At 38.4% G+C, this 72,089-nt stretch overlaps 1 protein-coding gene across 1 annotated transcript; it reads left to right on the top strand.

Annotated features, from left to right (window-relative positions):
• The first annotated feature begins 30,301 nt into the window (after positions 1-30,301).
• NXPE2 (neurexophilin and PC-esterase domain family member 2) lies at positions 30,302-58,811 on the top strand. The gene is made up of 6 exons (XM_036861690.1): positions 30,302-30,327; positions 31,308-31,413; positions 49,929-50,635; positions 55,606-55,675; positions 57,349-57,556; positions 57,936-58,811. The coding sequence occupies exons 1-6, from the start codon at positions 30,302-30,304 to the stop codon at positions 58,469-58,471; spliced, it is 1,653 nt and encodes a 550-aa protein (XP_036717585.1). The 3' UTR covers positions 58,472-58,811.
• The last annotated feature ends 13,278 nt before the right edge of the window (positions 58,812-72,089 follow it).

The raw sequence follows: 72,089 nt of genomic DNA, 5'->3' as shown, positions 1-72,089 counted from the left end.
TATACACAGTTCAATCAATGTAATACACCACGTTAACAAATTAAGGAGTAAAAACCATATGATCGTTTAATAGATGCAGAAAAAGATTTTGGGGGGGTATTTAAGGCTTCGTAGGCCAGAGTGTCTCTGTTACAAGTACTCAACTCTGCTGTTGTAGTGCAATGTGAAAACGACCACAGACCATATGTAAGCCTATGAAGGGCTGTGTTCCAATAAAATTTTATTTAGAAAAACAAGCTGTGGACCATTTTGGGACTATAGACCATAGCTTGCTAGAGTTGAGCACCACTGATGATAAAACAAAGAGGTATAGCTACAAATTCAATGAACTACACAGAGATTTGCACATAAATATTCATAGCAGCATTATTCATAATGGCTTCCAAATTGGAGACAACCTACCTGTCTTTTAACTGGTGAATATGGTACAGACAAAATTAGGTATAGGTATACACTGAAATAGAATTCACCACTAAAAAGGAATGAACTGCTAATACATGCCAGGATTTGGATGAACCTCAAAACTATTATGCTCAATGAAAGACTCGGATACAAGAGACCACATATTTCATGATTCCATTTGCAATACGAAATTTGAAATGTCCAGAAAAGGCAAGGTTGTAGAGACAGAAACTAGATCCGTGGTTGCTTGGGGTTGGGATGAAGATGACACAAGAATAGGGATTAAGAGTAAATCGGCATGAAGGATCATCTTGGGGTGGTGAACACGTTCCAAAACTGATTTATGGTGATGGTTACACACAGTCATGAAACACAAAATAGGATGAAATGGAGGAGGTCCGGAGGCAGGGAAGCAGCTAGGAGGAAACGATTATAGGATCCCAAGGGAGGGACAAATCCAGGGGCACAAAACACCTGGAATATTCTTTTGCCTCTGGGCTAATGTTTACCAACCACTGTCCCTGTTCTAACACACACCTGAGGGTTACGACACTCCTCTCAGTCACAGCAGTTGAGGCGGGGTGGTGGGTGGGTGTGTGCATTTGGAAAGAAGGTTCAACTGTACACTTGAAATGAGTGAATTATATGATGTGTGATATTTTTATACCTCAATAAAGTAATATTTGTAAAAGTCAGCTAAGACTTCTGTGACTATAGAAAATGTAATAAGCTGCAAACAATACACTCTTACCCTCACAATGGGAAAAAGCCAGATATTCTATAAAAGTGTAACTTTCTTGAGTACCTCAGAGAACTCAAGTAGCAAGAAACCAAACGACCCAAATTCCAAGGAGGGATAATCTCCTTCAAGAAGAGATGAGATACACAAACGCTTTCATCTTTGGCAGAGCGTGGGAAAAAGAGAGCAGCAGAAAAAGAAAAGAAGAAACCAGCAAAAATGTAAATGAATTGTTAAAGGCCAAGTGTGGGTTTATGTGCTGGTGGGGCGTTCCAGAAAAGAGTAGGAACAGTCACCCGTAAGCTCTTCCTCATGGCTCTTCACTGGTGCTCAGGAGGAAGACTGGGGGCAGGGCAGGAGATTGAGAGAGTACCCCTACTTGGTGCAGGCATGAAGGAAGGGATTGACAGCTGCTAAGGGATAGGCATAAAGCCCTGCAGACTTTCCAAGGCTCTTCAGCAAAAGCCTTCAATCACTTGAGGAGAAGCTGCAAACCGGTCTCAGGGCCCAGGCAAAACTCCATTGCTAAGGAAGGAAGATTAGAAATTCAACATGTCCTGCCTTGAGAGTAGGACATGTAACTTTCTCATTCCCAGGACACAAGCAAAGATCCAATCCTGCAAAGACAGGAGGTAGGAGAATAAGACCCCTCCTTCTAGGAAAGGGACAGGGAGCCATCATGGACCCAGGATTTATACTGACAGTAGGTAGAGGTCTGCTACCACCATGAACAGGGCAGGAAACTCCCACCTAGACCAACCTTGAATACAAGGCAGACTGTGGTTGCTATGGGAAGGAGGAGCGGGAGCTCTGAAAAAAGCTTTCTCAAAGATCCAGGCACAAAGGACCTGCCTAAGACAGGCTGGACCAGGAAAACACTCTCTCCTGCCCCCACCCCAGGCCTAGTACCCAGGAACAATGGCACAGCAGCAGTCTGCAACCTGTGGAGGGAAAGCACCGTGACATTGGCCTCAGAGATGGCTGAGAGTGGAGGGGGAAGCAGGAACACTGAGGAAAGACCCTCCTGCATCTCAACCCCCAGCGTAAGCACAGGGCAACAAAGAATTTGAAGCCTGTGGTGCACTGAAGGTTAATTACAACAACAATAAGGAAAAGTTATTGGGGTGTTGTTAGGATAGCAACAACCTCCATCTTTCTGTAGGTTGGAATGGAACTGGAACTGGGTTGGACCTCAAAAGGTTTGTTATACCACTGAAAAAGCTATTGACTCTTCCCAACACCTACACCAATATTTCAAATTGTCCTTTTGTTTACTTCCTAGAGTGTTTCATACTCTAGGGCAAGGCACCCTAGTAAGATTGAAGATGGGTGCGGGATAGTCAGTGAGAGAAAGGTCATGGTGAAAGGGGACTTTGAGACCAAACTTGAGTTAGCAGGCAGGTGCATTTTATGAAAGAATATTTATAGCAGTTGAGGATCTGGAGTGGGAAATGATCCCCTTAAAACATTCTGTTTCTTTCTACACCTTGGAAAGGCTTCAAGGTACCAGGGCTACTTGTACGCAAGCTTGAAGCTATCTTCATGATTTACAATATTTGTAGGGTTAAAAGTATAGTCTTGAGAGTCAGACTCTAGCCCTTACAGGATGTGGAACCTTGGGCAGGGACATTAAGCTTTTAGTGTCTCACTTTTCTCTACTGTAAAATCAGGATTGTGATGGAATTCATCTTATAGGGCTGATGTGAGGATTAAATGAGATGGCCCGTATACAATGCTTAACACAATGAGTGGTGCTCAATGTATGTTAGCTATTATTATTATAATTCTCATCAGGGGGTAATAAAGTCCTGGAAGTTAGAGTGAAAAGGAGGGGGTGGAAGCAAAGGATATTGTAGAGACTGAACTGACTTGTTGCCTGATTGAATATGAAGGATGAGAGAGAGGGCAGGGTCAAGAATGTCTCTCCATCTTGAGGCTCCCGAGGTTGGCAGTATGGTGGTGCTGATCGTACACTGCAAAGCATGTACCTGGTCTGTAAAAGATGGCTCGTTCAGCTCCAGCCTGTTTTATTTAGGATTGCAAGTCCAGTGGAGCCAGTTCATCAATCTTTCAATCGAAGCCAGAAATCCAGATGATTATGTGAAAGCTCCTGAATTTTTATATTCTTAAAAATCTGGAGCAAATAAACCATGACTGTAAGGTGCAAATTTTCAACCTCTGTGTAGGATCTTAGAGGTTCCTCTGCTGCAGAACTCATCATCACATGTCCCATGAGTGCCTTGCATATTTTTAGGTTCTCATTAAATACTGGTTGAATGAATGGATTTTTGATAAAAGGATTTTCTAGGAAGCACATATACCGATACTTGCTGGTTTTATAAGTTTTGAATTTATAAAAGGGTTGAGAGAGAGGGATGCTAAAACATAACATTGTTGTTCAAGATTTAACAGTTGGAGATTAGAGATGCAAAAGGAATCTTAAGCAAACATTATAAACTTACTATGTAGGGCTGACTCCAGTTTTGTTCAAGGAAAGGGTAGCCTTTTCGGTCAGCATATGCTACTTTTATTTTCTCTGTAAGCTCAACAATCTTATTATACAGACAATAAACCATCTAATTTTCCTCTTGATTCCTCTTTTGCTGTCACATTTTTTCCTCACCAAGAAAGTAGCTTTAAACCTATTTTCCCCTTTGCTGCTCTTATTCCATATTGCATTCTCTTTTCCTGCTAGGATGGCCCTTATCCCGGTTTCCTTTCCACCTGCCTCTAGAAATCTTAGGATTCTGCTTTCCTAAACAAGGATGGTATCTACATTTGTGAACTAGAGAGGAACTCCCCATGAAGTCTTGAAGGGTGAGTCCTAGTTAGCCAGGAGACAAAGGCATACCTGGAAGGAGGGCGTACCAGGCAGAGGGGAAATCATGGGCAAAGCATAAAATGGGAAAATCAAGTTATGTTTGGGAATGGTGGTGGTACAAGGTGGCTGAGGTGTATGTGAAGAGGCAGGAGATGAAGCTGGAAAGAAGGGACCACCCCCCCCCCCCACTGGCTTTCAAGGTACAATCTGTCTCCTTAGTATGGCATTCAAGACTCTTCATCCCTGAGAATTTCCAGACTGAAATGCTTCCCTCCTACACAGATGAATACACACCCAAAGCCCCTCATGAGCTTTGAATGAAATAGATCTAGGTTTATATACATGCTTTGCAACATACAAGCTGCTTGATCTTAGGAAAGTTGTTTAAAATCTCTGGATCCCAATTTCCTCATCTCTAAAAGGGGAATTAAATATGTTTACCTCAAAGAGATATTGTGAGGACTTAATTACATGAAAAGTATTTATAACATACTTAATACAGCACTTGGCGTCTAAAAAGTCCTCAGTAAATGGTAACTAGTAGTAGTGATAGGGTTGTGTCCTAAAATGCTGAATTACTTTCAGTTCTCTGAATGTACTACACTCATCCTCATCTGCATATTTTTGCAGATGCTGTGATCTCCACCTGGAGTTTTCCTAAAGCCTTCTCTGACTTTCCTCTCTCTACCTCTGATTGCTTTTTTTTTTTTAAATTAATTAATTAATTTTTTTGGGCTGTGTTGGGTCTTCGTTTCTGTGCGAGGGCTTTCTCTAGTTGCGGCAAGCGGGGGCCACTCTTCATCGCGGTGCGCGGGCCTCTCACTATCGCGGCCTCTCTTGTTGCGGAGCACAGGCTCCAGACACGCAGGCTCAGTAGTTGTGGCTCATGGGCCCAGCTGCTCTGCAGCATGTGGGATCTTCCCAGACCAGGGCTCGAACCCGTGTTCCCTGCATTAGCAGGCAGACTCCCAACCACTGCGCCACCAGGGAAGCCCCCTCTGATTGCTTTTGATAGCTCTCTGTTTCTAGCACAGAGGTTTCTTAGTCCAATGGTCCCCTTGGGAGATCCATAGATGGAAATCAGAGGAGTCTGTGAATTTAGATGGGAAAAAGGTTGCATCTTTATTTTCACTAACATCTCACTGAGAGTCCGCATTTTAAAAATTTTGTATGTAGATAATAAAGTTCAATAGTATTAGTAATATCTAATATTTAAGCCATTAAAAATCACAAATATTTTGTATCATGTCACAGTTGTTGCAGATTTCACAAAATAGCATTTACTCTCACCACTACTTTGAAATTGTTGTAAACTGTTGTTATTTAATGTGGTAAATTGGAAGGGCACATATTTCTGTATCATATTTTAAAATACTTTGAAAACTATAATTCAATATAATTAATTTCCTTTTAAATTCTACATATTTTAATTCATGCACTTAATATTGTTTTGAGAAAAGTTTCATAGATTGTGAAAGGGTTCTATGGCACCAAAAAAAAAAAAAAAAAGAAGAACCCCTGTCCTTATACTTACTCTAGTGTATTTTCCACTAATTTAGATAAATATGCTATTTTCAGTTAAAAATTAGCCTACAGTCGCAAATTTGCATTCTGAGCAAAACTTCTTAGTCTCATTTAATGCCATAATCTTCCTCAATCAGAAGGGAATGTAACAGACAATTACCTACTTTTAGTTGTAGACAATGTCCAATCAGCTCATTGAACATGTGATTTCTTTAAATTAAGGTTTTTCTCTTCAGGACTTCCCTGGTGGTGCAATGGTTAAGAATCCCCCTGCCAATACAGGGGACACGGGTTCGAGCCCTCGTCCGGCAAGATACCACATGCCGCGGAGCAACTAAGCTTGTGCGCCACAACTACTGAGTCTGTGCTCTATAGCCCGCGAGCCACAACTACTGAAGTCCGCGTGCCTACAGCCCGTGCTCCACAACAAGAGACGCCACCGCAATGAGAAGCCCGCACACCGCAACGAAGAGTAGCCCCCACTCGCTGCAACTAGAGAAAGCCCGCGCGCAGCAACGAAGACCCAACGCAGCCAAAAATAAATAAAAATTAAAAAAAAAAAGTTTTCTTCTTTGGTCCGAGGATCTTTGTCTCCCTGAACTGTATTTTTTCCCTTTGAAATAAACGCTGGAGGACTTCCAACTTCAGCCCAGGATGGAGTTAGTTAGCCATCAGGAATATCATCATTCCCACAGTCACAGGAAAAATCCAGATAATCTACAAAAAGATGACTTTTGTTTAACTACCAGAAACTGGGGTCACAGGCCAACCATCTAACTTAAAAATCTGACAAAAGCAAAGTAATTCCAAGAACAGATGGGACACAAACACTGACTCACTTTTGCCGGGTGAGATGGGTAAGAAGAATTCAGTTAATTTTTTTTTTTTTAAATAATTTGCTAAAAGCTGAGTGTGGGCTAGTGTAAGGGTAGAGAGCTTCTAGGAGTGAAGACTTGAAGAAACTTTGCACCTACCTGCCACCTCGTCTCCTTGGGCCTCCACCAAGCACTCACGAGGAAGACTTGGATCAGGGCGGGAGGCTGGATGAAGTCTCCCTCAGTGGCTCAGGCCTGGAAGAGAAGGCAACTCCTTGATGGGAAAGGCACCAAGTCTCCCCTGCATCCTTCTTCCCTAAGAACAAAAGCTTGTGCCACTGCGGGAGAGACAGTGAACACTTCCCAGAGCACATGTGAAGACTGACTCTGGCTGGGGAAGTGGAGAAGAAAGAAAACTGTAGACTCCTGTGGGAGCGGGGGAAACTCCTGGGCCCAGGCCATTAGAGATATCCTAATGCTGTGGGGAGGGGGACAGGACCACTGAGAAAGCTGCCCCCCAACTCCTGCCCAATCCAGGGGCATAGGGCCTGCCTAAGATGGAGGCTGAGCCAGAGCCACAGAGAGTACCATTTCTTCTCCCCACCAGGCTGGGCAGTGCCAAGCAGGAGACAACTGCAGTCGACCACAGGAGAAGGGGCAAGGCGTGGAGAGAGACTCGGAGACATAGACAGGGAAGGGAGAAGCTAAGGGTGAAATAGGAACACTGAGAAAAACCCTCTTTCTAAACAATACCCACCCTAAGCACAAAATAACTCCAGAGAAATTTGAAGCTGATGTTGAACCCAAGGTCAACATAGCAACAAAAAGCCCAAATCCAGCTCAACTACTGACTAGACTGAGTGAACCACCCCCATCCCCAACCCTGGCCTCCAACACACTCTGATGGCCTGGAAGAGGTGTATCATTTCTATGCACAAATACTGTTTGTTTCAGTCTATACTCTTCTAAACTTTGTTTATGACAATGAATAAAATATGAGATGAACACAGGAAGAGTGAGAAAAAATAATCCATGGTAAAGAGCAAAGCAATCAATAGTATCAGACTAATATACAATAGTGTAACCCAGATACTGGAATTCAGACAGGGGCAGTTACAGAGATGAAGTATAAATTTGATGGCTATAATGGTTAATTTTATGTGTTAATTTAACTGGGCTAAAGGATGCCCAGATAGCTGGTAGAACATTATTTCTGGGTATATCTGTGAGGGTCTTTCCAGAAGAGATTACTGACTCAAGGTAGATGGAGTGAAGAAGATTGCCCCCACCCCTAACCAATGTGAGTGGGCATCATCTAATCCACTAACAATTGGAAGAGAACAAGAAAATGGAGGGAGGGTGAATTTGGTCTCTGCTTAAGCCAGGACACCTATATTTTCCTACCCCTAGATATCAGTGCTTCTGGTTCTCTGGCCTTTGGACTTGGACCAGGACTTACATATATATGTTTCCCAAAACTCAATAATAAGATAATAAACAACCCAATTAAAAATGGGCAAATGTTAAACATTTCACCAAAGAAGATATACAGATGACAAATGAACATATAAAAAGATGCTCAACATCTTCAGACATTAGGAAATGAAAGTTAAAATTATAATGAGATAATACTATACATCTATTAGAATGCCTAAAAAAAAAAAAAAAAAAAACCCAACAGTACCAAGTGCTAACAAGAATGTGGAGCAACTGAAACTTTCATACATTGCTGATGGAGTATGCAAAAATGGTGAGGACACTGTGAAAAACAGTTTGGAAATTTTTTATAATGTTAAACTAGACTTATCATGTTACCCAGCATGATCACCACCCAAGAGAAATGAAAACTGACGTTCACACAAAAACCTGTATGTGAATGTATGTAGAAGGTTTATTCACAACTGCCAAAAAACTGGAAATAACTCAAATGTCCTTCAATTGTGTAAACAAGCTGGGATACATCCATATAATGGAATACTACTCAGCAGTAGAAAGGAAAAAACTTCTGAGTGATACACAGTGTATGAATCTAAAATGTATTGGGTGGGCCAAAATGTTCGTTCTGTTTTTTCTGTAAGATGGCTCTAGTAGCACTTAGTTGTCTTTAACAACGTCATTCGAAACAATTTTGTTAGATTGTATATGACAACTGTTATGTCAGCGTGTATTTAAAAAAAGACTTATCAAAATTGGTGAATTTGGGGGTAGCCATTTTAATATTGAAGATGGAAGAAAAAAAGCAACATTTTTGGCATATTATGTTTTATTATTTCAAGAAAGGTAAAAATGCAACCAAAATGCAAAAAAAGATTTGTGCAGTGTGTGGAGAAGGTGCTGTGACTGATCAAACGTGCCAAAAGTGGTTTGCGAAGTTTCCTCCTGGAGATTTCTTGCTGGACGGTGCTCCATGGTTGGGTAGACCAGTTGAAGTTGATAGAGATCAAATTGAAGCAATAATTGAGAACAATCAACGTTATACCACGCGGGAGATAGCTGACATACTCAAAATATCCAGATCAAGTGTTGAAAATCATTTGCACCAGCTTGGTTATATTCATCACTTTGATGTTTGGATTCCATGTAAGTTAAGCAAAAAAAACCTTCCTGACCATACTTCCGCATACGATTCTCTACTGAAATGTAATGAAAAGTTTCCATTTTTAAAACAAATTGTCACGGGCAATGAAAAGTGGATACTGTACAACAGTGTGGAACGGAAGAGATCATGGGGCAAGCGAAATGAACCACCACCAACCACACCAAAGGCTGGTCTTCATCCAAAGAAGGTGATGTTGTATATACGGTGGGATTGGAAGGGAGTCCTCTATTATGAGCTCCTTCAGAAAACCAAATGATTAATTCCAACAAGTACTGCTCCCAATTAGACCAACTGAAAGCAGCACTCGCCGAAAAGCATCCAGAATTAGTCAACAGAAAACGCATAATCTTCCATCAGGATAACGCAAGACTGCATGTTTCCTTGATGACCAGGCAAAAACTATTACAGCTTGGCTGGGAAGTTTTGATTCATCTGCCGTATTCACCAGACATTGCAGCACCTTCAGATTTCCATTTACTTCAATCTTTACAAAATTCTCTTATTGGAAAAAATTTCAGTTCCCCAGAATACTGTAAAAGGCACCACCTGGAACAGTTCTTTGCTCAAAAAGATAAAAAGTTTTGGGAAGATGGAATTATGAAGTTGCCTAAAAATGGCAGAAGGTAGTGGAACAAAAGGGTGAATACGTTGTTCAATAAAGTTCTTGGTGAAAATGAAAAACGTTTCTTTTATTTCTACTTAAAAAACCAAAGGCACTTTTTGGGCCACCCAATATTATGCTAAGAAAAAGAACCTAGACTAAAAAGGCTTATAGGACATTCTGGAAAAGGCAAAACCTTAGGAACAGAAAACAGATTAAGAGTTGCTGGAGTTGGGGGTTGGGACAAGGATTGGCCACAAAGGGACATGAGATGGTGTTCTGGGTGATGGAATTGTTCCGTATCTTGATTGTGGTAATGGTCATATTACTGTCAAAACTCACCGAACTGCATACTAAATATGGTGAATTTTATTGTATATGAATTGTACTCAATAAATTGAATTTAAAAAATCTGGACAGTGTCATTTTCCACATTTGCTCCTGTCAGACTATTCTGCACACCATGAAGAAAGGGGCTCCTTGAAGGTACAGAATCCTTAAAGGGACATGCATATAATTTTGTATACACTTAAATACATGACATCATATATTATCTTATTTTCTTATTTATTATATTTCATTTTCCAATGAAAACATAGTTTCATTATAGATATATAACATAGCTTTGCCATATCATTCCCACTTTCTTTATGATAATGCTATTATCTTGGTAAAACACAGAATATCTGTTTAAGATTAGTTCAAAAATGTTTTCTCATCTGTTATATGATAACTAATTTGAAATGCTGATTTTTTTTCCTCCAACAATCTCTCCAATTAGAATGTTGTAAGCTCATCACATCTTGATGATCTGTTAACAAAAAGTGTATGACCTGAACTTGTTCAAAGTTTAAAAATTTTATGGGCATAGTACATGATTTTGGTCCCTTTGGTAGTCATACTTTATGGGGAGTTATATTAGTACTTAATATATCAATTCTAAAAATAAAAGGTTTTGTAAAGTCTGAAGATCTCAGAGTATGCAAAGAGACATGTACCTTTTAAAATATTTCAACAACTTCTCTGAAGCCCACATAGTTAACATTGAGAATTAGTAGGACAGGACGTGGACAGCCAGAACCCATTGCTATGAGTCAGTGTAGGTGGGAAATTGTTTGGCGTGTTAGAAAGAATTTATAATTTGGAGTCAGAAAGGCTGAGTGTGTAGGTGGCAAAGTCAAGGTCGGGATCTAGGGATTCAGAGGAGGGCTGACCATCAAATTTAGAAGTTCCTCCTTGGAACTCTCCCCTCCTACACTGCCTCACTCTAACTAAAGCTACCATTTTTGCACGTGGACAATGCACTAGGACCTTTACTTGCACTGAAACATTAATCTTCATGACAAACCTGTGTGCAGTTATTATTATTGTCATTTTATAGGAAAAGAGACTGAGCTAGTGGCACAGTCAGGAATTGAACTTACACCTTTCTGATTCCAGTGTCCCTACTCTGTTCCACACTATCCTGCATCTTAGGAGGAACTGCCCAGCATTCAGTCTTTTTGGCCCTACTGCACATTTTCCAGATTTCTGAAGACTCTTTCCACATCTTTGAACAATCATACCACTCTTTCCACTGACCCTATCTCCTTTCTTTTTTTTTTTTTTTTTTTTTTTTTTTTTAAATGGTAGGTTTCTGCTTTTTTAAGATTTATTTATTTTTTTATTGATTGATTGATTGGTCGCTATGTTGGGTCTTCGTTTCTGTGCTAGGGCTTTCTCTAGTTGCGGCAAGCGGGGGCCACTCTTCATCGCGGTGCGCGGGCCTCTCACTGTCGTGGCCTCTCTTGTTGCGAAGCACAGGCTCCAGACGCGCAGGCTCAGTAGTTGTGGCTCACGGGCCTAGTTGCTCCGTGGCATGTGGGATCTTCCCGGACCAGGGCTCGAACCCGTGTCCCCTGCATTAGCAGGCAGATTCTCAACCACTGCGCCACCAGGGAAGCCCCCCTATCTCCTTTCTTTATGATTTGTGGCATGTTCTAGACATCAGAGAGGACCAGCCCCAACCCTGCACCAAGGCCCTGCCTGACAGGTTCCTACTCTTTGCTTTTTTCTAAGGTACACACATTTTCTCTCCTGTAGCAGATTCATTCCTTTTTACAAGATCATCTTTCTGATACGCATCACCATTTTCAGCTTCATAACATTTCTCGCTGGCCTAGAGCCAATGTCAGGGTCTTCTTTACAGTGAAAGCCCCATAGCACCATAATTATCCTTAATCAGGGAATGGGGAAAATTTTCCCCTAAAAATAACTCAATTAGATTATTATTATCAAGGTTTAAAAGGTGTATCCCCAGATCAGTTCTGATTTGTTTTAAAATGTTTTCTATGGACTCTCAAACCAAAGATAGGTTTTTTTTTTTTTTTTTTCAGAAATGGTAACAGTATAACTGAAATCCAATGGACTGGTAATTAAGAGATGGGTTCTCTAGGAAGTCCATTGTTGAAACAGCTATATGGCCTTCAGTAAATAAGATAATTGCTTTGAACTTTGGCTTCTTCATCTGAAAAATCAGGCATAGTTTTGCCAAATAGTTTCCAAACAGGTCTTAAAGACCCAAGTCTCACTCTAGATTGTGCAAATATGCATGTGATAAACTTTTACTAGCTAGAATGCCAGCTCATCTTGGAATGCTCTCTTAATGTATTGGTGTTTTCTTTGTATTTACAGCCTTTGAACTGATTTCTTGTTCAGTCATGATGGACAAAATGACCAAAGGAAAAACAAACCCCAGCCCTCTTTTATAATATACACACCTCTATATAAAACACACATAAAACACGTGCCTACACACATCCACACACATATCACACACACCCTGACAGTTTTTTGGGGTTTTTTTTCTGGTAATGTAAGTGTCTGACTTTAGTTTTGATTGCCGAGGTATCCTCTTCCAAAACGGCATCTTGAATAAACACATTGCCAGCACAAGGCTAGATAAAGAACCAGGCCATTTCCCCCAACTGAGGCACCTTTGTTTTAGAGATCTTTGGTTGATTCTGATAACTGACTGTTTGGGCCATTTGTGCTTTTTTGTCTTCCCATGCTTTAAATTCCTGCTTTTAAGTTTGAAATTTACCAACAGAGGATGAGCCTGCAAAACACTAGGCCCCCACCCTTGACCTCAGAAAAAGCAGAACCCCAGCACCACTCCCTCGGTCTATGACCTCGTGGCCCAGGTGTGCTATGTAATTTCCAGGTCCTGTAAGTAATAAAGCTTTAGTTTTTCAAAGTTTTCTGATGGTTATTGCTGAAGGGTGTCTTGCATTCGCAATAAGAACCACGGGGCTGGTCTACAACACTGGTTATTGATGGGCTGAGATGGGCACAGAACACACCCATACGTACACGCCTCAGACACACAAACACAGCATGGAACATGGCTACTAAAAATTGTCACTCACCATCTGCATCTACAAGGATGAAGTCACTAGCCACTGCAGTTGCTGACCTTTAACACACCCTAAAAGGAGTTCAGGGCGGAGATCAAGAATGAGGCACTCTGTGCTCTGGGAAAAACTGGCAGAACAGGCTTTCAGAGAGTTATTTCTCGGGAGAAGACTTTATGAGCCCAATTTTTTGCATCTTCTCATAACTAGAAGAGCACTAGAGTCATTAATGGAGACATCTGCTTCTCATGACTAGAAGCAACATTCTACCGAGGTGTGTTCTTGACCGCACATACCCCTTCACCAAGATCATATATATACTGACACTCCCTCCCTCACCTCTTCGGAGCAGCTCCTCAGAGCTACCTGAGAGTCTGTCTCCTAAGTTGTAGTCCTCATTTTGCCCCAAATAAAATTTAACTCACAACTCTCATGTTGTGCATTTTTTTTCAATTGACAAACATTAAAGAACACCTAAGCTCCCCACCTCTAAAGTATGTACCTATTTCCTTAGTTCATTTGAGCTGCTATAACAAATTACCATAGATTGGGCAGCTTTTAAACAACATAAATTTATTTTTGCAGTTCTGGAGGCTGGAAGTCCGCTATCGGAGTGCCAGCATGGTTGGGTTCTGGTGAGAGCCCTCTGCTGGCCTGCAGACTGCTGGCTTCTTGCTAAGTCCTCATGTGGTCGAAAGAAGGCGAGGGAGTTCTCTGGGGTCCCTTTCATGAGGGCACTCATCCCATCATGAGGATTCTGCTTTCATGACCTAATCACCTCTCAAAGGCCCCATCTCCTAATACCTTCACAATGGGGGTTAGAATTTCAACGTGTGAATTTGGGGGGAGGGGACACACACATTCAGTCCATAACACTATTCATCCTTTCATTCATTCAACAAGATTTTATTGAGCATCTACTATATGCTGGCTGCTGTTCCACTTGTGTAATGAGAGCCATATGGGCCAGTGAGTTATCTAAGTATCCACAGGTATTTCCATGAAGATCCAGATTCTGATTGACAGAGAGTAATGGAGTTGGTTTTGCTCTTGTAGAATTAGAAGGAATCTTTCTGGATTTTTCTAATTCATTCTTTTCACTTTATAAGTCAGGAGACTAAGAAACAGAGTAGCAGAGTGAAGGTAAAAAGAGAAAGTGTTTCTTTATTAACCTAATTATAATTAACAACTAGACAAGTTTCTCTCTCTCTTTTTTTTTTTTTTTGGCCACGCCACGCGGCATGCAGAATCTTAGTTCCCCGACCAGGGATCGAAAACATGCACCCTGCAGTGGAAGCATGGAGTCCCAACCACTGGCCCGCCAGGCAAATCCCTAGACACGTTTCTCTTAAAACTTTGATCTGAAGCATCACTCTGAAGTAATAGACTTCTAAGTGTTTATTCAGTGGGAGGTCATTCATTCGTCAAATAAAACAAACTATTAATATCTGTCAGTCCCTGTACTAGGTGGAAGTTGGACTTAAAGTATGTCTACAAATTCTTTGATACTCCTCCCTCCAAGAAGGGGAGCCTTTTTTTATACATGGTAGTGTATAAAATAGATAACTAATGAGAACCTACTGTATAGCACAGGGAACTCTACTCAATGCTCTGTGGTGACCTAAATGGGAAGGAAATCCAAAAAAGAGGGGATATATGTATACATATGGCTGATTCACTTTGCTGTACAGCAGAAACTGACACAGCAGTGTAACGCAACTATACTCCAATAAAAAAAAATAAAAAAGAAAGGGGAGCCTTCCTTATTCTGCACCTCTTGAATGGGGATGGACTTGACTTGCTTTGTAACAAATATAATTCGGTGGAAGTGATAGTGTGATTAGATCCTAAAAGGCATTGTGATTTCTGCCTTGCTTTCTTGCTTTGTGGGGAGCCAGCTGCCGTGTCATGAGGACACTCGCCCAGTCTCTGGAGACATTCACATGGTGAGGAACCGAGCCCTCTTGCTAACAGACAGTGAGGAACCGAGGCCTCCTGACAGCAGCCATGTGAGTAAGTCATCTTAAGTAGATCTTCTGCCCCCCAAAGTCTTCAGATGATGATTGCGTCTCCAGCTGCCATCTTGACAGCAACCTCATGAGAGACCCCGAGCTAGAACCCCTCCACTAAGTCACTCCTGAAATCTTGACCACACAAACCGATATAATACATGTTTATCCTTTGAAGCCACTAAGTTACACAGCAGTGGATAACTAATATACAGAGGACATGGGAATGAAAGACACAGTTCTTGACTTTAGGTCATACACAAAAAGAGGCAAACACAAACATTGTGATAAGTGCTATGATAAAAGTGAAGTTGGTGTTCCATGAGTACACAAAGAACAGGCGCCAGCCTTGACTAGGGAGAAGGATGTCGAGGAAGTGTTCTTAGAAATGACATTTGAGCTAAATTTAGGCAGATGGATAGTGTGCCTATTATTAAAATATTGTTCCTCAGCTTCAAACCACCTTTCTATATTCTGCCTTGTGATGCTGGGGCTGGGATTTTGCAAACCTCAGCTGGGTTCCTACTAGGGTGTGCCATTAAGGGGCACTAGAGAAAGGCTTCAAGACTGAAAGAAGACAAGGGACTGTTCTTTCCTGTCTGCTCTCTGTTCCTGCCAGTGAAGACCAATAAGTAGCCTTTCATCCTGGCAATGGCATCTAGTTTCTTTGGGCTCTTCAGGAACTACCCTCATTGCTCTCTCCTCTGACTTTCAACATCTATAAGGGAATGCCCCCTTCTTAGTTTCTTGAGCCCTACTTGACTGGGACCCTCTTTGTAGCTTATGGGTTTTGATAACCCCACCTCTTTCCTATGCTCCCCCAGCCCTGGAGTGGTGGCTGTTTCCTGCAGTTACTCTCTCATGTGTCTCACTGTTCCTCCCCTCTGGCTTTTTGAATCCATCAATATCTGTTTAACTCATTCTCTAATAACTTCTCTCTGTTGAAATATCTAGTGTATGGTTTCTGTGTTCTTGAATGGGGCCTGATTGATACAGGTAGGGATTAACCAGGTGAAAGAGAGTGAAGGGTACCCCAGACAGAAGGAAGAGAAAGAACAAAGCCATGAAGGCAAGAATGAGCACAAGGTAATTTAGAACCTGGTCAGACATGTAGGGCAAGTGAGGAAAGGAACAGGATAGGAAGATAATGGCAGTGGATAGGGACTGAGACTTGTCCTTATATTTTTCTTTACAAAATATCCATGTTTGTTAATCTTTTAATGGACACTATAAATATAGAATCAGACTAGCAGGACATGACTTTTGGATTAGTAGAATTAGAACCTTGGAAAATCCTTCCCCCCAAAACCAACTGGACAAAATTATCAAAAACAACTATTTCAGAACTCAGAAGTTAACCAAATGCATGCAACAAATAGAGAAGCATTTATTTGAGAAAAAAACTACTGAATCTTGATAAGAAGAGTGGAATCTCTGACATTTTAACTTAGGGATGCTCTCATCCCGCTCCCAGCTCCACAGAGCAGTAGCCATGAGGAATGGCAGCTGGAGGGGGCTGAGCTGATTTAGAGATCCACAGAAAAGCCCTACCCTCAGGGATGATTTTGGAAATAGTAACAATCCAGAGACAACTTCTGAAATAGTCATTTGAGGAGCAACATGGACCCTCTTCCCAGTGAAACAACCATAACTGGTGAAAATTATAAAACAAAGATTTAAAGTCTCTGAAAGTTATCCTAAGGGAATACAGCAAATGAATAAACAATTTAAAAAGAAAATCTACTAAATCTTGGTTAGAACAGCAACAGTTTACGGCATTTGAGAAATGAAATGCTCCCTTCCTCCACCCATTTCCCCCCCACCCAGTTCAGGATGACAGAAATTCCATTCTGGTGGGTTCAAGCAAGAACACAGGGCTTCCCCTTTCCCCAGCTTCCAGTAGAGGGTATATTCCCCAGAAGGGTCAAGCCACCAGCATTTCTCACCCCTTCCACCTCCATGTTGTAGAAGTTCTATTCCAGGCAAGAATGACTGAGAAATTGAGGACTCTCTTCCTCCTCCTAACCTCTACTTATAGGGCACAAATTCTATTCCAGGCGTGGTAGAGTAATAATCCTGGGCCCAAGTCACCCCCATCCAGCTTACTTGCTGGGAGAGACAAGCTGAGAGGATCTGTGTGCAGAGCTAGCATGTCACTCTGAGAAAAGTGGGCCACTGTCCCTGCCTCAGTTCTGGAGCAATTACAGAGGTTTTGGAAAGGCAGGACATAGAACAGAATGCTTCAAAGGTCTCCCTGAGAGAACTGACTTTATTTGGGAAGTTCAAACCTAAGGCCACTCTCAAAAACCAGTGGAGATATTGGAGGTAGGCAATTAAGAGGAGGCTGGTAGTTACTTGAGGGCAACAAGCTAAACCACAGACTGACTAGTTTGCCAGAGAGAACCCACAGAAAGAGAAAGCTAAGAGCCCTCTGGAGTTGGAACAAACCTCAATGACTCATCTCAAAGATTGCCCATGCGAAGTGGCCCACATTTAATTGGATTGGTGAAAAATAATGGAGCGATCAATCAGCAATTACTGGGACCTAACACCTGGATGTTATACCAATAGATGCAGACAGCTTAACAGAGAGATCAGGATAAAAGATGGTCAAAGAGAGCCTTGATAAAACCACTGTCAACTCAGGGTGATTGTGTGCACGCCCAGGGTTACACCTTCTGAAGAGTAACACTAAAGGCTGCATACTCCAGGAAAAATAGACTTTACTAAAATAGTCAAGCAAAAAAACTAAACAAATAAACAAGCAAACAACAACAACATCCAGCTCCAGACGGGGAGATCAGTGTATACAGTTACTACAATATACTATCTGAATTGTTCAGTTTTCAACAACACCAACAAAAACGAGACATGCAAAGAAACAGGAAATTATGACCCCAAAACAGGAAAAAAATAAATAAAAGCAAACAACAGAAATTGCCCTAGAGAGGACCAAGGTGTCAGATCTAGTAGGCAAAAACTTCAAAACAACAATTATAAATACAGGCATACCTTGGAGATATTGTGGGTTTAGTTCCAGACCACTGCAATAAAGTGCATATCAAAATAAAGTGAGTCAAATGATTTTTTTTGGTTTCCCAGGGCATATAAAGATTATGTTTACACAATGCCAAAATCTATTAGGGGTGCAATAGCATTATGTCTAAAAAATGTACATCCCTTAGTTTAAAAATACTTTATTGTTAAAAAATGCTAACCATAATCTAAGTCTTCAGCGAGTCATAAACTTTCTGCTGGTGAGGGCTCTTGCCTCGAAAGATATTGACCGATCAGGATTGCTGAAGCTTGAAATGGCTGTTGCAACTTAAAATAAGACAACAGTAAAGTTTGTCACATTAATTGACTCTTCCTTTCATGTACGATTTCTCTGTACCATGCAATGCTGTTTGGTAGAATTTTACCAACAGTGGAACTTCTTTCAAAATTGGAGTCACTCCTCTCAAAGTTTGCTGCTGCTTTATCAACTAAGTTTATGTAATATTCTAAACCTTTTGCTGTTATTTCAACAATCTTCAAGCATCTTCACCAGAAGTGGATTCCATCTCAAGTAACCACTTTCTTTGCTCATCCATAGGAAGCAACTCTTCGTCTGTGGAAGTATTATCATGAGATCATAGCAATTTAGTCACATCTTCAGGCTCCACTTCTTAATCTACTTCTCTTGCTATTTCCACCACATCTGCAGTTGCTTCCTCCACTGAAGTCTTGAACCCCTCAAAGTCATTCATTTGGGTTGGAATCAACTTCTTCCAAACTCTTGTTAATGTTGATATTTTGACCTTTTCCCATGAATCACCAATGTTCTTAATGGCACCTAGAATGGTGAACCTTTTCCAGAGATTTTTAATTTACTTCGCCTAGATCTGTCAGAGGAATCATTATCTATGGCAGCTATTGCCCTACAAAATGTATTTCTTAAATAATGAGACCTGAAAGTCAAAATTACTCCTTGATCCATGGGCTGGAGAATTGATGCTGTGTTAGCAGGCACGAAAACATTAATAATTTTGTTCAGCTGCATCAGAGCCCTTGGGTGACCAGGTGCATTGTCAGTGAGCAGTAATATTTTGAAAGGAAACTTTTCCTTTTCCTGGACAGTAGTTCTCAACAGTGTGCTTAAAATATTTAGTAAACCATGTTGTAACTAGATGAGCTATCATCCAGGCTTTTTTGTTCCATTTACAAAGCACAGGCAGAGTAGACTTAACATAATTCTTAAGGGCCTTAGGATTTTGGGAATGGTAAATGAGCATTGGCTTCAACTTAATGCCACCAGCTGCATTAGCCCCTAACAAGAGAGTCAGCCTGTTCTTTGAAGCTAGACACTGACTTCTCCTCTCCAGCTACGGAAATCCTAGATGGCATTTTCTTCCACTATAAGGCTGTTATGTCTACACTGAAAATCTTTTGTTTAGTATAGCAACCTTCATTGATTAAGCTAGATTTTCTGGGTAACTTGCTGCAGCTTCTACATCAGCACTTACTGCTTCATGTTGCACTTTTATGTTACGGAGATGGCTTCTTCCTTTAAACCTTATGAACCAACCTCTGCTAGCTTCAAACTTTTTTTTCTGTAGCTGTCTCACCTCTCTTAGCCTTCATAGAATTGAAGAGAGTTAGGGCCTTTCTCTGGATCAGGCTTTGGCTTAAGGGAATGTTGTGGATGGTTTGATCTTCTATCCAGACTACTAAAACTTATGCCATATCAGCAATAAGGCTGTTTCGTTTTCTTATCTGTGTGTTCACTGGAAGAGCACTTTTGATTTCCTTCAAGAACTTTTCCTTTGTATTCACAGCTTGGATAACTGTTTGGTGCAAGAGGCCTAGCTTTCGGCCTGTCTCAGCTTTTGACATGCCTTCCTCACTAAGCTTAATCATTTCCAGCTTTTGATTTAAAGTGAGAGACATGCAAATTTTCCTTTCACTTAGAAACCACTGTAGGTTTTTGACTGGCCTAATTTCAATATAGTTGTGTCTCAGGGAATAGGGAGGCTTGAGGAGAAATAGAGAGCAGTATGGTGGAGCAGTCAAAACACACGCATTTATCATGGAGTTCACTGTGTTAAATGAGTATGGTTCTTGGTGCCCCAAAATAATTAAAATAGTAACATCAAAGATCACTGATCACAAATCACCATAGCAAATATAACAATATTGAAAAAGTTTGAAATATTGCAGGAATTACCAAAATGTGACACAGAGACATGAAGTGAGCAAATGTTATTGGAAAAATGGTGCTGATAAACTTGCTTGATGCAGAGTTGCCACAAACCTTCAATTTGTAAAAAGCACAATATCTACAAAATGCAAAAAGTGAAGTGCAATAAATGGGGTATGCCTGTATATTCAAAGAACTGAAGGAAATTCTGCTTAAAGATGTTAAAGAAAGGTATTATGACAATATCTCATCAAAGAGATCATCAATAAAGAGAAATTATTAAAAAAATAAAGAAACAAATAGCAAAGTAGAAATTTTAGAGTTGAAAAATACAATAGTAGACTTGAAAAGAAAAGCTCAATAGTATATTTGAATTGGCAAATTACTATACTTGAGTATAAATTGATAGAGATTATAGAGGAATAGAGAGAAATATCATGAGAAAAATAGATAGATCCTCATAGACATGTGGCACAATTTAAGCACACTGACATATACATCGTGGGAGAGCAACAGGAGAGGGGATAGAGAGAAAAGAGTAGAAAAAGTATTTGAAGAAATAATCATTGAAAATTTCTCAAATTTAATGAAAAACACTAATCTACACATCCAAGAAGCTCAACCAACTCCAACTAGGATAGTATAGAGATCCACATCCAGACACATCAGTGAAAGTGTTGAAAAACGAAGTGAAAATCTGTAAATCAGAAAGATAAAAATGAAAAGAAATAGGTGAAAGATTTTTCATTGCAGTTTCAATTTCAGTGCTTGTGATTGGTCTGTTCATATTTTCTATTTCTTCCTGGTTCAGTCTCAGAAGGTTGTGCATTTCTAAGAATTTGTCCATTTCTTCCAGGTTGTCCATTTTATTGGCATATAGTTGCTTATAGTAATCTCTCATGATCCTTTGTATTTCTGCAGTGTCAGTAGTTACTTCTCCTTTTTCATTTCTAATTCTATTGATTTGAGTTTTCTCCCTTTTTTTCTTGATAAATCTGGCTAATGGTTTATCAATTTTGTTTATATTCTCAAAGAACCAGCTTTTAGTTTTATTGATCTTTGCTATGGTTTCCTTCATTTCTTTTTCATTTATTTCTGATCTGATCTTTATGATTTCTTTTCTTCCGCTAACTTTGGGGGTTTTTTTGTTCTTCTTTCTCTAATTGCTTTAGGTGTAAGGTTAGGTTGTTTATTTGAGATGTTTCTTGTTTCTTAAGGTAGGATTGTATTGCTATAAACTTCCCTCTTAGAACTGCTTTTGCTGCATCCCATAGGTTTTGGGTTGTTGTGTTTTCATTGTCATTTGTTTCTAGGTATTTTTTGATTTCCTCTTCGATTTCTTCAGTGATCTCTTGGTTATTAAGTAGTGTGTTGTTTAGCCTCCATGTATTTGTATTTCTTACAGATTTTTTCCTGTAATTGATATCTAGTCTCATAGCGTTGTGGTCGGAAAAGATACTTGATATGATTTCAATTTTCTTAAATTTACCAAGGCTTGATTTGTGACCCAAGATATGATCTATCCTGGAGAATGTTCCATGAGCACTTGAGAAGAATGTGTATTCTCTTGTTTTTGGATGGAATGTCCTATAAATATCAATTAAGTCCATCTTGTTTAATGTATCATTTAAAGAATGAAATTAGAACACTCCCTAACACCATACACAAAAATAAACTCAAAATGGATTAAAGACCTAAATGTAAGGCCAGACACCATCAAACTCTTAGAGGAAAACATAGACAGAACACTCTATGACATAAATCACAGCAAGATCCTTTTTGACCCAGCTCCTAGAGAAATGGAAATAAAAACACAAATAAACAAATGGGACCTAATGAAACTTAAAAGCTTTTGCACAGCAAAGGAAACCATAAACAAGACGAAAAGACAACCCTCAGAATGGGAGAAAATATTTGCAAATGAAGCAACTGACAAAGGATTAACCCCCAAAACATACAAGCAACTCATGCAGCTCAATATCAAAAAAACAAACAACCCAATCCAAAAATGGGCAGAAGACCTAAATAGACATTTCTCCAAAGAAGATATACAGATTGCCAACAAACACATGAAAGAATGCTCAACATCATTAATCATTAGAGAAATGCAAATCAAAACTACAATGAGATATCATCTCACACCAGTCAGAATGGCCATCATCAAAAAATCTACAAACAATAAATTCTGGGGAGGGTGTGGAGAAAAGGGAACACTCTTGCACTGTTGATGGGAATGTAAATTGATACAGCCAGTATGGAGAACCGTATGGAGGTTCCTTAAAAAACTAAAAATAGAACTAGCATACGACCCAGCAATCCCACTACTGGGCATATACCCTGAGAAAACCATAATTCAAAAAGAGTCATGTACCAAAATGTTCATTGCAGCTCTATTTACAATAGCCAGGACATGGAAGCAACCTAAGTGTCCATCAACAGATGAATGGATAAAGAAGATGTGGCACATATATATAATGGAATATTACTCAGCCATAAAAAGGAACGAAACTGAGTTATTTGTAGTGAGGTGGATGGACCTAGAGACTGTCATACAGAGTGAAGTAAGTCAGAAAGAGAAGAACAAATACCGTATGCTAACACATATATATGGAATCTAAAAAAAAAAAAAGAAAAAAAGAAAAATAAGTGGTCAGAAGAACCTAGGGGCAAGACGGGAATAAAGATGCAGACCTACTAGAGAATGGACTTGAGGATATGGGGAGGGGGAAGGGTAAGCTGGGACAAAGTGAGAGAGTGGCATGGACATATATACACTACCAAACGTAAAATAGATAGCTAGTGGGAGGCAGCTACATAGCACAGGGAGATCAGCTCAGTGATTTGTGACCACCTAGAGGGGTGGGATAGGAAGGGAGATGCAAGAGGGAAGAGATATGGGGACATATGTATATGTGTGACTGATTCATTTTGTTATAAAGCAGAGGCTGACACATCATTGTAAAGCAATTATACTCCAATAAAGATGTTAAAAAAGAAATAGGTGAAGGAGATTAAGAGGTACAAACTTCCAGTTGCAAAATAAATGAGTCAAGGGTACAAAATGTACAGTGTGGGGAATATAGTCAATAGCTATGTAATATATTTTTTATGGTGACATATTGTAACTAGACCTATCATGGTGATCATTTTGATATGTATAGAAATATAGAATCACTGTGTTGTGCAATAGTAACTAACATAGTGTTGTAGGTCAATTATACTTCAAAAACTAACAAAGTCATAGCAGAAGAAATCAGATTTGTTCTTACCAGAATCGGGGGTGGGGGGGTGGAGAGTGAATTGGATGAAGGCAGTCAAAAGGTACAAGCTCCCAGTCAAAAAATAAATTAGTGCTAGGGATGTAATGTACAACATGATAAATATAATTAACACTGCTCTTCATTATGTATGAAAGTTGTTAAGAGAGTAAATCCTAAGACTTCTCACCACAAGGAAAAATATTTTATTTTTTCTATTTCTTTAATTTTGTATCTATATGAGATGATGGATGTTCACTAAACTTTTTGTGGTAATCATTTCATGATGTATGTAAGTCAAATCATTATGCTGTTCAACTTAAACTTAAACAATGCTGTACGTCAATTATATCAATAAAACTGGAAGGAAAAAAAGAAAAAGAAAAATGACTAGTCATGTGCAAGGAAACCACAGTAAGATTAATAGTCAACTTCTCATTAGAAACAATGGATCCAGAAGACAGTAGGATAAATATTTAAAGTGCTAAGAGGAAGAGAAAAAAAAAAACCCCAAAACTCATCAACCAGACTTTTATCCAGCAAAACTATTTTTCACAAATGAAGGTTGAGAACAAAAGACATTCCCAGATGAACAAAAATGGAGAGAATTCATTGCTAATAGACCTGCATTACAAGAAATAGTAAGGGGAATTCTTCAGGCTAAAAGTAGGTGACCCAGAGAATAATTTGAATTGACACACACACGTAAAAGGTGACTATAGAACTTAACTACCATGAATATTGAGAATCTACTGTATATGGTAATTGCTAGAACAACAATTAAAAATTTTTTTAAATAGTCAAGATATCATTAAGAGAATTAAGAGTTACACTAGAAAATATTCATTTAATATGAACAAAGCAGTAAAGAAGGAACAGAGGAACAAAAAGACATGGGACACACTGAAAACAAAACAAAACAAAAAAGCAACTGTCTCAATGATAACATTAAATGTGAGTGGATCAATCAGTCCAATAAAAAGACAGAGACTGCCAGATTGGTTAATAAGACAACATCCAAATATGTGCTGACAAAGTAGCTACACTACATTTAATGATACTAACAGAATGAAAGTAAAATGATGGCAAAAGACATATCATTCATATAGCAGTCATAAGAAAACTAGAGTTGCTATACCAATACCAGACAAAATAGACTTTAAAACAAATAATGTTAATGGAGATAAATAGGAACATTTTCTAATGATAAAAGGGTCAATCCATCATGCATATATAGCAATTAGAAAAATATATGAAAAAAGAAAAAAAAAAGAAAAATATATGCATCTAATAATAGAGCTCCAAAATACATGGAGCAATAACTGACAGAATTAAGGGAGAAATAGAAAATTCAACAATAATGGAGACTTCAATATCCCACTTTAACAATGGTTAGAACAACTAGGCAGAAGACTGACAAGGAAATAGAAGACTTCAATATTATAAACAAACTAGACCTCACAGATATCTATAGAATGTTTCATCCAACAAAAGCAGATTACACATACTTATCAAGTGCATGGGGAATATTTTCCAGGAAAGAACATGTACTATGCCATAAAACAAGCATATCTATCTATCTATCATCTATCTAGCATCATACAGGTGGCCATGGGTTTGCATTCGCAGATATGGAGGGCTGACTGTACGAGACTTGAGCATCTGTGGATTTTGGTGTTCACGGGAAGTGGGGGATGAGGGGGTGCTGAAACCAATACTGATACTGAGGGACGACTGTACTTAGTGGTTTAAGATTGAAAGCTTCCCCTAAGATAAAGAAAAAGGAAAAGATGCATGCTTTCAACACTGTTATTCAGCATTGTACTGGAGGTTCTAGGCAGGGCAATTAGGCAAGATAAAATAAGAGACATTCAGATTGGAAAGGAAGAAGTAAAACTATCTCTATTTGCAGGTGATATGACACTCCATATAGAAAATCTTAAGCAATTCACTAAAAACTGTTAGAACTATTAGCTTCAGTTGCCTAGAGCTAGAAGTGGGAATAAGAAGGGACTGAATATGGAGACAAGGGATCTTTTGGGGATGATAAAAATGTTCTAAAATTGATTTTAGGTAATGGTTTCATAATTAGGTAAATTTATTAAAAGTCAGTGAATGGGTTTTATGGTATGGATATTATAGCTTAATAAAGCTGTTAAAACAAAAATAAATACAGTTATGTGGGATATATGTTCAAATACTGGAATGCATCACATACAAGAAACATATTGAGGGAAAATCAGTTCACTCTGTTTGGGGTTGAAGGGTACTAAATATGAAACGTGGAATGAAAACCATTCTTGGTTTTGTCTATACCTGAACAATTCCAAAATCCATTAAATACAATTACTTGTAGTTTTTCTAAAGTTAGAGTTTAAGCCAGTCCACCATGAGGTTGGTGCAGAGAAGAGGTTCACATAAATGCTGATGGTAGGAGCCAAGGGCACAGAATTCACATTTTGGCACTGCTTTGTTATTTTCTCCTAGTGTTATGTGAATATTTTATGTGGAAAGCTGTATGCGACAGTAGCATTTGGAAATGGGGAGATTCTCAAATGTCATCACAAAGGTCTCCTTCCTATACATTCCCTTTAACAATTTTCTTTTTGGTTAGACACATGCTCTTTTATTTGCTTGCAGATTCTCATTGAAGTTTGTGCAGGTGGAACAGCAGATGCTGTGATGCTTGGTAAATGCCTTTTTGTTGTTATTGTTAAAATTTTAATTTTATGAGAGTATAATTGATTTACAATGTTGTGTTAGTTTCAGGTGTACAATAAAGTGATTCAGTTATAAATATACATTTATTCATTTTTTAAGATTCTTTTCTCTTATAGGTTATCCCAGAATATTGAGTAGAGTTCCCTGTGCTATACAGTATGTCCTTGTTAGTTATCTCTCTTGTACACAGCAGTGTGTGCATGTTTATCCCTTGCTCCTGATTTATCCCTCCCCACCACGTTTCCCCTTTGGTAACCAGAAGTTTGTTTTTGATATCTGTAAGTCTGTTTCTGTTTTGTAAATAAGTTCATTTGTATCATTTAAAAAATTATATTCCACTTATGAGTAATATCATATGATATTTGTCTTTCTCTGTCTGACTGACTTCACTTAGTATGATAATCTCTAAGTCCATCCATATTGTTGCCAATGGCATTATTTCATTCATTTTTATGGCTGAGTGATATTACACTGTATATCTGCACCACATCTTCTCTATCCATTCCTCTGTCAATGGACATTTAGGTTGTTTCCATGTCTTGGCTATTGTAAATAATGCTTCAATGTTCATTGTTCATTGCAGCACTGTTTAGAATAGCCAAGACATGGAAGCAACTTTTAACAACAGTTTAAATAAAAAATGCCTAGAAATTTGTTAGTGATACAAAAGGACATGTCAGCTGGTAGGTCACTATGACCTCTGATGGCCTCACATGGGTACTGGGTATCAGGTATTTCAATATAAGTGGCAAAGAGCCAGTGGACAATTAGGGTTGCCATCAACAGAGCTGCTTTCAAATAATTAAATCTCCACCTTCTTCTGTGGAGTTCCTCCTCTTTTTGAGGATCATTCTCTTCTGCTAATACCCATCACCACTCTTTTTTATTTGCCATCTATCAATCTTTCCCTTACGTTGTAAAAGACTTTAGTATTGAGTTCATGACCCTCTTTCCCACCCCAAATCCTGCTCTCACTCTGTGTGTTTTTAATAGTCACATGGATGACACATCTGACATCTAAATCCTCATAGTTTCTTGTCTTTTCAATCCAGTGATCTTCCTCTTCACACCACTGTAATACCAGCTCGTCATTAGCCGTAATTCCCGTGCCACTTCACGACTCCCCTTAGTGAGTACATCCTCCTTTTCTTCCTGTAGCCTCCACACTTTTTCACTTTTACTATTCTAATAAGTTATTAGATTGCTTAGACTGGGGGTCATAGGCAAATTTTTCTGTCAAGGGTCAGATCGTAAAAATTTCAGCCTTTTGGGTCATATGAGCTCTGTCACAGTTACTCAAATCTGTTGTTTCAGGGAAAAAGCAGCCCTAGACAATATGTAAGCAAATGGGAATGGCTGTCTTCCAAGAAACACTTTATTTACAAAAACAGGCCACAGATCAGATTTGGTCCATGGCCATGGTTTATATTCCTCTCCTCTGAGTTTAGACTCAGGCCTAGACATGGGCTTACACAAGAATAAGCAAAAAAAAAAAAGAAAGAATAAGCAAATTATTTTACTTTTCTGAGTCTCCCTTTCTCTATCTGTGTATTGGGGATGATGCTTTCTAACTCTCCAAGTTTATGAGAATTAAATGAGACGATGTACCACCAGCCTCGTGTAATCGATAGCATGCAGTACTCAGGAAATCCATGTTTTTTAAAAGGGGTACTAATAAAATCTTTTTTGTAGGCTGAGTTCTGAATGAGTTGAGGAATTAGAAAAAAGCAAATGGAGAACAATGCCTCACCCCAAAATTCACTGTTACGTATAAGAAAGCTGTAATTGGAGACGGTGTCTTATATCTGTAGGCAAGCGGCCTTTCTAATACTGAACCCCAGAATCAGAGAAGCTTACCTACACCATCCAGACGGCACTAGACCAAGTCAGGCTTTCTCAAACAGGAAGAGGAGACTGGCTACCTTCTTACAAAAAATCATTAAGGTCCGTCCAAATGGATGGAAATATCAGGAGTGGGTTCTTAATGTTCTGCCTAGAGCAAATGTTCATTGCCTTCCCCCACTGTTCCCAGACTGGAGGTTTATGTTCATGAGGTCAAGGCAACCTCTCCCACAAGGGTGTTGGCAGCACATTCACACTTTCTCATAGTTTCCTGAGTGTGTGCCAGGGGAGGTTCTCTGAGTTTAGCTCAAACTTCTCTGTGAATGTGTTCCAAAAGCAGACTAGAATGGATTTTAACCTCCCAGGGCCTATGGACGTGGCGAAAAAAAGACCCTGCTAAGGGATTAACATTGCTTGGCCATCTTTTCTTTTATCTTAAAAAAAACTTTATGCCAATGTTGCATTTCCCAAGGGGTATGCTGAAGTTTAAATTGACAAAGTTGTCTAAGTTATTTACCAATTAAATGGCTTTAATCACCCCCTCCCGCACCAAATCATTCAGTAAAATTAACACTATGGGAAAATGTACTCTTGGAGTACCTAAGTACCCTCTTCCCTGCAAATGTGTCCTCATACTACCCACGCCTTTGGGCAAAAATTTTTAATTTGAGAAGCAAAAGCCAAGACTGATATGTCAACCAAAAATCAGGTTTCCTTCACTACATTTATTTCTTCTCAAATGAGTCTCCAGGATGTGGAGCCATACCCTGAAACCACCATGCCCATTCCTGTGGGCTGCATGCCCGCACAAGTCAAGGAAGCTCTAGCCTCAGCTCAACTGCTGACACGATGACCTCAGGCCACTTTTGTAGCCCTTCTCCGTGTCCCAGGCTCTTTGTTACACTGGGGTGGTAGTATTTGTCCTGACTAGCTCAGCAAGTCTTATGCAAACAAAATGAGTTAATTATATATTTTAGGGGTACAAAGCATGTGTCTGTTTACTATGCTATTATCTATGGGGCTGTGGTAATTATGCTGTGGCTCAGAGCACACATTTATCATCAAAGATTTAGGGAGCCAAGTGTTTTCATTTAGTTCTACACAAGAGAGAAGGCTTTTAGGGTTTAGTTTAAGAATACTGGACCCACTGTTATCATTGTCACAATACAGTAGTACATGGCAGTAGAGAGAAACATGCCTTATAAGGTGTGGGGAAGGACTGGCGGGATCTATATCTCTTTTCTTTCAATACATTCCTTTAGAAATTATCTACTGAATCTCTGTGCCAATCTTCTGCATGCTGTGATCACAGCCCTGATATCCATATAGTTATATGGATATGTGCCTGGACGGATTGGTACAGATGCAAACAAACAAATGTTATATGTACATACATATATCATATATGTGAAATATACATATGTATATCTATATACATATCTCTCCCTAGGTATCTCTGTCTCTATAGCTATCTCCATGCAGAGCAATGCAAACTGAGCATGGCTGGTATAATATGGTGGTAACAGGCCACCTGTAGGTGGCTGCATTGTGACTACTTTCCCACTGTTAGTGACGATGATTCCCCATGCCCATAGAATTTGCTCTTTTGGATTCTCTCCTATCCTGTTAAAGATGCAGAGTGCAGTGAGATTTAGACCTATGGCTCCTCCTCTTATGGCCTGAGACTGATTTTATTCATTCATTCATTCATTCATTCATGCCACGGCTGCACCCCGCCCCGCCGTATGAGGGATCTTAGTCCCCCGACCAGGGATCGAACACGCGACCCCTGCAGTGGAAGCGCGGAGTAGTCGTAACCACTGGACCGTCAGGGAAGTCCCCTGAGATTTAATTTAAATCATCATTGTTGGAGCGCTTAATGGATGCAGTTGTTTAGACCAAGGGAAAGTGTTTCCAAAGAACACACTACAAAGGTTGAGAAGAACCAGCCAAAGCAAATCTCAGTCATTCAAGAACCGTGGACGAGGGCTTCTGTTTTCCTTCTTTCCAGTTTTTCCGATACTTCTGCTACTGTGGAAGTGACTAATTTCCACATGACAGCGAAACGAGGGCATAAGCAAAGGAAATCCACCAAGTAAATAAGTAAATAAATAACTACGTAAGACCTCAACCAAAGGTGACCCTGGGCTGGGATTAGATATGTCCGTTCTCTGAAACGAACTCCCTCCTGGCTTCTTTCTCTGGCTCTGTGGAGTGAGCAAGGGCATTTCATCGCTGGGGAGGGCTGTGATTCTACCTGGCACATTCTGGCCACAAATGGCATTTCAGCTTTTGATCAGTGAAGCTTATAGGGAGACTCCAGTCCCGAAGTAAATGCAAAGACTGCTTTATCCAAAGAAACTCAGGACGGCTGTAATTCCTGTGAGAAAATATGTGAATATGATGGAGGAGATATTCATCCATAGGTACCGTACTGGCAGAGACAGGAGGGAGAACCATAGACCAGTCGGTGCTTTTCAAATTGTACATTGCAACCCTTTAGGGGATAGTAAAATTATCTTATTTGGGCATGAAAAATACTTTAAAAATGGAATAGAGTAGTATAGAGTAAAATAGAATAACTAGAAAATATCACAGTACATTGCATGCAGTAAGGATAAGGATTGTTTTATGAAACTTTGGGGTGTGTGTGTGTGTGTGTGTGTGTGTGTGTGTGTGTGTGCCCTGAAATGAGATTTGATATGATGTTCTTACTGTGGGTCCCAGGCAAAAGAAGTTTGGGAAACGCTGCTGTAATTTAACTCTTTGGCACATACTTTTGGTATTCTGGGTTTGCAAAACAAAAACTAAAATTCTGGCCACTCAACAATGACCTTCTCTAAACAATACACTCTTGCCCTTTATGGCAATGTTTCTCAACTACTTTAGCATGAGGTGATTAAAAACCTGAGGTGGAAACAAGCTGCCTAAGAAAACAAAGGGGAGATTTAGAAGGAAGCCCCCAGAAGCATGTAAGACAAGGGAGAGTGGATACTAGATAATGCATATGTGCGTGCATGCGTGTGTGCATGTGTGTGTATCTGAGAGAGATTTAGAGACCAGAGTTCATCAGAGGGCATCAGAAAAAAAGTGTTTCTTGGGGTAAACAGTCATGAGAGAAAAGGCTCAGACCCCTGATGTGATTCCAAACGAAAGAGTTCATCTGAGCGTCAGAAACCAGGAGTTCTTTCCTGCCTCACCCAGTTCAGCTCTCTGCTTTGGGGAGGACAATTGTTTCTGATTTCTAATAGAACATATGATGGAATTTCCTGGAAACTCAAAAGAGAGCAGTTGTACAGCACACAAACCTATTCTGGAAAAGTACTGAAGAGGAACCTAGGTATACACAGCAATGTTATATTTATTTGATTTAACGTGTGATTATTTCTCCTGTCCTCTCTTACAGGATTCTTGCTTTGTATCCAAATGCTGTAGCTCATAAATTACTGCTGACGTTGATGTTTATCTTAGTTTTCTGGGTCATTTACTTCTCTTCCAAAGACCTTGAAAAGGTAGGAATTGTTTCCTTTTTCAGAATTTCAGAAAGGGTGACTTTGAATGCTCAGTGTGATCAATGAAAGAATTAAAAGTTAAAAGCATGTTATCTTAGCAACAGATGTGGATGAGAGGGCCCTTTGTTCAGCAGTTATTCCTTTGACACCATGTATTCTATTATTATTATTTTTTTCAGTGGCAGGTGGATTTACTGCTGTCTCTGTAGTGTCTGGCCCTGCTAACCATCCCTTCTAAACATTCTCTCCGACCTTGACCTCTGAGCCTCCAATCCAATTAAATCTCTGTGTCAGCCCCTGCTTTTTTCACAGGGTTTTTAAAAATTCTTTACATAGTTCAGTTCACATTTTTTGATTTTCCCTTTCTGCAGTCTTTTTTAAAAACTGATTTTGCTTTACTTTCTCCTCTTCTCAACCATTTAGTACAAATCCGATCTTTCGAAAATTCTGCTTTCATCATCTTCTTGACCTGATCAAAAACTTTCACCAATGGCTTTCACAGGTGGTAGCACTGAGGAGATCAACTCCTTAGTTAGCTATTCAACGTTCTTCTAAATTTGAACCCAACTTCTTTTCAAAGTATCTATTTCACCTTTGTCTAATACAAACCCTCAGCTCCAAACAAGAAGGACCACAAATGTAGGATGTTCAGACGATGATGTGAACTGGTAAATAGTAGAGCTCTCAAACCACAGCTCAGAAGCTTTCTCTCTGTGAGTCCTCTCTGTAAATATGTGTTTTCTAGATTTCTTCCATCAATCCTCTTCTCGTTCATGCTTGTACCCTTTAATTCATAGGCTCAGGTCCCACCCACCACCAATATTAGTGTTTCTTAAAGTGAGGTCTGGGGCTTCCCTGGTGGTGCAGTGGTTGAGAATCTGCCTGCCAATGCAGGGGACACGGGTTCGAGCCCTGGTCTGGGAAGATCCCACATGCCATGGAGCAACTAGGCCCGTGAGCCACAGCTACTGAGCCTGCGTGTCTGGAGCCTGTGCTCCGCAACAAGAGAGGCCGCGATAGTGAGAGGCCCGCGCACCGTGATGAAGAGTGGCCCCCGCTTGCCGCAACTAGAGAAAGCCCTCGCACAGAAACGAAGACCCAACACAGCCAAAAATAAATAAATAAATTAATTAATTAATTTAAAAAAAAAAACGTGAGGTCTGGACACTCTCTGCACTGGAACACCTGTGTTTGTGCATGTGTGTGTAAAATGCAGATTCCGGAGCCCTACTCCAGAGCTACTAAAAAGAAATCTTTGGACTTGAGACTAAAATAATGAAGTTTTGAAAACTCTAATCAGAAAAGATACATGCACCCCGATGTTCATAGCAACGCTATTTACAATAGCCAAGACATGGAAGCAACATAAGTGTCCATCCACAGATGAATGGATAAAGAAGATGTGGTACATTTATATAATGGAATATTACTCAGCCATAAAAAAGAATGAAATAATGCCATTTGCAGCAACCTGGACGGACCTAGAGTTTATCATACTAAGTTCATTTCATCAAGTCAGACAGAGAAAGACAAATATTATATGATATCACTTATTTGTGGAATCTAAAAAAATGATACAAATGAAGTTATTTACAAAACAGAAATAGGCTCACAGGCATAGAAAACAATCTTATGGTTACCAAAGAGGAAAGTGGGGTCAGGGGTGGGGTAAATTAGGAGTTTGGGATCAACAGATACACACTACTATATATACAATAGAGGGTCCAGTGGTTAAGACTCTGCTCTTCCACTGCAGGGGGCACAGGTTTGATCCCTTGTTGGGGAACTAAAGATCCAGCATGCCGTGCGGTGCAGCCAAAAAAAAAAAAAAAAAGATAAACAGCAGGACCTACTGTATAGCACAGGGAACTATATCGATATCTTGTAATAATCTATAATGGAAGAGAATCTGAAAAAGAATATATATGTAACTGAATCACTTTGCTGTACACCAGAAACACAACATTGTAAATCAACTATACTTCAATAAAAAAATAAAATGATAAAGTTTTAACAAGTCCCCCAGCTGATTCACATGTCCACTGAAGTTTGAGAATCGCTGCCTACGTACTTCCAGAGCTGAGATCTCTTCTGTGCCCCACTATTCAATACATTCATCGGTTATCTCCACCTCAGTTCCACTAGTGTTACCAACACAAAGAAAAGCACACTGAGTTTACGCTCCTCTTCACCACCCTCCTTGGCAAAACTGGATCACCCAGAAACAAATTCTCTGCTCTTTCTCCTCTCTCTCCTCTGTTGCCACAGCCCATTAGTCAACCAAGCCAAAACTCTCTCCACAAGCAATCAGCCGCTAATCTCACAAATTCTACCTCCTAAATCTCTCTCAAATCTATCCTTTTATCTCCATCCCCAGAGTCTTGCTTTAGTCCAGTCCTTTGTCATTTCTCAGCTATGGTGTGGAAATAGTCCTCTAATTAATTTCCCTGGCTCCCAGTCTCGGCCTGCTCTAATCATTCATTCAGCAAACGTTTGTTGAGTATAGATTGTGTGCCGGGGCTGAACTAGGTATTAGGGATACAGAAATATAGGACATCATCTTTATGTTCAGGAGTCTGAGATTATATTTCTAAAATAAAAATGCCATGCTCCCAACTTCAGTGGGAACATGGGAGGGCCCAGACTTCCTGGCACAGTGTCTCGGTCAGGCTTTTTTATTAAAGGGTACAGAAAGCCTGGCCCAAGGCATTCTTGCACTGGCTGTTTCCTCTGCCTGTTCTTCCTCCAGGTTTTCACATGGCTAACACTCTTCCTTCAGGTTTTTGCTCAAATGTCATCCTCTTTATTTAGCACTAGAAACAGCCCCCACCCTACCTCTTAGTGTTTCCCTTACTCTGTTTGACTTTTAACTTTCTAAAATACTATATAATTTACTTATTTATTATGTTCATTGATTATTGTCTATCTTGACCTGCTATAAGGTGATCTCCATAAGAGAAGGATTTTAATCTATATTTATTTGTTGGTATATCCCAAGTGCCTAGAACAATGGCTGGCACATAGTAGGTGCTTAATAAATAACTGTTAAATTACAAAATAAGGACTGTTCAGTGATCTAGGTGAGAGGTAATGGTGACCTGAAATAAGGTACTAACAATGAGGTTGGAGAAAAGTCAATGAATTTGAGACAGAATTGACGGAAATAGATTGACTGTGGTGAGGGGGTGAGGAGGTGGAATTAAGCAGTAATTATTCTAGATATGTACAAGTACATGGCTGGTGATGCCATTCACTGAAGTATAGAACAGAGTAGGGGAAGTAGTTTTGGAAAAAAAGGTAAGTTTAGATACGAACAGTTTATGTTTGAGGTGCTTTTATGTCATCTAAATGGAAATGTTTCTTCAGTAGACTTGAATATGGAAATTTGAAGCTAAGAAAGACGTGGTTTAGGAAAATGGATTTAGGAATCATCAGAATATAAATGGCAGCTTAACTCATTGGTGTCTGTGACAATTCCTTGAGTGAGCTACAGAATGAAAAGAAAAGGACCTACTGTATAGCACAGGGAACTCTACTCAATACTCCGTAATGGCCTATATGGGAAAAGCATCTAAGAAAGAGTGGATATATGTATATGTATAACAGATTCACTTTGCTGTACACCTGAAACTAACACAACATTGTAAATCAACTATACCCCAATAAAAATTTTAAAAAAGAAAAAAAAGTTGCTAGTGCTATTGCCCCGAAGAACAAAAAAAGCACTGGTCTGAGAAGTGAGTGGTAGGAAAGAAAGTGATTGACGAGAACTCCTGAGAAGTTTAACTGGGTAGGGATAGGGAATAAGCAAAAGTTAGTATAGCAGTTCTTTTTTCAATATGAGAGATATGTGAATGCATTTAAATTCTTATGGAAAGAAGTTAACAGGAAAAAATTGGAAGCAGAAAAAAATGGTATGGTACAATTAAATAGGGGAGGGTGACAGAAAGTTGAATTGCCATATGACTACTTTTTTAGATTTCTAAAGCTGAGGTTAAGGAACAAAAAAATTTAGGTATTGGAGGAGTTGCCTCCTGGACATTGAGGTCTACTTGGACGATATCAGGATTTTTAATGATGAAGACTATAAGTCAGTTTCTTCAAAATTTTCAGGCAATGAGTAGAAGGTACCAATGACTAGAAAATGATGGATAAGATTATGTAGTAATTAGTGATATTTGGTCAGCTGTCTCATGGAGAACAAAAGATCTTAGAGTCTTCTGAAAAATTATGTATCAGTGTCTATATATATGAAATATATACGTATTTGAATTATATATTTATATGTATTTACTATATATTTATCTCTAATATATATTTGAAATATATATACCCCTAATATTTATATTTGAAAAAAATATATTTGTAACATGTTGTTAAAAGAATGAGGCAACTGGGCTAAGAGAAACTGAGCATTGAATCCTGATCTACTATTATTGAATTATTATTGAATCCTGCTACTACTATTTTAAAGAGACTTTCCCCTTTATATGACTCATTTTAAGGGTCAGGCACAAAATTATTTGTTTTTCCTCACTCATATTTATGGTTCATATATTGTGTGATTCCATTGCATAATATTCTTGAAATAATGGAGGAATGGTGAACAGATAAATGGTTTTCAGGGGTTAAGGGATTAAGGAGGGGTGGACCTGGAAGGGAAGTAAGTGTGACTAAAAAGGGCTACATGAAGGAGGCTAGTGGTGATGGAAATGTTCTGTATCTTGACTATATTCAGTGTCAATATGCTGGTTGTGATATTTTACTACAGTTTTACAAGATGTTATCATTGTGGAAACTGGGTAAAGGGTATATGAGGTCTCTCTATTGTTTCTGACAACTGCATGTGAATTTACAATTGTCTAAAAATAAAGAGTTTAAGTTTTCCCTCATTGCTATACTACTGTTCAAGTTAAAAATCTCATTACACACTGAATCTTACAAAAATCATATTTCCCTTAAGAGTTTAGAACCTCATGTGGTGGTCAGCTTGCCTTTATCAGACCTTGTCTAAATGTTCCTGCCTGATCTCAGGTGCTACAGGAATTCTAGGGAAACACATTAGGTTTCCCACTCAGGCTGAGAAACCTTCTTCTTGCCCCGTTTGTCAAAAGTAGGGATCCCATAGAATGGGAAAGGTTTGGGGAGATTGCAAAGACAAAGCTCAAAAGAGTTATCCCATAAAGTGGTGGATGAACTCCTGGGCTCAACTCTGAGTTTAGCATGTGTCACTCTTACCCTAAATAGCACACTAAAGGCTTAGGGAATTCAGTTACAGGCTGGACCATTGCCCAGGTCCCAGACTGACCACTGGATATTACATGCATGGGACAGATTCAAACAGTACAGCCAAAGGTTTTGAGAACTGAACAGACCTTGAAACTAGAGCCCACAAAAGGTGGGTTGGAACTAATGGCTTTAACCTAACTAGATCAATTGCCTGATTTAAAAAAATCAACATTATCTTTAGAGTTTAAACAAGATCCAGAATCTCACAGCACAGTAGTTAAAATATCCAAATATAAGCCAAAACTATTAAGCATATGAGGAACCAGGAAAATTACAACTTGCAGGAGAATAAGCAAAGTCACCAACCCTGAGATAATGTAGATGTTGAAATTATCAAAAACTTTAAAACAGTAGTTATAATTGTATTAGTTTTCTACTGCTGCTGTGACAAATTATCACACACTTGGTGGCTTACATGATACAAATGTATTATCTTATGTTTCTTGAGGTCAAAATTCCAGAATGAACCTCACTGGGTTAAAATCAAGGTGCTGGCAGTGTGCGCACCCTTCTGGACACTCTATGGGAGAGTTCATCTCCTTGCCTTTTCTAGCTTCTAGAGCTCGTCTGTTTTCTCTGGCTCCTCCATCTTCAACTTTGGGCCAAGTTCTTCTCACACCACCATCTCTTTGGTTCTCCCTCTTCTGCCTCTCTTTTTTACTTTTGAGGACTCTTGTGGTTACTTTTGACCCACCTGGATAATTCAGCATAATTCAGTATTCCCTATTTTAAGGTCAGCTGATTAGCAACCTTAATTGCACCTTTGATTTTAATTTCCTTTTGCCATGTAACCTAACATATGCATAAGTTTTGTGCAATAGAAACACAGATACCTTATTCTTTTTCCTCAATAGGTAGGATGTTTTCTCTCCCTCTGGCTTCTATCATGATTTTTCTCTTTGTCTTTGATTTTCTGTACTTTGAGATGATATGCTTAGGTGTAGATTTTTTAAATTATTTATCTTCTGTGGTGTTTTCTAAGTTTCCTGGGTCTATGGTTTGGTGTTTGTTATTAATTTTGGATAATTCTCAGTCATTATTATTTCAAATATTTCTTCTGTTCTTTTCTCTTTCTTTTTCTTCTGATGTTTCCAGTATGTGTATGCTATACTTTTTATATTTGTCCCATAGTTCTTAGGTGTTCTGTTCCTTTTTGCCTTTGCTTTTCAGTTTGGGAAGTTTCTACTGACATACCTTCAAGCTCACTGGTTCTTTTCTTGGCTGTGTTTAGTCTACTAACAAGTTCATCAAAGTCATTCTTTGTTTCTCTTACGGTGTTTTTTATTTCTAGCGTTTCTTTTTGATTCTTTCTTAGAGTTTCCATATCTCTGCTTACATTACCTATTTGTTCCTGTATGTTGCCCACTTTTCCCATTAGAACCTTAGCACATTAATTATAGTTATTTTTAATTCCTGGTCTGATCATTCCAAAGTCTCTACTATAGCTGAGTCTGGCTCTGATGCCCATATTGTTGCTTCAGACTGTGTATTTTTTTTTGTTTTGTGCATCCCTTGTAATATTTTATTGAAAGCTGGACATGATCTATTGGGTAGCTGGATTTGGGTATTTTCCTTCCCTCAGGTTGGTTAGGCTTTGGTAAACCCAAGTAATTTAAGTTCTGGTGAAATAGTTTCCCTTGAAGGCAAAGCTTGTTAAGGAGAAGAGAGCACTCTGGGTATATTTCAAGATCGTTATAGAAGAATTAAAAAGAGAGAAAACAAGTAAAATGGCAGCCCTAAGTCAAAACATATCAATAAATACATTAAATATAAGTAGTCCAAACATACCAATTTAAAGACAATGACTCAGAATGGATTAAAAAAACAGTGAACCAACCATAAATTATTTATAATACACCCATTTTAAATACAAGTAGGCTAAAAGTAAAATGATGGAAATAGATATGCCATGCAAATATCAACCAAAATAATGCTTGTATGGATTTACTAATAACAAAGTAGATTTCAGAAAAAGAAAAACTACCAGAAGTAAATAGGATCATTATATAATGATAAAAGAATAAATTCATCCTAAATTTATAACCACCATACATTTGTATACAACTGACAGCTTCAAAATATTTCAAGAAAAGCACATAAAAATGAAAGAAAAAAAGGACAAATCCAAAGTTAAATTGTTGACTCCTACATTGCTCTCAGTAATTGATAGAACAAGTAGACAGAAAGTCAGTGTAGTGGGTTGAAAGGTGGCCCTCCCTTCCAAAAGATATGTCTGCCTGAAACCTCTGAATCTAACCTATTTAGAAAAATACTCTTTGCAGGTGTAATTAAGTTAAAGATCTTGAGATGAGATCATCCTGGATTAGGGTGGACCCAAAGCTAATGACAAGTATCTTTTTAAAAGAGGAGAAGGGAGAAGACACACAAGGGGAAGGTGATGTGAAGATGATGGCAGAGATTGCAGTGATGCATCTATAGGTCAAGAATAGCAAGGATTGCTAGCATCCACCAGAAGCCAGGAGAGAGGCATGGAATATACTCTCCCTCAGAGCCTCCAGAAGGAATCTTCTCTGTTGACATCTTGATTTTAGAATTCTGACCTCCATAACTGTGAGAGAATAAATTTATGTTGTTTTAAGCCATCAGGTTTGTGACAATTTTTTATGGCTGCCCTAGGAATCTAATACAGTCAGCAAAAATATAGAAGAACTAAGGAATACAATAACTGGATCTGCTTGACATTTATATAACATTTCACCCAACAACAGCAGAATACATGATTTTTTCAGTGCACATGAAACATTCATCAAGACAGAACATATCTAGAATCATAAAACAGACCTTAACAGATTTTAAAATTATTGAAATTACACAAAGTGTGTTTTTTGACATAATGAAATTACCCTGGAAATCAGCAACAGAACAATAATTGGTAAAACTCTCAACATTTGGAAATTAAATGACACACTTCTATATAATTGATGAATCAAAGAATAAGTTTCAAGGGACACTAGAAAACATTTTGAACTAAACAAAAATGAAAATGGAAATATAACACTAATATTTGTTGTACACAGCTAAAGCAGTACTTAGAGTGAAATTTATAGCATTAAGTGGTTGTTCTAAAAAAGAAGAAAGGTACCAAATCAATAATCTAATTTTCCACCTTAAAGAACTATAAAAAGCAAGCAGAAAGAAGGAAATAATAAATATTGATATTACAGTAGAAATCATTAAAATTGAAAACAGAATACAATAGAGAATACAATCGAGAAAATCAATAGAACAAAAGTTGGTTCTTTAAAATGATTATTAGAATTGATAAAACTTTAGCCAAACTTATAAAGAAAAAAAAAAAAGAAGGCATAAATAACCAATATGAGAATTGACAAATGGAAGTCACAGACATTAAATGATGATATGGGAAAACCACAAAAAACTTTAGGAATATAAATTTGAAAACTTAGATAAAATGGATGAATACCTTAAAGACCACAAACTACCAAAAGTCACCCAAGAATAAATAGATGTTCTGAATAGTCCTAAATCAATTAAATAAATAGAATTCATAGTTAAAACTCTTCTGAAAAAGAAGTATCTAGGCTCAGATAGTTACATGGGAAAATTCTATCAAACACTTAAAAAATAAATAACACCAATTTTACACAATCTCTTTTTCCAAAGGATAGAAGAGAAAGGAAAGCTCCCAAATTATTTTATTAGGCCAGCATTACCCTGATGCCAAAACCAAACACAGTACAAGGAAATAAAATAACAGACCAATATTCCTTATGAACATAGGTGCAAAAATTCTCAACAAAATATTAGCAAATCAAATATAGCAATATATAAAAAGAATAATATACCATGACCAACTTGGTTTTATCCCAGGAATACAATTGCTGGTTCAATGTTTTAAAAAGTCAATCAGTATAATCAACCATGTCAACAGGCTACAGAAAAAGAAATACCAGATCATATCAATTTATACAGAAAAAAATATTTGACAAAATTCACAGTCATTTATGACAAAACCTTTAGGAAGCTTGGAATGAAAAAGAGCTTCCTTAATTCGTTAAAGGACATCCATAGCAAATATACAGCTAACATCATTCTTAATGGTGAAAGATTGAATACTTTATCCTTGAGATCGTAAAGAAGGCAAGGATGTCCCTTTTCAACACTTCTGTTTAACATCGTACTGGAAGGGCTAGCCATTGCAGTAAGAGAAGGAAAAGGAAGTAAAGCACATGTAGGTTGGAAATGAAGAGATAAAACTGTCCCTATTTGCAGATGACATGATTGTCTACATAGAAAATCCCAAAGAACCTACAAAAACATTTCTACAAGTACTATGCAAGTTTATCAAGGTCATAGGATATAAGGTCAACATAAAATTCAATTGTATTTCTATATATTGTATTTTTAGCAATGAAAAATTAGAAATAAACAGTATAAAGTACCCCACACAATGCCATTTACAAGAAATTAAAAAGTGAAATCCTGAGATAAAATTCTAACAAAATGGGGCAGAATCTGTAGTCTGAAAACTATAAAACACTGATGAAAAAAATTATAGACATATAAATGGAGAGACATATTGTGTTCGCGGATTGGAAGACTCAATATTTAAAATGTTAACTGTCTCCAAACTACAGATTTTACACAATTTGAAACAAAATCTTCACAGGAATTTTTGTTGATCTAGACAAGATGATTCTAAAATTTATATGGAAAAGCAAGGGAACTAGCATAGACAAAGCAAGTTTTAAAAAGAAGAATAAAGTTGGAGGCCACACTAAAAAATTTCAAGACTTACTATAAAGCTACAATAGTTGACACAGTACAGAATTAATGAAGGGATGGATACAAAGACGAGTAAAACAGAATAGAAATTCCAGGAATGTAGCCATACAAATATGGCTACTTGATTTTTGATGAATGTAGAAAGGCAATTCAATGGAAAAATGAAAATTTTACAATATGGTTAGAACAATCAGCCATCCGTATGGTAATAAATGAATATCAACCTAAACCTCACCCCTTATACAAAAATTAACTCAAGTGGATCAGAGATAAAGTCTAAACCCACAAAAGTTTTAAGGAAAACAGAATATCTTAACCACCTGTGGTTAGTCAGATTTCTTAAGTATAAAACTAGAAACGCAACCCATAAAATTAAAAAGTGATAAGTGGGACTTCATCAAAATTAAAACATTTTCCTTTGTGAAAGACACTGTTGAGAGAATGAAAAGACAAGCTACAGACTGGGAGAAAATATTTGCAAGTCACACATTCAACAAAGCACTTGTATCCATAATATACAGCGAACCCTTGAATAACATGGGTTTGAACAGCACAGGTCCACTTACATGAGGATATTTTCAATAGTAAACATGACAGTACTACACGATCTGCAGTTGGTTGAATCCATGGATGTGGAACCAAGGATGTGGAGGAACTGCATATACCAAGGGCTGACTGTAAGTTATACTTGGATTTTGGATTGCGTGGAGGGTTGGTACCCCAGCCCCCGCATTGTTCAAGGGTCAACTGTATAAGAAACTCTCAAAATTCAACAGTAAGAAAGCAAACAATTCAATTAACAATTGGGCCCCAAAACTTGAATAGATCCTTTACCAAAGAGGATATATGGCTAGCAAATAAGCAAATTAAAACATATATAATCAATATGGGTTGCCATTAAGGAAATCCAAATTAAAACTCTGATGAGCTGTCCCTATGTACCTAGGAGAATGGTAAAAAATACAACTAAAGAAAACCCTGCAATATCAACTGCTGGTAAGAATGTGGAACTCCTGGAACTCTCATTGCTGGTGAGAATGCCAAAAAATATACCCACTCTGGAAAACAGTTTGGCTGTTTCTTGTAAAGTTAAAGATACATTTACTTACCATATACCTTCGTAATTCCCACTCAGGTATTTCCTGTAGAGCAGGTCTCTCAACTGTAGAATGATTGATATTTTGGTCCAATCAGTTTTTGTTTTTGGGGGCTGTCCTGTGCATTGTCAGATAATGCACCTTGACTTCTATCCACTAGATGATAGCAGCAACTCTTCAGCCTCCCCGCCCCCCAACAAACCCCCACTCTGCTTTAGTTGTGACAATCAAAAATGTCTCTCAGGGATAGCCAAAAATCATATGAAAAGATGCTCAACATCATTAATTATCAGAGAAATGCAAATCAAAACTACAATGAGGTATTACCTCATACTGGTCAGAATGGCCATCATCAAAAGGTCTACAAACAATAAATGCTGGAGAGGCTGTAGAGAAAAGGGAACCCTCTTACACTGTTGGTGGGAATGTAAATTGGTAACAGCCATTATGGAGAACAGTATGGAGGTTCATTAAAAAACTAAACATAGAGCTACCATATGGTCCAGCAATCCCACTCCTAGGCATATATCCAGAGAAAACCATAATTCGAAAAGATACGTGCACCCCAATGTTCATTGCAGCAGTATTTACCATAACCAGGACAGATAACCAACCTAAATGTCCATCAACGGATGAATGGATAAAGAAGATGTGGTACATATATACAGTGGAATATTACTCAGCCATAAAAAAGAACAAAATAATGCAGAATTGCGTAGCTATAATTAATGAAAACCATTGTCAGAAAGAAGGAAACCAGAATGGCTGATTCTGCTTATTAGTTTGTTCCTCAGAGCTTCTCCAAGCCCTTTAAATACTTAGGTTAGACTTTTTGCTCTTTTTTCTTTTCTCTTTGACATTAATTGCCTTCTTGACTCAAAGAATTGTTCTTGATGGAAGGTTAATGGTTCTGGACTTATGGCCACAGTTTACAGATATGTAGTAAAGATAAAGTTTTTTTTTCTGAAAGGAAAAAAATCTCAGTGCCAAGAATAGCTCTGCCTAAAAATCCTCTCTCCTCCTCTCTATCTGGTAATCTTCCTCTCATCTTTTGAGAATCAAATGTCATCAGCTCCGTGAAGCAATTCTTTTTTTTAAAATTATTTATTTATTTATTTATTTATTTATTTATTTATTTATTTATTTTGGCTGTGTTGGGTCTTCATTGCTGTGCATGGGCTTTCTCTAGTTGTGGCGAGCGGGGGCTACTCTTCATTGTGGTGCGCGGGCTTCTCATTGTGGTGGCTTCTCTTGTTGCAGAGCACTGGCTCTAGGTGCACGGGCTTCAGTAGTTGTAGCATGTGGGCTCTGTAGTTGTGGCTCGCGGGCTCTAGAGTGCAGGCTCAGTAGTTGTGGTGCACGGGCTTAGTTGCTCTGAGGTATGTGGGATCTTCCCAGACCAGGGCTCGAACCCGTGTCCCCTGCACTGGCAGGCAGATTCTTAACCACTGCGCCACCAGGGAAGTCCCGGTGAAGCAATTCTTTAAGGAAAAAAAAAGCTTTATTGAGATATAACGTACATAACATACTATTCACCTATTTAAAGTATATAATTCAATGATTTGGGGTACATTACATTATTAATTGTAAAAATTGTGGTTAAATATGACATAAAACTTTAACATTTTCACCATTTTAAAGTGTATAATACAATGGCATTAATAACATTTATAATCACCAGTATCTATTTCCGAAACAGTTTCATTGCTCCAGATAGAAACTCTGTGACCATTAAACAATAATTCCCATTTTCCCCTCACGAAGCCATTTTTAACAGTCTGAGGCCAAGTTTGCAGCAATCTCTTTTAGATGCCCATGGAGTTCTCCTTATATATCTTTCAAATTATTCACTTTTTGTAATAATAAGTTTACACATTTGTTCCTTTCACTAGATTGGTTTTTCTGGGTATATAATCATATCAGCTGCAAATAATAATTGTGTACTTCCTTTCATAATTAATCAGAAACAATTAGTTAAATTAAAATTATTATTAAGATCAGTAAAGAGGGCAAAGAGTATCTTTACCATAAGAACCAGTTGAGTAGATCTTTCTATCCACTTGATTGAATCTAGATAGACAAAAGAATGACAAAATCCAGTCATACAAAATATGAAAAACTGATTCTAAAGTTTATATGGAGAGGAAAAACCCCCAGGGTAGGCAAATCAATATTAAAGAACAGAGTCAGAGGACTGACGCTACCTGACTTCAAGAATTACTATAAAGCTACAGTAATCAAGGCAGTATGATATTATTGGTGAAAGAATGATGAACTAGTCAAGGGAACAGAAAAGAGACTCCAGAAACAGAACCACATAAATAAAGTCAACTGATGCTTGACAATGGAGCAAAGACAGTCTTTTCAATAACTGATACTGGAACAACTGGTCATCCATCCATTACAAAAAAAAAAAAATCGAGACACAGAGCTTACACCCTTTCCAAAAATTAACTAAAAATGAATCATAGACCTAAATGTAAAATGCAAAACTATAAAACTATAAAACTTCTAGGAGATAACAAAGGAGAAAACCTAAATGACCTTGGGTATGGAGATGACTTTTTAGATATCATACCAAAGGCACAATCCATGAAGGAAATAATTCATAATCTGGACATCTTTATAATTAAAAACTTGTGCTCTATGAAAGGCAAGAGAATGAGAAGAAAAGCTGCAGACAGAGAAAGTATTTGCAAAAGATACATCTGACAAAGAACTGTTATCCAAAATATACAAAGAACCCTTTTTTTCCCCCTCTAGGATTATTTGGCACATTTTCATGGGAAAAAAAATTAGAAACCACTTGATACATATATAATACACACACACACAGAAACTGAAGCATTTCTCTGTAGAATCTGAAATATGAGCTTTTAGATAAGGCTGTAGCTGTAGAGAGCACATCAGTTCCTAAACTGAAAGATTCCCTTATTTATCTCGAAATTGCCGTGGGAAATGCTAGCTGTGCAATTCTAACCATCTTCTCCTAAGGGAACAGTCTATCATTGCTTAAACATGAAATGTATCTCTACTACACACATATCCTTTGCCAAACCCATTTGAAAAGCCATTTATTTGGAAGGTTTATTTGATCAATCTACTTGGTAGCCAGAACACCTTCTAGTTCTGCAGTCAAAATTTGGAGCATATTTTCAAGCAGAACTGGATTCCATACATTAAAAGATAAATGTGAACTAAAGCTTAGTAAAAGAACCCATAGTAACCACATCAAGAGGAAAGGTTCACTGCTAAGCTACGTCAAAATTATACTTACATAAAAGGCACGAAATACATATATATTAAAAATTTATGGTCAAAATAAACCAGCTAAGCTGTTTAATTTATTCCCTTCTTGTCAACCAAAGAACTTCTCTAGTGTGTGGTACAATTTAGTGGTTAAGACTACAGGTTCTGAAGCCCGCCTCCCTGCTGTTGAATCACACTTCGCACCACTTACTAGCTCTGCATCCCTGGCCAAGTTATTTAACTTTCTCAGGGCCTCAGTTTCACTTTCTGTAGAAGAGGGGAAGCAGTTCTACTAGTTTCATAGGGTTGTTGTGAGGATAAATTAGAAAATACAATTAAAATGGTTAGAACAGCATTGACGCAAAGAAAACATTTGCTAATCATTATTGTTAATGATACTGTAATTTTTCATTTTGTTTCCCAATTTCCATCTAAGTCTTCCAACTTAAAATATAAAATTGTTGTTAAGGGGAGATTGGGTGTGTCTTGCTTTTGTCTCCACATGTCTCCACAGCTAACACAATACAGGGTGCATAGCATGGATTCACTGTGTATTTTATGGAAGAAGGAAGGGAGGGAAGGAAAAAAGAGAAATGAAGGAGGGAGGGAGCAAAGGAGGGAAAAAGAGGAGGGGAAGGGAGGGGAAAGGAGAAGAAAGGAGAGGAGAGAAAATAAAGGAGTAAAACTGAAAATGTATAGTCAGGAGTAGAAAACCAATAGTAATATGGCATGATTTCATGTTTGGGAGTAGAACTCTCTTAATAATTTCACAGATAACTTGATTGTTCTTTATGTAAATCTACTTATTTAATACTTTTGATATATATGTACAATCACAACTGTTTGAATACATTACAAGTGTGCTTTCTGGTTAACTTTCCAAATATTTTAAAGCATTTAGTTCATTTAGTTTATACACACACATTGAAAGGTATGAGGAAAAACACAGAATGAAGCATAAATTCATGTACACAGGCTAATTCAAAGTTAAGCTTTTACACTTGTTTACCCTAAAACCCATTTCCAGCTTTCCGACCAATACAGAGGTGCCTGAAGGCTGGTGGGAGTGGTGAGCCCTGAGGCAGCTTCTGGAATTTCTGAGCCGCTCTAGTCAGTACAAGATGGCTCCAGTAGTCTTGAGTTACATGGAGTCTGCTGCGGCAAACAGATGTCTCATTATTGGATCCTCCAACCTGGCTCAGTGACCATATTATTGGGTTTGCCTTTGAGTACTTTGCCAACAGTCAGTTTCATGACTGCTCTGACCACGTCTGCTTCATCAGCCCTGAAGTCAACCATTTCATCAAGTGCACGGGCAACCCAGTTATTTCAAAAAAAATTTCCATGGGTAGATATTGACCAAACCATTAGGTGTTTCATTTGTTAATTTAAATGTGCTATGATCTTAACAAGAAGTAAAAAAATTGTTATTCTATTTAAGAGAAAAAAAGTTTTTGGAAGCGATTATTTACCAGATAGTGAAATTATGATCATACATGATAATAAAAAAGGATGACAATAATGTAATAAAATGTAAAAATAAATTCAAAACATAATTATCCTGCTAATTTAACTAAATCTAATTAGAATGAATTTGGGTAGTCTAAGTGATCTAGTTTGGCTGACTAGATTTTTCCTTAATAAAATGGTCGATTTTTCTCTTCACTTTGTACCTGATAAACTTAGTACAAATGTACTTGTTTATAATTTGAAGTGATGTATTTTCATGATTTTCCAGTAGTGCTAATTCCTATAGAACAAATATTTTCTCAAAATATTTCTCAAATATTTTCTGAAAATTTTGTGCTCTACTGATAGTGTATTTTTATCCACTAAATAAACATTTTCTTGTTTAAAAAAATAGGATTGAATACTTAGATAATGAAAGTATGGAGAACAGTCTAAGATTAGAAGCAATAGAATTATGTCACAAAGGAATTTTTCAGTGGTTTAACTATAAATTTAAATACTTCTAAAAATGTCAAGATATGAACTGATAAAATATTTTCTGCAAAATTGAGAGACTAAATGTTAAGATGTTTGTTATATAAAGAACTGATGTCAACCGAGAAATTAAAGAACATTGAAATCAAAATAAAAAATTCAACAAAGGAAATAGACCATATGGAAGAGAAGAAATATATTAGTAAAACCAGTGTTTGAGGGAAAATAAAGTTGAAACACACTAGTATTAAAATAAATGTAATTTAAAACAATAGTAAGTCTCCATTTTCACCTGTCACATTTGCAAATAATTTATTTTATTTTTTAACATCTTTATTGGTGTGTAATTGCTTTACAATGGTTTGTTAGTTTCTGCTTTATAACAAAGTGAATCAGCTATACATATACATATATCCCCATATCTCCTCCCCCTTGCGTCTCCCTCCCACCCTCCCTATCGCACCCCTCTAGGTGGTCACAAAGCACCGAGCTGATCTCCCTCGGCTATGTGGCTGCTTCCCACTAGCTATCTGTTTTACATTTGGTAGTGTATATATGTCCATGCCACTCTCTCACTTCGTCCCAGCTTACCCTTCCCTGTCACCGTGTCCTCAAGTCCATTCTCTACGACTGCGTCTTTATTCCTGTCCTGCCCTTGCAAATAGTTTTAATGACAATGTTTTATAATTTAACCAACAGTATTTAAAGTGATGAATTTTGTAAGGGAGACTTAATTGAGATATCCAACCCCTTTCTCTTGGTGAGCAGACAGCTATCCAAACTCCTCAGTCAGAAAATGGATTTTGTATGACTCTTTTATTCAGGCAATGATCCAATTATTAGAATATGATATATGTGATGTTATATAATTGTTTTGGCATAACTAAGTATCTTGTTCCAGAAAAGTCTTTGACAATAGTTATGACAGGGGAAATAAGACACCTGGGCTTCAAGCGTTTCTATATAAATATTAAACAGCAGTCGACTTAAAAAGCAAAACAAAGCAAAACACAAACAAGCCAATTAAGAAACAAACAGGGGTGGTTTCCAACCCCAGCTTCACCTATGTCATTTTAGGCCATGGCTAAATGTACCCCCATGGGGCTTGAGAGATTCCTGGGACCTGAACAGACTTTAAATTGGTGGTAATATTTCCTCCAATTACCTCATTGTCCAGGTGAATTCATGGCATTCATTGTCAGCTAAACAAACTTTTGATATGACTAAATATGTCTCTCAGTACCCTTGTTAAGGAGCATTATACATAACTCTTACATTTTGCTGCAATGATAAAAGAGACACTGGTGTGGCATGACAGCTAGTCTTACATATTGCTGGTGGCAATATAAACTCTTGAGAATATATTTGACAGTCAAGAAGAATAAAAATGTTTATATTTCTACTTTGGTTGATTGATAACTTAATTCAATAATATATGATCTGGTACTTCCATCCCTAGGAATCCATCATAAGGAAGTAATCTTGTATATGAAAAGTCGGAAAATATCCAAATGTGATGTAAAATGGAAATGAATAGCTATAATCCAATTGTCCAATATCATTGGCCGCACAACCCATTTTACATCCTCTTGATGGAGTATCATGTAACCATTAAAAATGATTGTGAAAATTATGTAACGATATTAAAACGTTTATAATCCATGGTATTCTCTGCAAAAAAGTATTAGAACTATATTTTTAGTATGATTACAACTAGATAAAATATATGTATAGAAGGAAAAAGAAAGGACATAATAATTAAAAAATACTATAAAGATAGCAAAGCTTAGGTAGGATCATATTTTTAAAAATATGCTGTTTTCCATATTGCCTATAATATGGCTATATGATTTTCATAAAGAAAAATAGGCCAAATAAGGAGATGGTGAAGGGAAACACAAAAATCCAATCATTAAATAGTACATAATTATTCTATATATTTAATTTTTAATCCAATGGCTTCTAGAAGAAATCATCAGCTGGCAGCACAGGGAGTCACATTTCATGGAAATTAATCCTGTGATTCCAAAACTGAAAACTAGTTAGAACCCATTTTTGATATGTGGGTGCATCTACTGAAATGTATGTAAACTAAACCATAATAATTTATGTTGAAAAACAAGCCATATTATTTGCTGATAATATATCCCTTTTCTCTCAGTACTTCAGTTCTTGTGCAGCTTGAGAAACCCTATCTCTCTGAATCATTGGAACACCTTCAGAAAGTCCTTCTACGCAGAAGCACCACCCGATCCAGAATTTTCACCAACAGAGACTGAGCTGAGAATAAAGGGGATCATGGAGAAACTAGACCAGCTGAGCTCCACCACCAGCAGCACACACAGCAAAGCCACCCTCCTCAGCCCTCAAGACACATACTGCAGGGGGGATCAGCTAGACGTCCTGCTGGAGGTGAGGGACCACTTGGGACGCAGGAAGGAATATGGCGGGCATTTCCTGAGGGCCAGGATGTCCTCCCCAGCCCTGAAGGCAGGCGCTTCGGGAAAGGTGACAGACTTCAACAATGGCACCTACTTTGTCAGCTTCACCCTGTTCTGGGAGGGCCGGGTGTCTCTGTCTCTCCTGCTCATCCTCCCCAGTGAAGGTGTGTCGGCTCTCTGGAGGGCAAGGAACCAAGGCTATGACAGGGTGATCTTCACAGGCCAGTTTGTCAATGGCACCTCCCGGGTCCTCTCTAAATGTGGCCTGACCCTCCACTCGAGTGCTGAGCTGTGCGAGTGCCCGCACTATCGCGACCAGGAAGACTTCTACTGCGTGAAACCTGCACACGTTCCCTGTGAGGCGCTGACCCACGTGACCACCAGGAATGCAAACATCTCCTGTCTTAGAGAGAAAGAATGGATCCTTTGCTGCAGGTAAACGGGCCTTCAAACACAATCATCGATACAAAGAGGGAGACTTAGGTTCAAACCAACACTGCCTAATAACTTTTCTTAATCAAGCTCCCTTAACGTTGACTAGGTTATAATCAGAAATTCAGTGCAGGTGGTAATATATTCACAGGGTCCCATACAGGTCACCTCTACAACTGTGGTTTTATTCATCCTGAACTATTTGCTAAAAGGAGTACAACCAATGAAGCAATTCATGTAGGTCTATGGTTCTCCAGAGTTTGTAAAACTTCCAGATTCAGGAATTTTCTGGAGACCTATATTTTCTATAATGTATTCCATGGAATACCAATCCTATAGAGTGTTAATGGATGCTATGCAAAAACAAAAAAAAAGAACAACAACAAAAAAACTCCCAAAACAAACAAAAAACCCAAGGGGAAGGAATGCTATCATTACTTAGTCTACCTCACCCTTTACATCAAATGAATCACCAAATCCTGTGAATTGTACCTCCCAAGTATCTCCTGAACCAAGCCACTTCACTCTATTGCTGTTGCCTCTATACTTGTATAAACTATCATCCTGCCTCAATTAGATTATTACAACAATCTCCAGAGATGTTTCCTTGCTCACAGCCTTGTTTCCTTCCTATTCACTCTGCACCCAGACCAATGTTTTACTTTTCCTTGCTCAAAACACTTAATATGATCCCATTGCTGTAAGGATGAAATCCAAACTCTTTAATATGTTTACAAGGACTTACCTAGCTCTGAAGCCCCTTACCTCACCTTTCTGCTGCCTTGCTCTCTGTCAGTCAAATTGAGCTCCTTTAACTTCACAAATGGACTGTGGTGTCTCTCAGCTCTGGCATTTCACAAGCCTTCATCTAAACGTCATTTCCTCTATGTTTGGGTAAAATGCTAGTCCCATACTCTTCCATTGCATTCTATTCTTCCCCAATCATAATACTCATTACACTATTAAATTTCAGATATATATTTTATACCCTCTGTTAAATTGTAAGCTCTGTGAGGCAATAACTGTAACTATTTTTTTCACCGTTCATTCATTCAATTTATAAATAGCACATTCTATATTCCAGACACAGCTCTAGGTGTTGAGAATTTAACATTGTAGTGGGGTAGAAAGACAACAAACCAATAAACAAATAGATTTGTAATAGAAGGCCATCAGAATCAGAGATCTGAATGTGATGGTGAATGCTATTTTAAAAACATGGTCAGGTACGACCTGTCTTGAGCACGAATCTGAGGATGGGTCACTCAGTAACCCGAATGAAGTGAGGAAGTGAGCCATGTGAATTATGGGGAGAACGCTATTTCAGGAAGAGGAATAGAACCTGAAGCAATGGCATGCTGGAATGTTCCAGGAACCATGAGGGGGGACCAGGGAGGCTGGAATGCAATGAGAGAGGGAGAAAGGAGGTCAGGCGAGTAGGCAGAACCTTAGAGTATCTATTAACTTTAGTCTCTATTCCTTCAAGTGGGATGGAACACAAAACATTTCCCAAAATTACTTGACTGTGGACCACTTATTTATTTATTTATTTATTGGCCACACCGCGCGGCATGCGGGATCTTAGTTCCCCAACCAGGGATCAAACCTGTGCTCCCTGCATTGGGAGCACAGAGTCCTAACCACTGGACTGCCATGGAAGTCCTGGACCACCTATTTAATGGATCATTTTCAGGGATTGTGGTTCCATAGTTTGGTAAATGCTGCTGTAGAAAGGCCTTGGTTTTCAGAAAAGCAAGTTGGATATCATAATATCATGGAAATTCAAGTTCAAATCCAATTCAAACATTATGATGACACGAGGGGAGGGGGCAGGATACAACAGACCTTACCTGGCTACAGGATTTCCTTTCCACTCCTAGGTCACCTTTACTTCTTTTTGTTTTCCTGGTCAAGGTGTGAGAAAATCCATTTATCCTATGGCTCAGCCAAAAGAGGCTGGATTTTTTCAAATAAATATTTTACTGAAAACTAAAGGAGACATAATCATGGAGACATAAAGGCCTAAATAATTGCAAAGACACAGAGACCTTCCTGTCTTGAAGGTCTCAGAACCATGTCTTAACGCTATGGGCAGAGACTACCTGTGCTGATTCCATATTCCTTGTTGGCCACATCTGCTTCCTCTTGAGATGGTCCTCCTTGCAGCTTGGGTTGGACACTTGAACACTCTCCTGGCTACTCTCAGGAAATGCTAAGTCCCTGGTCTGGCAGATCTGCAGATCTGTATTTTGGGTCTAATCATGCTTCTCAAGTGAGCTATGTTCATGACAATAATCTGCCTGACCCCATTTTACTTCCCAAAAAGACACATTTACTTCCTGGATCCCCTTCTCTATTCAAACCATCTATTCTCCCCCGCCTCCTTCCCCCCGCCCCGCCTCCAATGCATGGAAGTAGATATCTCAATCTTCTCAAAGGTGATTTAGTGAACAGTTGGCTTCATTGGTGATTCTGGATCCAAGAACTCTCACGGATCATTCTATCACTAAGCTCTAGGGCCCCTTCTTAAGCCCACGCCAGGTTCTGTGGCATCTTTCTTTCCCACAAGTCCAGGGACTAAGCCTGTTTCTCTTTCATTTGTCACAAAGTAAATACATTTTCCTACCAGGGTTCTCTTTCCCAACCCTAGCTGCAGAATCAGATGCTACCTCCTCAGATATTCACTTCTTCAAAGTTAAAAAGTCTTTTTTCTTCTTAATTTAAGAGTTTTATTGAAAATCATGATGGGAAAATAAACAAAGGGTATCACATGAGAACACATCACACAGGCAACAAGTTGTTGACAATTCTTTCCATTTCTGTTAGTTTCTAATACTATGGACCCCCTTCTGAAATGTGATACACAGGTACACTCAATATTAAGACGACACGTTGAAATGAATGCCTCTATACTATGAGTACATATTTTTAATCCTAATTTTAAGGTCCCATTAAAGTTTGGCTTTGGTAACCAAATTTACGAGGTAGCCGGCTATTGGTCTCTTTTGTCAACTTCAACCTTACCTGGAATGGATGTAGAAGAATCAATGTTTCAAGTTTTAAAGTTCAAGTTTCCCACTGAGACAAATTTTAATTTGTGCCAAAGAGAGGTCTGATAGGTGCCTCAGTAAGATACTCTGGAGCGACTCTGCTCTCCAGCCCTCAGATGCCCTTGACAAAGAAAATATTTTCCACTTGACCTAAAAAAATCCTTTCCTGGGATTCCAGCAATCCCTCTCAATTTCGGAAAATGTGTCCTTTGTCCCTCCTGGAGATCTCTGTGGCTCTGGGCCTGGAAGTCCTTCCTTCCCCCAGATGGATTTCATTCTGATGAAATGAATTTGATTGATCAGTAAAGTGACCATCTTTTTTTTTTTTTTTTTTTTTTTTTTTTTTTAAAGTGACCATCTTAATTGGAAAGACCTATACCTTGAGGTGAAACTCACTGTGCCAGGGCCTTGAAATATTATAGTGAATAAGATTTGACCTACTTATTCACTATAATATTTCAAGGCTCTGGCACAGTGAGCTCTCAAGGAGATGACAGAGAACAGAAAATAGACTCCTGGGGGGATTTGTGAAGGAGGAGAGTGCAGGGAGGAGAGGCTGGAGAGGTAGATACTCGTAGGCAGTGTTATGCCAGTTGAGGACCTTGGTCCTTATCCTGCAGGTTGATGATGGAAAGTCATAGAAAGATTTGGTGTAGGGGAATAAAACAGGCAGCACAGAGGATGTATTTAAGTGGGATAACCCGAAGGGGCAGAAAGACAATATTATAACAATCTAGGACATAGTTCTCAAGGTAATGTCCTTGTATTAGCAGCCTCAGTATCACTTGAGAGTTTGTTGGAAACCCAATTTGTGGACCCCGCCACAGAACTAATTTTTTCTAGCTTTATTGAGGTATGATTGGCCAATCAAAGTTGTATATATTGAAGGTGTACAACATGCTGTTTTGATACACATATACGTTGTAGAACAATGACTAAAATCAAGCTGATTAACATATCCATCACCTCACATAATTTGCATTTTTGTGTGTGTGGTGAGAATTCTTAATATCTACTTTCTTAGCAGATTTCAAGTATACAATACATTATTATTAACTATACTCACCATGCTGTACGTTAGATCCCCAGAACTTAGTCATCTTCTAACTGAAAGTTTGTACCCTTTAACCAACATCTCCCCAGTTCCCCAACCCTCAACTCTTGGCAACCACCATTCTACTCTCTGTTTCTTCTCTCTGAGTTCAGATTTTTTTAGATTCCACATAAAAGTGAGATCATGCAGTATTTGTCTTTCTGTATCTGGCTTATTTCATTTAGCAAAATGTCCTCCAAGGTCATCCATATTGTTGCAAATGGCAGGACTTTCTTTCTTAAGGCTATTGTACATATAAACCATATTTTTCTCTACCCATTTATCCACTGAGAGACACTTAGGTTGTTCCCATATCATGGCTATTGTGAATAATGCTGCTATGACCATGGAAGTACAGATATCTCTTCAAGTGCCCAGAACTATCGAATCAGAAGCTCTGAAGATGAAACCCAGCAATCTGAGTTGTAACAAGCACTCTAGATGATTTTGATGCACGCTCGAGTTAGAGAAGTACCTGCCTAGGAAAATGTCCATGAAGGACTGAATTACTATGAGTGGTAAATGTGGAAAGGGTGGCTTGTGGTAGAAAATCATTTGGAAGGTAAAATCAAAGAGATATATATTTGATTAATTGCACAAAGAAGGTGAGTGACTTTCTGGATCTCTGCATTCTTGTCATCAGTAGGAGAACAGTTTTATAGAATCCTCGCCCGTCTATTCCCTGCAAAATATCTAAAATATATCAAAATGAAGGAAAAAGTATTTGCAGAGAGTTGAGAGTGGTTTGATCCCTCTAAGTCCCCCATGATTCATTCTTACTTTAATGTCTGGACAGCTATCAGGCTATTTTACTTTCCCATTTCTTGAAGGTCCAACATGGGGCTTGAAATAATGAAGGACTTTACCTCCATCGAGGTCTTGCCATGTAACAAGTCTATTGTGTTCACAATTTATCCATTTAAAGGACGTTCTTACTTTAAGAGATATTTCTTGAACATTAACCATTTCAATCTTTCATTTCCTGAGATAAATAGTATTAATCATCTTGGGTTTTGCAGAAGGGGTTTTATTCTTGGAAATTATTTTCATATCAATTTAAACCAATTTTCATCTTGAGTCAGATATAAAAGGCTAGGTAACCCTTCATTTCAGCTGCCTTCTCTCAAAATGTACAGTTTATTTGTATTTGTATTTCAACTTGGGATTTGTTCCTGAAAAGCCAATAATTGGATACTGGTGAAAATGTCTCAAATGAACTACAGAGCTAGGAAATCTCTCTTTCAGCCAAACCATCTCAGTTAAAGTTCTATGAACTAGCAATTCCTGTGGATCTTTTAAATTTTATCACATAAACTTCAGTGGTCAATACAAAGCCATCTCACTTATCAAAGTGATGTTTCTGCTATCCTGAAAGTAAAGCCAACTTCAGAAAAGCAAATTACTCCTGTTTTAACAGTCAGTGGGGTATGCATTTATCCATTGCCCTTTTCTCGTATATTTAGCACGTGTTTATTGAGGACCTACTGTAGGCAAAGAACTTTGCTAAATCCTGTGGAGATATAAATGAATCAGGAACCCAGACCTAAAGCTCACAGTCTATGGGAAAGACAGATCCCTTCTCTGCCATGGCAACCATTGTCCATACCCAACGTTTACACCAAAGAAAGTTCTTTGACCCTTGAAGCCACTTGAGTCCTCTTAACACCCCTGTGGTTTCTCTCTTGCCTGGACAGTAATTTCTAGTAAAGTCAGGCAGTTTCTTATAAGACAGTGCCACACTTATTTTAGGAGCCATTTATAAACCTGATATAATTCAGTATGGACAAACTTAAGTCCCTAAACATATACCCCAAATCTGAACAATGTAGGTAGATGACAAAAAGATGTGTTTTTAAAGTGGCAAAATAAAAAATGGCCTGAGTCACACATGGATGGAAAGCTTGATGTGAGTCAGTGAATTCAGCTTAGGCCACTTCAAAGTGGAATATTCAGAATAAGCAAATAATGTTCCTCTCTTTTTCTGCACTAATCAGACCACACAGAATATTAAGTTCAGTTCTGGGCACGAGAAAGAAACATTGAAGGAGTTTTCCTATTAAATAGAAAACATGGTTCTGATACATACAAAATAAACAATGTGTAATAGTCATCTTGTAAAGGTGTTCAAGCTTTCTCCATGGATAAGGAGTTTGAGGGGGGAGAAGATGTCCAGTCCCCCCGGCCAGTGTCATGGGTATGATATTCAGCTGGGCTACCGAGTCCTGCTCTTTTGCCACCACACATTTCCCCCTGATTTTGGCTAGCTGTCTCACAACTGAGTGGCCTTAGGGACAAGCTGAAGCCCTGGGAAACATTGCAAATGCACAAAGAAAAAAATTTAACCCCAGTCTAGGAAATACCATTCATTATTGGGATTATTCAGAAGTGAGAACTTTTAACTCATCCCTTAACATGATCTTATTAAATAAATATTTGGGAAGAGAGGATGGCAGAGATAGAGAAGGGTGGAGGGAAAAGGGGAAAAAGAGGAAGAAAATGAGGCAAGTGTTTCTGAAATAATTTGTGATAATAAAAGTTGCTGACTGTGGGAATTTTTATTGCCAGAGAGTGAGAACATAGAAACAAAATGTCAGCTTGGCAGGAAGACTCCTTTTCCCAGTGGTTATACTGTGAAAAGAAGGTGGATTGCAGCATTTTGCAAACAGATCGAGTTAAATGAAACAAAAAATATAAATGACTGCTTGAAGAGAAAACTTATTTACCTCATGGGAGATTCAACACTGCGTCAGTGGATTCACTACTTACAAAAAGTGATAAAAAGTATGTATTTTATTTTTATTTTGAAACTATAGTTGCCTTCAGAGGTTATTTTTATAGTAGAATTCTTTGCTTCCCTTTTCTGACATTTATTATTTTTTAAAATTTGCCAAATATTTGGATTTGGGCTTTTAATAAAAAGTTAAATTTTATTTTTTTCATTCACAAATATTAACATTTTCTTCCTCTTTCTCTATGCTGATAATAAGTTCAAAATTTTGTTAAGATTTTAATGCATCTGTTAAAGTTCCCTTCCTCCCACAGGCAGCAATGCTCTTAGAGTTAGAAGTGATCTTGGCTAGAATTTTACAAATACGTGCATTTAAAAATTATATCATTATTTTCCTTTTGTAAAAAGATTTATTGATTTTTTCCCCGTCAGCCTTAAAATGTTTTGATCATCATGGAGCTGCGATCTTTAAAACACATGTGCTTCTGGATGCTGAAAGACATATTTTGATTCAGTGGAAAAAACATGGTCATCCATTTATTACCAAAAATCTGTTCTCAGTGAAGGATGAAAATTATATCCCACGGGAAATTGACCAGGTAGCAGGAGACAATGACACAGCCATTGTCATCACTCTCGGTCAGCACTTCAGACCCTTCCCCATCAAAATCTTTATCCGTAGGGCCATCAATGTTCAAAAGGCCATTGAACTTCTATTCTTGCGAAGCCCAGAGACCAAGGTGATCCTGAAAACTGAAAACACCAGGGGGGTGTCTCAAAATGCAGAGATGTTTAGTGACTTTCATGGTTATATTCAGAATCTTACCATGAGGGATATTTTTGTGGATCTCAACGTGGGTATTATTGATGCCTGGGACATGACTATTGCATATAACACTGATAATGCTCATCCACCTGATTATGTGATTGGAAATCAGATTAACATGTTCTTAAACTACATTTGCTAGAGGAAAAATACAAAAAAAGCCAGTACCAGCCATTCTCTATAGATGACCTCACTTATACTGCAAGGATAGTTTAATGAAATCCAAGGTAGGAGGAAACAAAATAAAAATAATTACTGTTAAAATATACGTAACATAAAAATTACCATTTAAACCATTTTAAGTGTACAATTCAGTGGCATTAATGACATTCACAATATTGTGCAACCACCATCTCGATCTATCCCCAGAATTTTTCATCATCCCCAACAGAAACTTTGCATCCATTGAACAATAATTCCCCTCCCCCCAGGCAACCACCATTCTACTTGCTGTCTTTATGAATTAAACCATTCTAGGTAGCTCATATAAGTGGAATTGTATAGTATTTGTCCTTTGTACTGGCTTATTCCACTTAGTATAATGTCTTTAAGGTTCGTCCATGTTGTAGCATATGTCAGAATTCCCTTCCTTTTTTAAAGCTGAATAATATTCCATTGCATTATATATATATCACATTTTGTTTATCCATTCATCTGTTGATGGACACTTGGGTTGTTTCCTTCTTTTGGATATTGTGAATAATGCTGCTATGAAGAGGAAACCAGATTTGAAGGATTGTTTCCAGTCCTGAGTATGATGACAGAACAGCAAAACATCATCATTCATAGTTTGATTTTAAGAAATGTAAGGCCTGGAAAGGAGCAGTCTAAATGATTCAAGTTTAGAGAAAATGTGAAATGTAGGAGAAAACTTAGTGAAATAATAGCAGTCTTTGTGCTTAAGATAATTATTTGAAATTTGGTAAACAGTTGTTCTCTAGATTTCAGTAAGAATCAAGGATCACAGTCTAAACCCACAAACTCACTGAGACAAACCAACTAGTATTACGTCAATGTACAGACCCTACAACCCTGGTTCTTGCTGACCTTAAAAGTATGAGATGAGATCCCCTCCAGAGGACCTCAAATGACTTTATAAGCTTTGTCTCTAAACTGTCCTCTCAGAATAAAAGTATCCTCCATTTCCATTAACATACTTGAGGTCACAAGAGTGGAAATATTGTTACTCCAGGGTGATTTCTTTGTTTGGACTGTGTTTCTTAGGGAGAGGAAGTGAAATTATAGTACTGTAACATCAGAATAAAGGTCAATCCATACAACTTAGGACGAGGCTCCTCTAAATAAGGGAACACACATTAGAAATCTTTTCTTTTGTTTCTAATTCTTCGCATAGGAAACTTTCAAAATAAATCTAATCGTTCTTCCAATCATTGCACTCTTAAATGCTTATATGACTTACCATTGTCCCACCAAAGTTACCTTAAGTTCGTTTAACCTAGTTCTGAGTTGATAGAGTTTCCAGTTTTGTTACCATTACTCTTCTCTGATTGCACTGAAGTGTGTCTGTGTCATTCCACAGCATGCCTTCTACCCCATCTCTCTCCTCAACAAATTGCATGCTCTAATTTAAATGTGATCAATCAGCATCGAAAAATGAGGGTCTATTACTTCACTTGTTCTAAAGCTGAACTGTACAATATTATAGCCATTAGTCACATGTGGCTGTTAAATTAAAATTAAATTAAATTAAAAATCATTTCCTTGGTTGCGCTAATCACATTTCATGTTCAGTAGCCACATGTGGCTAGTGGCGCTGTCCTGACAGCACAATATTTACTTTCATTTGTTTCTGGAGACTATTTTTTAATGTTTTGTTGTAGTATTTGAATGTGTTTTTAATAATAAGGCCGATGATATATTGTAGTTTTTTACGGTGAGTAAAAAAATTATCAAATGTTGCTAAGTGTCAAACTCTTGACTTTTAAGCCATTTTCTTCTGGTTCAGTCTTTCAAAGAAATCCTGGTATCTATATAGTTCATAACGCTTTGGCCTTGAAGTGATAGCCTCAGATTATTGTAGATATTGACCATGTTGCTTGTGTATTTACAAGACTTGAGCAAGTCATTTGAAATGTAAAGATGTTCTTTACTGGTATCATCAAGCCTCTTTCAGAAGCCCATGTATGTACAAGGAATGAAACTAGAAATCAATAACAAAAGGAAAACAGGAAAACTCACAAATACATGGAAATTAAACAATGGACTTTTTTTTTTTCAACATCTTTATTAGAGTATAATTGCTTTACAATGGTGTGTCAGTTTCTGCTTTATAACAAAGTGAATCAGTTATACATATACATATGTCCCCATATCTCTTCCCTCTTGCATCTCCCTCCCTCCCACCCTCCCTATCCCACCCCTCTAGGTGGTCACAAAGCGCCGAGCTGATCTCCCTGTGCTATGCAGCTGCTTCCCACTAGCTATCTATTTTACATTTGGTAGTGTATATATGTCCATGCCACTCTCACTTCGTCCCAGCTTACCCTTCCCCCTCCCCGTGTCCTCAAGTTCATTCTCTACATCTGCATCTTTATTCCTGTCCACTGCACATGTATTTGATGAAGTCTCATAAAAAATAATAAAAGTAAAAAATAATACCCAAGGGACAAATAGATTACTGATTCTGTAAAATTTAATTATCAGAGATTTGTGATTGTATTTTTTTATACTTTCTTTTTTACTTAATTGCATAAAATCACCACATTCACAGATATTTGGAAAGAAGCTCTTCACTTTATGTCTAAAATTATTTTGAGTTGAAGTATTTGTCACTAATTTTTCCACTACATTTAATTTCAATAATCCACTCTTAAGCCTTTGAGTTATTTATTTGTGTAGTGAGAATCTAAAATTATATAATAGAAACCAATAAAATATAAATTTAACATAAACAAAAAATACTCTGAAATGATATAAAAATATGTTTACGAATCCCAAACTGCTCCATGTTAACTGAATACTAGTCAAAATTAAGTGACCAAACAGACCTTATGACTCATGCACCACCTTTGAGTAAGCGAGTTTTATTAAGAATATTGAGAAATTTGGGGAAAATCGTAATTTTGCCTGATAATTATATCAAGTCTTTCATGGCTTTACTCCTCTCTATTAGACAAGACTTTTTTTAACGGGTGATAGAAATCAACCTCAAACTAGCCCAAGGAGGGGTAGGATAAAATGCATTTCATTTCAAATCTATGAAATATAAGTAAACAAAATATTTAAGTGTTTTTCTTTGAGAACTACTCAAACACCTCCTGACCCCTTGCTAAACTACCACAGGCCACACTCTGAGAATTAGTGCTTTCTCCTACAAGGGTATTTTCAAAGTCAGCTCCTCCAAGAGCTTGGGTACCACAACTATCTGTGAAGCTTGTAAAAGACATTGATTGACAGACTTCATTCTGACTAACCAAATAAGGCTTTTCCTGAGTGATGCTTAGAAGTCTTTATTTTTAAATAGTAACTCTAACGTACTCATCTTGGCATCTGGCAATGGGATTAATTTAGGAATCACACCCTAAAGTAGTCTCTCTCCACTCTATTCCCTGAGGTCAAGCAACTTACGCTTCTCCATTTGCCCTGTCTATATCCCTCCTCTGTTCTCATCTAAACCTATCACATGGCTGAGTCCTCACCACAGGATACTGTGGGAAGCAGTCCCCAAAAGAGGTAACTCATAATCCTTGTGGAAGTTTCATCAGCAGGTAGGACAAGGAAAAGCAGCCTTAGTGGGGCCTGATCACCAGGCAGTTTGTCTCCACCCTCACCTGCTCTGGATCCAATAAAACTAGTTGTCTATGCCTCCTCTTCTACTGCACTTCATGAAAAAAGGAATTCTGGTGCACAAGGAAGGTCACTCCATTTCCTACATATAAGTTACCCTAGGAATAGGGGAGGGGTGATGAGGGATGAAATAAAAATGCTCTGAAATATAGGTGGGTATATGTTTCTTGTCTCTTCTATTCATCTCTGTCTTCATTATCTGGGTCTCGGATATATTACACAATATGTCCTTCCTGCAAAGTACAACCTGGGCAAAGAAATAAGTAAGTGGCACTTTTCAAGGATTTGGCCAGCATATATTGAGATGCAAGCTGAGGGCTTCCTGGTGGCCAAGCAGGGAATGGTCAGTGCTGCTTCTATAGTCTTGAGCAATTCAGCTCTGACCCCCAAGCTGCAAATCTCACTAAGCCAAATGAGAGCTCTGTGATTGAAAAGATCTGCCCTACTAAGAAGGCCATTTGGTATCAGGTCATTGTCACTAGGTTATACACTTAGGGAGGAGGTAGGTGGAGTTCCATACTTTAAGCAGTTGGTGAAAGTATTCCTTCCACCTGCAAAGAGCACTTTCTATAAGGAGAATGGAAATAAATAAATAGGTTCTGCCTCTTTGCATATCTGCTGCTAGTTTAGGAATCAGCAAATTGATGGTTGCCAGCCAAACCCAGCCTGCAGCCTGTATTTATACAGCCTGGGGGACAGGGGCTAAGTAGGGTTTTTGCCTTTTTAGGTTTGTAAAAATAGAACAAAGAAGAATATGTGACCCACAAAACCTAAGATAGTTACCATCTGGCCCTTTATAGAAAAATTTGCTGACCTTTGGCTTAGAGTCCTTTTAGACTGGTGTACCTGGTAACTTCCTGGCTGGCCCTCCTCTTAATTGGACTCTTCCTGGATCCACCATGAAGACCAACGGAGAGTCATTTCTGACCTAGTTCACATACCTGTCCTCCATCTACCAAATCCCACTGGTGTGCAAGTAAACGTTCAACAACCAGCAATCGGAACAAGAAAGCCCTGATTTGTAGCATCTGCCGGTTTCTGTGGTGTAAATATTCCCCTCCACGGCTGGTTTCAAGCTACCAGCATGATGTTACTGAACACAGAATTGGGAAGAAAGGCACACATCAGATCTCACTAGATGGTAGGAGCTGACTCCAGCAACCACTGCCCAATCCTGAGAGGTGTGAGGCATCTGGCGTACTGGAAAGAGAATCATTCCCTGGTTAAATATTCTTAAATTCAAATCCAGTCATCACTACTTAACTAGTTGGATGACCTTCAAAAATTCACTTAACGTCAACGAGCTTGTTTTTTCATGTGCAAATTTGAAGTAATGCTACATTATTATCTCAAAGAGAAGGATTTGGGAAGAGTGAGAATAGGTACAAGCAAACATACCACACAGTGTTTGGGACACACCTTCCCCACTTTTCCTCCACTGGCCCCATAGTAGGGTGGAGGCTTTCTCTTCCCTCCTCCATCTTCTCTACAGCTCACTCTGCTTAGGCCAGGACTGGATGGGAGTCCAGTGGATCCTCCTTCTGGGTCTGTTGTGGAGGTGTTTGGGCCCTGAGGTCTGAGAGAGTTGGCTGGGGCCTTATGATCAGGACAAGCACAAAACTTTGGGTGGGTTGTCCTGAGGATGTCCTTCAAAAGAGAAAATAGTCACTGGATTCCACTTTAAGGGCTGAGTTCCAGTCTTATTTTGCTCTGTATCTACCATGGCTGGCACAATTGCATGGAAATAGGAGCCATTCAATATATAATTGCTGGATGAGTGAATGAATGCTGATTGTATCTGCTGATAAATGAATGCAATCCTGATCAAATACTGATTAAGAGACTAGGCTGTGAACAGCCTGAATTTGAATCCCAGCTTTGTCCCTTACTACCTCTGTATCTTTGGACAACTTACTTAACCTCTCTGGACTTCAGTTTCATCATCTATAAAACAGATAATAGTATCTACTTTCAAGAATTGATTTAAAGTATTTACTAAAATAAGTCTGGAACAATATAAGTACTCAACAATGTAAGCTATTATTATCTTTCTCATCAAAGTCAATGTTAACAACTAACACTCATTGACACCCACTATGCCTCATGCTCTTCTTTTAATCTATTTGTCGGTTCATCATTTCAAGGAAAGGAAGCCACAATATAATAGTACCACTCTAATACGTCAAGATGCCTAATTTTAATAGAAGAGATTCATCATAGCCAAATATTTCTATTCTTTTGGTCTCTCATGCTCATCCGATTGAAGAAGCAAAGGCTGTGATGAAATCAAAACAAGTCTGAATAATAGCAGCTAAAGATGTTAAATCCTGATACCCACTCTTGCCTCTGAAATGTTCTCTGCCTCACAGACATGTCTGCTCCGATCTCATCTATGTCACTGTTCTTAATTCTTAGACTTTATACCTTGGGTAAGATATAGGAGAGATAATGGTTAAGAAACAGAATGTTTTTCTGTAAATATTATGATATGGTCATTTTGATGCTTTGTGGAAGCGTTAGTATGGGGTAGCATTCGACTTTTAGCCTTTATTTTTCCCAGTAACTAATGTGAGAAATGAATCTTCTCCCAGGATGGCCAGCTTTCACCCCACCCCTGGACATAGTCTCATTCCTGACCCGTAGTCCAAATATTTTACTAGTGCCAACTTTATTGTAGGCAACTTGCTGTTAAATCCTGCAATTAATCTTTGGCTTTATAATTAAGTGACTGGATTTAGATTTGGCTTAAATTTGTAGCTTTCTTGCTTTTGAGTTGGACTGTACCTTGTGTAACAACTGGCACTATAAAATACCCAATGTCTTGAACCACTTTGGCTTAGGACAATTGCCTTGCTCCCTTAGCAAAACAGTAGACAATATTCTGGGAAATGTGGCATAATTCTTCAACTTTTCATCCATAAAAATAGAAGAAATAATCCTTATTGATGTCACTAGTGGAAAAAATATAACAGAAATCAAAGGCCATTTCAAAACTAAGAAATGAATCAAGAGTCAGACATGGAATAAAGTAAGGGCAAGGTAATTCTCAGAGTTGGGACTTGCAGATGGGTTACAGGTGATGGATGAATTTGGTAGCAATTTTACTAATACATAAAGCTTTTGAAGAACCAAGCTAGTCTGCCTCTGTTCCTCTTTTTCTCTCTCCCTCTCCCTCACCCCTTTCCTCCCTCCCTCTCCCCTCTCTTTCTCCGTTTCTCTCTTTTCGTCTCTGTCTCTCTGACTCTCTCTCTCTTCCCTTTTGGTGGACAGGGATATGTAAATGTCAAAATGTAGCCTAAAAACAACTTTTAAAAATTTCATCTACATTCTAAAAACGGTCCTGAGGTTATTTGTGTTTGCTTTTTGATTTACTTATATCCAAAACTTTTCCATCCCTGCAATGTCTAACTGACATTTCTTAACAGTTTTTTTCCTAGTCCCCTACACTCAATATCACACACTATTCTTTTTACATTGGAAGGTAATTCTGAGTTCACCTCTCTCCTGATTTTTTTTTCAGGCTTCTAGCAGCCATGAATAAAGTTTCACATGTAATACTTAACTCTTTTTATAAACAGAAATTGTAGAATAAAAACTGAGGTCCCCTTCCATTTAGGGGTCCGAAAAGGAATTCAAGGGGTTCTCACTGGTCAAATATGGGGCAATGTGAACTCCGAAAAGAATGACTGCAATTGTTTGAAGCACATTGAATATATCAAAGTCTCCGAGTTTATGAGAGAGAGGGAGAGGGAGTGAGAGAGAGAAGAAATCTCATTTATTATCATTGGAGGTAGGAAGTACAGAAATACCTTACTCTAAATGTTGATAATTAAAGTTAAAGAATTCGCATTCATCTTGCTTTTCCTGTGTGAATTATATTCAGGGAAATCAAAGAGCTTGAACTGATGAAGGAAAGTTCTACTTAACAGAATTGTTCCAGGGAATAAACGTGGAAAGAATTAGAAAATCACCAGCTTTTAAGCTCTTAATGAATTTGTCTATTTAGATAATAATTATTAATAGATGCTAAAGTAATTACAGATATTCACAAAGCACCCAAACATTGCCCCACAAATTACTTACTGGCTTCAAGAGGAAAGTGCATCTACACAATGGGGAAGTCAGCCTGCCACTACCCAAGCCCACTCAGCATCGCTACAAGTGGGACAGTAGGCAACTACATGCCTTCTCAACACTTCATGCAACATAAAGTGTTTTTGTCCAAAATGTTGAACCAGAATCTAATTGAGACTTCAGATCTATTTCTAGTTTATAGGAAACCTAGAAGGGTAATGGAACAAATTAACTAACACCTTGGGGAAGCAATAAGAAAATTCAGAAGATGGGTTATTCTGCAGAACAACTGCCTCATTTTTCAACAAGTCAATGTCAAAAAAACAAAGGAAGTTGTGAGATAACTGTTCTAGACTAAAAGAGATTTAAGAAGTAGAATGGTGGTTGCCAGGGGTGGGGGGTGGAGCAACGTGAAGTTGTCCAGTGGGTATAAAGTTTCAGTTGCACCAGATGGATAAATTCCAGAGAACTTCTGTACAATATCATGCCTATAGTTAATCCTACAACGTGCAGTTAAAAAATTAAGAGAGTAGATCTCATGTTAACACACACACACACACACACACACAAACACAAACTAAACAAAAATAACCAATTTGCTCAAGGAAACTTTTAGATGTGATGGATATGTTTATTGCATTGATTGTGGTGATGGCTTCATGAGTGTTACACATTTTGTTCCAGATAAATTTATAAAGTCTAGTTGAAACAACCCCCATCATACTCTGATCTAATTCACTCTGACTTGTTTTTTACAGATGACTTGTTTTTCTGCTTAGTTGCATATCCACACCTGGTATTTTTCTCTTTTAAGAACACTCCCCTTTACACTCTCTTCTTTGTAAGCATTCTTCATTCCAGAGAGAAGGTCACAGTTCGATAACCTTGAGAACCACAGAAGCCCATCACAAGACCAGTCCTGATGGTCTCCAGATGATCTCTGGATGGAAGGAATGCAGGCCCTGCACGTACCCTGATCCTAATCAACAACCCTGCTCCCTGAACGATTACTATAAGACTCCTCAAAACACCCCCCTTCCCCGGGCTGGGACACACAGTTTTGAGTGCATTATCTTGCTGTGGCCCCCCTTTGCCTGGCAAAGCAATAAAGCTATTCCTTTCTGCTTCACCCAAAACTTTGTCTCCGAGATTTTCAATTTGGTGCTGGTGTACAGAGGCCAGAATTCGGCCACAATATGCCCAAGCTAAAATTGTGCACATTAAATATGTACAGATTTTATATATCAATTATACATCAACAAAACTGTTTAAAGAAAGAAAGACTTAAGAGATGTAAGATCCAATTATTAAAATGTATGATTATTTATTGAACCCTGGTTTGAACTTGTAAAAGATGTTTTGGGGACAATTGGAGAATTTTGAATATGAACAGGATACTTGATAGAACTAAGATAATACTGTAAATCTTATTGGGAATGATAATGCATGGACCTTAAGTAAGAAACGCCATGTTTTAAAAAGGAGAGGTGTACATACACATTTGGAAATTAAGTTTCATTTGTCTGACATTTACTTTAAAATACTTTTGCCAAAACAAAACAAGTGGAAAATAAATGGGACAAAACTAAATAAATGGAAAAAGATACAATGATGATAGTAAAATAGTAATGATAGTAAAATTCTAATCATTGTTAAAACCAGATGATAGGTATCTGAGGATTAATTATATTAGTCCATTCTACCTATTTATATAAATGTTTGAAAATGTTCAATAAAAAGTGAAAAAGAAGATGAGGGTCCATAATCCCTTTGTTACAAGGAAATGGATGAAGCCACATCCATCATTGCTTTTCTCATGGTGAGTTGAAATCCACAATAAGGGTAGTAAATCTGGCAGAATTTCCAATGAAACTGCTGTGATTATAGGTACGTATAGTCATTAGTGTAACTGAGATGTTCAGGCTTCATTTATCTGTGACAAAAATTACATGTCACAAATCCTATTTTTAAAAAATTTGAAATAAAGATATACATAAATATATAACACACATATACGTTAAAAGCAAGGCTAAGTACAATAGAATGGTATCACATGGAATACCGCTCCCTCCAAAGAGTTAATTATTTCTGTGTTAGGTTGGCAGATGTTATACCATAAATTTAAGTTCATACTTCTTATTGATTATACTGACATTAGATGGAATTCATTGAGTCGTCATTGGGAAAGATGAGGAATCTAGGTCACTTCCAGCTTCTTTCTTCCACTGTAAGATTTCTTCCTTATATTACTACTTTTAGTGCTTCTGTGGATTGTTTTTTTTTTTTTATTACGTTAGATAATACAGTCAAACCTCTATTTCATGTTAGATCACCTGTAGTCAGTATGTCTTCACTGCCCGCAGCTATGATAAATAATAATACGCCACTACTTCTTCCTTCCTTTCACCTCTCTCCCAACCCACCAAAGAAATGGCAGAAATAATATTTTTAATGAATAAATTAATAACAATTTTAGGAAACAAGGAAGAGAACCAATAGCAGATGGAAAAATTTTGAGCATTTTCTGAAAGTCAGAAAACAATGTCACTCCTCAGGGGTATGGGAAGCAGCAGCGTAGTGCAGGAGAAGTTTGGGTGCCATGGACCCTGGGGGGCGTGGGAGCTGTTTGGTTGTGCCCTTGTTCTTCTCCACATTGCTTTGGGTGGACTTTTGCCCATTCTGTCATCACTATCGGTCCCTGGTATGAGTCAGAGGTGGCAGCGCCCATCAGAACCATTGGATCCACTTGGTCAGGGAAAGTGTTCAGAAGAGTTACACACAGTTTCTGCCTCCCCAGGCCTGGTGGAGGGCCTGCAGAGTGACTGCATCCAGCCTCATGTGACCACCTGACCCAGGGCTCAGCCTGCTTCTGGTGGCTGTGGTTGCTGGGGGTCTTGGGCCACGGCGTGCGTGTCACGTGTCTCCTCTCAAGCAGTTTCCTGGCCTCGTTCCTTGGCTGAGAACCTCTCAAGACAAGTAGGCTGTGGCCCCGGCCCTCTCTGATGCCATCCCCCGCCCCAGGTCCTTCTGGAAGCCCTATACTTCTCATTGGTACCCAAGTGGCTCTCCCCTAATGAAGGTGACTCACTGGAGACAGCCTGGCTGTGACAGCTATGAGCGAACCTGTGCCCCATGTCTGACCCCCCTTGCCTTTGCACTGTTCCTGACAAAGGAGGAAGCCTGCAAGGTCAAGTGGCTGCCCAGGATGCCCAGGGTGAGTTCAGGCCATGGGGGGCCTGGGGAGTTGACTGCGTACCTACCACTTATGAAAGATTTTTAGTATTGATATTATTTCTCTTCCCATAATCACTCCTGAGGGAAGTAGTAAGATCATCCCATTTTACTGATGAGAAAACTGACACAGAAGGAGGTTAAATAATCTGCCCCAAATCACATCAATGATCAGTAGCTTGGACCAGATTTGAGAGGTCTGACTTTAGAGTGTTTTCCTTTAACGACTGTATTTCCTGCCCATGAATAGAATTAGGATAGAGGATTAAGTAGAAAAGAGAAAGTCATGCCAAAAGAAAAAGGAAATAGAGGGTACAAAATAATGGTATCCCGGAAATGTGAGCAGCATAGAGGAAGAGAGAAGAGGAAAAGTTTGGCTAGAAGGAGATAGTATTAAAAAGAGGAGGAGATAGGAAGGAAGTGGAAAGAAAGTCTGCAGTTTCAACCCTTGTTTATATATTGTACCTGGAAGATCCCTGTTCTTGCATTTATCAGCAAAACTTCTATTTAAGCTTAATTTTCCTGTATAGTTTAAGGAGTTCTGTTTATGAGACAACACATCATTCCCTAACCTTTACAGAAAATTTGCAATTTATTTAAGAATCGCAAGGAGGAAAGGAAGGAAAGAAGGAAGTGAGAAAAGAAGGGAGGGAGAGAAAAAAAGGAAAGAAAGCATGGAAGGAAGGGGAGAGGGAGGGAAGGATTACTAATTTTTGAAATCCCAAAGTGTGGAAAGCATAGAGTTGGAAAAGTGTTATCAAAAACACAGTAATAAATGATCCATTTGGGCAGGAAGAGGGAGAACAATTCAAGGTTACGTCATATGGCAAGATTTCCTGAGGGCTTCAGAAGGAAAGAGTCTCACAATGGATTTCGTACGCAGTTATTAATTCCCCTGGGCATGTACCAGCTGTATCCCCAAATCTGAGTTATCTTCATAAGGAGATGATTTACTTTGGCCTGCCCAGAGAGATTGCCATGAAACTGGATTGAAACATCTAATGTAGTGAGTGAGCAAATATTTCCTAGCTTTACAAAGTCTTTGGGGGGCAAGGAAGGGGTCACAAAAATGATCCAGGCAACTAGTACAAACATCAGTATGGAAAATAATGTACGTTTCCTTCCAGTGTACAATACATGGTATGAATCTTATTATAGGTAAATATGAAAGAAATTTCATGCACAATCACAAGCCACATGACACCCCTTGGTGCTGACACTGCCCCTTTCCACTAGATCTCTTGTGCTCAGAACCCTCTCCTGACTGGTTCCAAGTTCTTCCCGGTTCTTCCCAGCTGTCCTCTCTTTGTAGCTCAGAATTTATCAACAATGCTTTCTATAGAAGGTGAAAATCAGAAACGAAGACACTTCCTAAATTTCCTCTAGAAAAATAAACTGTCAAACTTGTTGGAGACAACATACACAATCCTAAGGATGAGAGACCATTATTATTATCTCCATTTGACAGATGAGGAACCTAAAATTCAAAGAGGATAAATAAAATAGTCAAGGTCACATGAAGGGCAAACCAGTAACCTGAGATTTAATCCCAGATCTGTACAATTCCTAACTCAGATCCTAACCATAACACCGTACTGCTTCTCATGCCATTATGACAGCCCACCTCCCAGTTTGACTCTCAACCTTGAGTCAACTGCAGAGCGAAAGTCTCTTTCCCCTTATCCCACCAGAGTGCATGACACCATACAGCTTCAACATGTTGACATTGAAAATATTCCATTCACTTCTGCTTGTAATGTTATAGCCAACAGCTAGGGTCTATCTTTGCATTCTTTTTCCACCATCTTTTTCCTACCACTCGACCAGTCTTTTGCCATACAAAGGCCTTTGAAGTCCAAATGTTACCTGGCTACACCAAATGAAGAGACTTGCATACCCTGTTACCATATTTAAGTACCCCTGAACTTTCTACTAGCCCAAGCAGGAACTTCATAATCCTCCATTGCACTACCTCTGAACAAAAAGTCTTCCCCTCTGTTTCTGAACATCCCCAGATGGGTGCCTCGTGTGTGCCTATGAACCATCTGCTGGTCTTTTCTGTGTTTGCCTCTTCCACCCCTCTCTGTTTTGGTTCATGCCTGCTGACAAGCAATGCTTGCAAAGCTACTTGAAGGAGCATCATTGGGACTTCCATGGCTTTATTTTACACTCTGGGTAATGTTGCCTTCAGAAACTGTCTCCTCCTAATGCTAATAAAGCTAGTGATCCTTGGCTTGCCGCAGTTGTGCTAGATTTCAGGTTACAGGTCAGGAGAATACCCTAAAACTCTATGCTACACTTTTGCACTGGGGTCCTGTAACAGCATTGTTTGTGCCATAGCTCACAAAGGTATATTGTCCACACTAAAAACATCTGAGGTCTAGCTCAGCCAGCCAAAATTCCTTACTGCATGTTATTAAATCATGCAATCATAGGACTCAGAGTTAAAGGGGATGGGAAGAGCTTTCTGTGTTAACCTTGTACACGGTGCCAAATTCCCATTTAAATCAGTGGTTTTCAAACTTTAATGTGTATCAGAATCACCTGGAAAGCTTGTTAAGTCACAAGTGTTTCTTGCAGTGTGTACCGACAACAAATTTTCTTAGCTTATTTTACCTGAATATGCTTTATTTCACCTTCATTCCTGA

This window comes from Balaenoptera musculus, chromosome 8 (assembly GCF_009873245.2).
Source record: "Balaenoptera musculus isolate JJ_BM4_2016_0621 chromosome 8, mBalMus1.pri.v3, whole genome shotgun sequence".
NCBI lineage: Eukaryota > Metazoa > Chordata > Mammalia > Artiodactyla > Balaenopteridae > Balaenoptera > Balaenoptera musculus.
The sequence above is the reverse complement of the archived record's forward strand: the minus strand, read 5'-3'. Positions and strand labels throughout refer to the sequence as shown.

Coding starts and splice junctions, on each gene's coding strand:
- NXPE2 (XM_036861690.1), top strand. CDS start 30,302: ATGATGGAGGAGATATTCATCCATAG. Junction 30,328..31,307: donor GAGGAGATATTCATCCATAG/GTACCGTACTGG, acceptor CCTCTCTTACAG/GATTCTTGCTTTGTATCCAA. Junction 50,636..55,605: donor GAATGGATCCTTTGCTGCAG/GTAAACGGGCCT, acceptor CATTTCTTGAAG/GTCCAACATGGGGCTTGAAA.